Source organism: Lissotriton vulgaris, unplaced genomic scaffold, assembly GCF_964263255.1.
Source record: "Lissotriton vulgaris unplaced genomic scaffold, aLisVul1.2 SCAFFOLD_1313, whole genome shotgun sequence".
Taxonomy (NCBI): domain Eukaryota; kingdom Metazoa; phylum Chordata; class Amphibia; order Caudata; family Salamandridae; genus Lissotriton; species Lissotriton vulgaris.
Window position 1 is genome coordinate 382,389 of NW_028252521.1, and position 72,089 is coordinate 454,477.

A 72,089-nucleotide genomic window follows, 5' to 3' on the forward strand; every position below is an offset into this window, starting at 1 on the left:
GAAAGAGGGCAACTGCTCGACCCCATATTTACAAATATCCCAGACCTGAAAGCCCAAGATCACGTCCCCCTCCCCTGGACCGATCACTTCTTGGTCCCCTTTATATGGCCCATTAATACTCCACCCCCTCAACCACCTAAGATCAGAACTCATACTAGACGTTGGCACAAACTCGACCCAGATGAATGGGCAGCCAAACTAAGGGAAAACGTCCCCCTCCCTTTTCAAGACCCCATAGCCGCGGACAAGGAATTCAATACTTCGGTCACCCAATCTCTTGATGCCATCCTGCCGAAAACCAGCTCGCTGAAACGCACCAAGAGAGTCAACCCATCCCCCTGGTACACCCCCGAACTCAACCTCCTGCGAAAGGCCTGCAAGAGGAACGAACGCCTCTGGAGGAAAGACAAAACAGCAGAGAAAAAAGACACATTCCGGACCTCCGTAAATGCCTACATAAAGGAGCTACGTAACACCAAAATCGCATTCTTCGAGAGCAGAATCAAAAACGCTGCATGCTCGGCCCACAAAACTTTCGCCGTTCTTAAAGAACTCCTTCACGCCCCCGAACCTCCCCTCAAACCACTTGACCCCAAAGAAGCGGAAAGCAAATGTACTAATCTTGCTACCTTCTTTGACGAGAAAATACAAAAAATTCTCTTGGCCATTCCACCCGCCGAACCGGGTCACACGGACCGGGATCCAACCAATTCCACCACCCTTCCCTCCCATCCGCCTGACAGCCCCTCACCTTCCCTGGACGCCTTTGGTCCAGTCACCACGGAAGAGGTTGTGGCAACACTGGCCTCAATCAAAAGTGGGTCCCCCCTCGACCCCGCACCCCTCCGCTTCCTGAAAAAAGTGACCAACACCATCATCCCCCCACTCACGGCACTAATCAACTCCTCCCTCTCGCAGAGCATAGTGCCCCCCAGTTGGAAAGCGGCAGCGGTCAAAGGCCTACTAAAAAAACCCTCTTTAGACCCACAGGACCTCTCCAATTACAGACCCATCTCCCTTCTTCCAGGAAATAGTAAGATCACGGAAAAGTTAGTGAACAAACAACTGTCACTATTCCTGGAGAGCAACAACCTATTAGGGATCTCCCAGACAGGGTTCCGCCCAGGACAGGGAACTGACATCGCCCTCCTGGCAGCAGTGGAGAAGGCCAGAAGCATTCTGGACACGGGAGGATCAGTGGCAGTGATCCTCCTGGACCTCAGTGCGGCCTTCGATACTGTGGACCATCTCACCCTAATCCAACGACTGGGAGAAATCGGAGTAAGGGGTACGGCCCGAAAGTGGCTAAAATCCTTCCTAGCAGGCCGTTCCTTCCAAGTCTGGGAGAACGACAGCCACTCACCCGTTATCCCCCTTCGCTGTGGAGTACCGCAGGGCTCATCTTTGAGCCCTACGTTATTCAACGTATACATGGCCCCACTGGAAAAACTGGTCAGTCCGTTCGGCGTATCAATTATCAACTACGCCGACGACACCCAGTTGGTGGTAACCCTCTCACACCCCCACCACTCCCCCTCTGACCTCCACAGTTGTCTCTCCGAAGTCTACCGTTGGATGAACCTCTCCTCACTAAAGCTAAATGGCTCAAAGACCGAGATACTGATGCTTGGCCACAAAGGGCCCTCCTTGCCGCCTCACCTCTGGCCTGACTGCTTGGGTGACCCCCCCGCTCCCAAGGAAGAGGTCAAAAGCCTAGGCGTGTGGATCGAAAATGACCTGAGCTTCAGAACACAGGCAAAAAAGACGGCAGGAACATGCTTTGGACTCCTCAGAGCCTGTAGAAAGATCTTCCCCTTGCTCCCTGCGAACGCCAAACAACTCCTGATTCAGGGCCTCATCCTGGCGAGACTGGACTACTGCAACGCAATCTACCTGGGAGCTCCCGAAGCCACCCTCAACACCTTGCAGAAAGTTCAAAACGCCGCTGCCCGCTTGCTTACTGGCACACCTGCAAGATCCTCTGCCAAGCCAGCTCTCAAGTCTCTCCACTGGCTCCCAGTCAGAGAAAGGGTTGCCTTCAATCAATCAATCAATCAGTGACACTTATAAAGCGCGCTACATACCCGTAGGGTCTCAAGGCGCTGGGGGGGGGGGGAGGTGCCGCTACTGCTCGAACAGCCAGGTCTTCAGCTTCTTCCTGAAGGAGAGGTGGTCTTGGGTCAGGCGCAGGTCGGTCGGGAGGGAGTTCCAGGTCTTGGCGGCCAGGTAGGAGAAGGACCTTCCTCCTGTAGTCGCTCTTCGGATGCGGGGGACGGTGGCGAGGGCGTGGTTGGCTGATCGGAGGTGGCGTTTGGGAGCGTAGAAGTTGATCCGGCTGTTGAGGTAGCTCGGGCCTTGGTCGTGTAGGGCTTTGTGTGCGTGGGTGAGGAGGCGGAAGGTGATTCTTTTGTTGACGGGGAGCCAGTGAAGGTCTCTCAGATGTCCGGAGATGTGGCTGGTTCGTGGGATGTCGAGGATGAGTCTGGCTGAGGCGTTCTGGATCCGCTGGAGTCTCTTCTGGAGCTTGGCGGTGGTACCGGCGTAGAGGGCGTTGCCGTAGTCCAGTCGGCTGGTGACGAGGGCCTGGGTGACGGTCTTCCTGGTCTCGGTGGGGATCCACCAGAAGATCTTCGGTAGCATGCGTAGGATGTTGAAGCACGCCGAGGAGACGTTGTTGACTTGCCTGGTCATGGAGAGGGAGGAGTCCAGGATGAAGCCCAGGTTGCGTGCATGGTCTGTCGGTTTGGGTGCGGTGCCCAGGGCGGGAGGCCACCAGGAGTCGTCCCAGGCGGAGGGTGAGGGGCCCAGGATGAGGACCTCCGTCTTGTCCGAGTTCAGTTTCAGGCGGCTGGTCGTCATCCACTCGGCTACCTCTTTCATCCCTTCGTGCAGGTTGGCTCTGGCGGCGGCGGGGTCGTTGGTCAGGGAGAGGATCAGCTGGGTGTCGTCGGCGTAGGAGATTATGCTGAGGTGGTGTTTGCGTACGATGGCCGCGAGGGGGCTCATGTAGACGTTGAAGAGGGTGGGGCTCAGAGATGATCCTTGAGGGACGCCGCAGATGACTTCGGAGGCCTCTGACTTGAACGGTGGTAGGCGGACTCTCTGTGTTCTTCCGTTGAGGAAGGAGATGATCCATTCCAGCGCCTTGTCCTGGATTCCGATGTTGCTGAGGCGCCGTACTAGGGTGCGGTGGCAGACCGTGTCGAATGCCGCGGAGAGGTCTAGGAGGATGAGGGCCGCTGTTTCTCCATTGTCCATCAGGGCTCGGATGTCATCGGTGGCGGCGATGAGGGCGGTCTCGGTGCTGTGATTTGCTCGGAAGCCGGACTGTGAGGGGTCGAGGGATCCATTCGTCTCGAGGAAGGCGGCCATCTGCTTGTTGACGGTCTTCTCGATGACTTTGGCTGGAAACGGGAGGAGCGAGATGGGGCGGTAGTTCTTGAGGTCTGTGGGGTCCGCTGTTGGTTTCTTGAGTAGAGCGCTGAGTTCGGCGTGTTTCCAGCTCTCAGGGAAGATGGTGGTGTCGAAGGATGTGTTGATGATGTCTCGCAGGTGGGGTGCGATGACAGCGTCGGCCTTGTTGAAGACGTGGTGAGGGCAGGGGTCGGTCGGTGATCCGGAGTGGATGGAGTTCATCGTGCGGATGGTGTCTTCGGTGCTGATCGGGGTCCAGGCGTGGAGGGTGGTGGTGGGGGGTGGTAGGTCGGTCATGGTGTGCGTTGGTTGGTTGCAGAAGCTGTTGTGTATGTCCGCGATCTTGTTGTGGAAGTATGAAGCGAGGGAGTTGCAGAGGTCTTGCGATGGGGTGATGTCGTTGTTTCCTGCGCTGGGGTTGGAGAGCTCTTTCACGATGTTGAAGAGTTCCTTGCAGTTGTGTGCGTTGTTGTCCAACCGGTCCTTGAATGCTGTTTTCTTGGCGGCGCGGATCAGCTGGTGGTGTTTCCGGGTGGCAAGTTTGAAGGAGGTCCTGTTGTCCGGTGTCGGTTCCTTTCTCCAGACTTTCTCGAGGGCTCGGCAGTTCTTCTTGGAGCTCTTGAGTTCGTCGGTGAACCATGGCGCCTTCTTGCTGCCGGGTCTGCTAGGCGGGGTCCTCAGTGGGGCGAGTTCGTCCGCGCAGTTGCTGATCCACTTCGTGAGGTTGTCGGCGGCCTGGCTGGGGTTCGCTGAGCGTGCAGGAGGGTGCTGGCTCAGGGAGGTGGCGAGCTGGTCTGCTGTGATCTTGTTCCAGCTTCTGCGGGCGGCCTGTTGTTGGTGGTGGTGGGTCGTCGTTCTCTTGAAGGTGAAGTGGACGCAGCTGTGGTCCGTCCATTGGAGCTCTGTGGCGTGGCTGAAGTCGATGTCTGTGCTGGAAGAGAAGACTGCGTCGAGAGTGTGTCCTGCGAGGTGGGTGGGGGTGGATACCAGTTGCTTGAGTCCCAAGTTGGCGAGGTTGTCGAGCAGGGTGCTGGTGTTGCGGTCGTTGTTGTTCTCTAGGTGGAAGTTGAGGTCTCCCAGGAGGATGTAGTCAGCGGAGGGGAGGGCATGCGGGCTGACGAAGTCGGCGATGTCCTTGCTGAATTGTGTGCGTGGTCCAGGGGGTCGGTAGATCAGGGTGCCTCTGAGGGTGGTGTTGGGGTTGGTGTGGATCTGGAAATGCAGGTGTTCAGCGCTGGTCAGGGTGTTGTCGGTGCTGGTCGTGAGACGGATGGAGTTCCTGTGGATGATGGCGATGCCTCCTCCCATCTGGTTGGCGTTTCGGTCCCTCCGGACGATCTTGTAGCCCTCTGGGATTCAAGGCTCTCTGTCTGGCACACAAAACCCTTAACAACAACGGCCCCCCCCTCCTCAGGGAATTCATCATCCCCTACAAAGCGGAAAGGGCCCTCCGGTCCAGCGGAGAAAATCTCATCACAGTACCCAGAGTTAAAAAAGCCAGGGCCGGTGGTCGCCACTTCTCGGTCCACACGGCCAAACACTGGAACAACCTCCCGCGAAGACTGAGGACAGAACCCAATCTCCTCCAGTTCAGGAAATCTCTAAAGACCCTCCTTTTTCCTCACTCATAAATCCCTCCTCCGCCGAAACCCAGGAGACTTAGGTTTAGCGCTGGGATGCTCTAGGGTTACTACGCGCTCTATAAAACCTTAAATAAATAAATAAATAAATCTGGAGGTCCTCTGCCTTCAGGCTAAGATCACACCATACAAATGCAACATAGATATATACATACAGGTACAAATATAGACATCTATATATGCACCACTGACTTTGCGAACCTGGGGAAGTAATCTTATGTATTTACATTGGTTCTTCAGGATGCAGGGAGGGGTAGGACGGAGTGTTCAATCAATCAATCAGGGGTTTGTAAAGCGCTGCTACTCCCCCGAAAGGGTCTCAAGATGCTGATGGTTGTCACACCTCAGAGCAGGTAGGCATCTCTGTCACCTAGTCACACCTTGACTACAGTTGTCATGTTCTCTCTCTCAGTATCCCTTCAAGCAGATTGGAACATGTTCTCAATCTCCCTCTGTCTTGTTTGTTAACAGTGCAGAGACAGTGCATAGCAGAACAGTGGGGCACCTGACTGCAATCTGTTCATGTGCTGTCTTATTGTCTACATTTTAACTGTGGTGCTCTTTGAAAGTAAAGCATATAAGGTGTTACAGTATAAGGTATTGTTACAGTTACTTTGAATATAAAGTCAACTCTGTAGTCCAAACTATATTTAGAGATAAGAACGTTTTTTATGTATTGCATTTTTTGATGAGCATGTTTACGACATATTCTGCACAAGGACTGAAAAAAGAAGCATTTTTTAAGGTCTGGTAATTTTTCGAATACTATTATTTAGGAGTTAAAAAGTAAATCACTTTCACTTAAGTAGCCCTGTCATGCTATCAACCTTCAAATTAAGAACCAAAATTGAAATTCAGTCAGGTTTGCGGTACGTAATTTATTTCACAAACAGGGATGATTAAAGCTTTTTCAGTGAATTCATGTCTAATCAACAAAGAAGAATTAATTGCAAAACAAATTGGAGTGATGTAACAGATGCAGTTTAGAATACATGTGATTTTCCACCAAATGAAATGTAAAGTCTTTCAATTAGTTTTACGTTGAAACCGAAGTGAAATTTGAAAGGCCTGCTTAAGAAGGAATAATTGCTTTTTGTTCAGAGGGTGTATGCACAGGCATAGATCTCTTGCCTTCTGAGAAGAGAGGCTCAGACTATGCCTTTCTTTTATCAATTCAATGTAGGTTGAAATGTGTTGGTGGTTGATTCATTCTAGTTTGTTAGCTACGTGGACTAGTGCTTCTGCCCCAAGGGCCTTTGTTTGGTGATATGGTCACTGTTTTGATTGGGCTATTATATATTTATTTATTTATTTATTTTTAAGATTTATTGAGCGCGAACAAATACCCGTAGGCGTCTCGGCGCTAAATATAGGACACACTTCCCCTGTTTGCGGCATGGTGCACAATCAGAGAGGTGGGCCATGTGCAAACAGGGAAAGTGACCCTAGTATGTTGAATGGGCTGACCTCAGGGCAGCCGCGAACATGTGCTGCCCTGGCACTGCATTCATGTGAAATAAAGCGGCTTTAAAGCAGCTGCTCCGTGTTTCACTGTGCAGGTAGCAACCCCACCTGCACTTTTTAAGAGGGGAGAGATCCCCTTGCATACGGGTGCAGTGAGTGACCGAACCTGCCTGCAAGGAGGGGCCTGGGCGGTTCATGGGACCTCCCTGGCCCCCTCCTGAGGGCAGCCATCACGGGGCATACTGACAGTGCTCCACATTTTTGTGGTGGACTGTTGGTGCAACTCCTGACAACTTCTGTGCCTTTGCACCCATTTCGTTAATACGACATGGACGCAAAGGTAAATACATCCCCTCATTTGCATGGGGCCACTCACCCATACAAATGTGGGAATGCCCTCTTGAAATAGCGCTGACGCTACATGTGCGCCACCGCTATCTGTAATTACAGAGTGGGCCCCACAAGCGTCTGCAGCCCCTTCTGTAATACCAAAGTGCCCTGGGGGTTCACAAAGTGGGAGCAGATGCACGTTGAAACCCTAGGGTCACTTTCTATCATGCGGCCCCTGGTGGCTTGACTGTTAACGTGACCATTGGTATAGTAATGCTGGAGGTTTTTTAACATATAATGTATTTTGATGAAATGTTTATTTTTATAAAAAAACTCTTTGCTTTTATAGCTCTTGGCTGCTGAATAAAGTAATTTTGCTTGACTGACTTTCAGCCTTTAGAAAAATGAGTAAGTTGCATGGTAATAAAACATGAGCCAGGAATCTGCTAAGCCGGCAAGTATGCACTTTACAGATATACTATTATGTTATGCTATTCTATAAAGGACATGGTCTAGCAGGTTGAGATAAACCATGTGTTGTGGAACATTACCATTTTTTAAATATTGTTTTTTTGTATTGTATTGAGAAAACAAACTCCTTTTTTGTTAGTATGTTTTCCCCTCCAGCAGCGGTTCCCCTCCAAGTACAGATGTTCCTGCCTGGCTGATGGGATCTTAAAATAGGGCTGACTGTCCTCTATGAGGGTGATAGAGGATACAGCCTCTGTCCCACCTGGTGGTCCTGTGAACTGTCCACTAGGGTCTAAAGGACTCCATTAACAAGTCTGTCCCCGTTAATGAATGGGTCAAAAAGGAAGCCTTATGCTTTGAACGACTGATCCTCCTTTTCACTGTTCCTGTCTGCTTCTGATCCTCAAAAAGTCTGTAATTGCTAATAATGAAAGGGGCAAAAGATTAAACATTACCTGACACAAGAAAGTATGTAAGCCCACGGCACCCCCTAGAAAATGATCAAGGTTAGTGTTTAAAGGTAACTGTAGAGAATAAGTAAAACCCATGTAATCAGAAGTAGCCAACCCTCAATCACTCCTGTCAGTTATCAGGAGCTGAAGTGAAAAAGGATGGGTCAGGATTAGCTCTGTGGCAAACTCAATTGATTCCCCCACTCTATTTAGAATTGGAGGAAGTCCTGTGTTTACATCGGTGAAGCCTCCGCTTGTCCTACCAGTGTAAATCTCTGACTTATTGGCTCATCTGGTCCATGTCTGCCTTCTCAAGTCCTTAAAACCTTTGTTATTGTTAATGAAAGGGGCAAAAGACGAGCACTAACTGACACAAGAAAGTGTATTGGGAGGAGTGAACCTGTTACAGTGAAAACAAAGTGGGTTTATTCAGTCATGGCCGGTGAAGGTAAGCATGGTGGGGCGGTGGGGCGGGCGAGGTGGGAGAAAGTCGACAGACGTCGAAATAGAGAAAATGAAATAAATCCTATTCCGTTGTCTGTCGACTTCCCCCCCAGCCCCACCCCACTAACCTGCACCGGCTGCGGCTGGGTTTAGTGTTGTGGGAATTGGCTCTCTGTTTTATTCTTACTGCTCCTTATTAAAGATAATCACTATCCCCCTCCCTGAGAAAACACTGGCCAAATGACTTGCTTAAATAGAAAAACAAAACTTAAATTGTCATAGGCATTTAGAAAAATAAACCACTCAATTGTTTTATTCCTGCTCACAGTGGTCTCAAGGTCTGTAACCTTCTTAATATGCCACCATTTATTCAGTAGACTGTGAGACTGTGTGCTTCTCCACAATCATAGACCCTTGACCCCACCAGATAGGTCGCTCCCCCTCCGCACAGCACCGCCTGTTTGTCCCTGCCCCAGCTGCTGCTGCTGAAATCGGACCCGAATGCCTCAACACACGACTATCCTTCTACACCCCCTCCCGCCAGCTACGATCCTCCAACCAAGCCCTTGCCACTGTACCTCGCATCAACAAAACCACCATGGGAGGTAGATCCTTCTCCTACCTGGCAGCTAAAACTTGGAACTCACTTCCCACTCACCTTCGCCTTACTCAGAACCACCTAGCATTCAGAAAGCAACTCAAAACGTGGATATTCGACAAGTAACTCCCCACCCTTCTTCAAGCGCCTTGAGACCCTCTGGGTATGTAGCGCGCTATACAAATCTTTTGACTTGACTTGACTTGACTGCAGGCCACCACCTGCGCCTCATCCCTGGTGGCCAGTGGTAGGCCGTAGGTTTGTTCACCTTCCGCTTTATTGTTTTATTGTATTACCTGTATTTCATTGTTGTGTCTGTGACTGCTGTTGTTCTGTCTTCCCCCGCTGCCTGTTCGTGGTCCGTGCCCGTTTTCCACCCTTTGTTCCCCTCACTGTTCCAATGTCTCTCAGCCCGATTTTTACTTCTGTACCCTTGCTGCCCCCGTGTCTCTGCCTGTTTTTTTCCTACTGTACCCCCCGCTGCCCCTGTGTCTCTTGGCCTGGTTTTCCCTTCTGTGCCCTTTGCCTTCTGTTTCTCAGCTGCCCCTGTATTCTTGTGTGCTTTTTGCCTTCTGTGCCACTCGTTTTTTCCCTGTATTTCTGTGCCCTCTTGCCTTCTGTGACACTTGTTTTTACTGTATTTCTGTGCCCTTTTTGCCTTCTGTGACACTCGTTTTACCTTTTTTTTAGTGCCCTTTCGCCTTCTGTTCCCTTCATCGTCCCTCACCGCCCTGCCGCTGCGTCCCCTGCTGCCCCGCCCCCCTGACTGCCCCCTCGCTGCACCTGCTGCCCGCCTCCCAGCAGCTCCTCCATCCCACCTCTTATATATGCCGGCCGCTATGCTGCCGTGCGCAGCAGGCGTGCCACTGGCACGCCAAAGGCGCGCCTAAGGCAAGCCCATCTGTGCCAGTCCGAGCCTGGACCGTGCCCAGCGCCAGAACCCCTGTCCCCTGCACCCACCACGTGGACCGCCTCCACTATGACGCCATCACTCTGCACGTTCGCAACTCCGGACGGACCCCCACCTGCTTCAAGGCAACCCTGAAACGCACACACGGTCCCTTCACCTGCCGGAACTGCAGCGAAACCAGCCTCAGAGCCAACGAACCACCCGCTAAGAAAGACCCCAACCACCTCCGATGCATACTACTGAACACCCGCTCCGCAACGCAAACACCCTGTCAAGCTCTGGGACCTGCTCGACACAATATCCCCGGACGTCGCCTTCCTGACTGAGACCTGTTTGAACGACTCCTCTGCACCCGACATCGCCATAGCCATCCCAGCTGGCTACAAGATCACCCGCAGAGACCGCAACAACGGAGTCAGAGGAGGAATCGCCATCGTCCTCAAGAACAGCATCAGGGTCTCGACTAGCACCAATGACGCGCTCAGCACCGCCAAGCACATGCATTTCCAGATCCACACAGACCCCAACTCCACCCTCAGAGGCACCCTCGTCTACCGACCCCCCGGACCCCTTCCCCAGTTCAGCGACTCCATCACTGACTTCATCAGCACACACGCCCTGACCTCCACTGAATATATCCTCCTCGGAGACCTAAACTTACACCTTGAGAACGAAAACGACAACAACTCCACATCCCTGATCATTAACATCGCCAACATCGGACTGAAGCAACTCTTCACAACGCCCACCCACTCCGCTGGCCACGCGCTCAACCCCGTCTTCTCCTCAAGCCCGCACGTCTCCGTCAGCCACACCACCGAACTCCTCTGGACCAATCACTGCTGCATCCACTTCGCCTTCCAGAAACCCACCACACACCACCGCACCCAACAGATCCCCCGCCGCTGCTGGAGCAAAATCACCGAAGACCAACTACATGCAAACCTCGCTCTCAGCCCACTCACCGAACCCTCCAACACAGACGATGGTGCCCACAGCCTCTGATGCTAGATCGAGGACTGCTCCAACACCCTCGCCCCACTGAAGAAACACCTCCACAGAGACACCATGAAGAGGGCCAGCTGGTTCACCCCAGAACTCCTTACCTCCAAGCAAGCCTGCTGTAAACTAGAGAAGGAATGGCACAGTGAACAAACTCCAGACAGCCACGCAGCACACAAGGACACCATCCGCAGCCACCACCACCACCTCTTCAGGACGGCCAAGAGGACCTCCTTCAAAGAACGCCTCGACAACAACGCACACAACAGCAAGGAGCGCTTCAACATCATGAAGGAACTCTCCAACCCCAGCTCCAACACCAACGAAATCCCGCTGTCGCAAGCCCTGTGCGACTCCCTCGCCACCTTCTTCCACCGCCAGATAGCAGACATCCATGACAGCCCCAACAGACAGCAACACAACAGATCCTCCGCACACCATCGACCATGACCCCCTGCTAGCCTGGGCCAGCGTGAGCGTTGATGACACCATCAAGACCATGAGCACAATCCACTCTGACTCTCCGTCAGACCCATTCCTGCACCACGTCTTCAACAAAGCAAGCAGCTCCATCGCACCCCACCTGCACAACGTCATCAATCTCTCGCCCCGAGACCGCGACCTTCCCAGAGAGCTGGAAACACGCTGAGATCAACACCCTACTCAAAAAACCTAAAGCAGACCCCAAGAGACCTCAAGAACTTCCGGCCCATCTCTCTTCTCCCCTAAGGTCATAGAGAAAATTGTCAACAGACAGCTGACCCGATACCTCGAAGAAAACAGAATCCTGGACCCTTTCCAGTCAGGGTTCCGCAGCAACCACAGCACCAAGACTGCCCTCATCGCCGACAACATCAGGACCCTGCTGGACAACGGTGAGACCACAGCAGTCATCCTCCTAGACCTCTCTGCCGCCTTCGACACCGTCGGCCACTGCACTCTACACGCATGCCTCCATGCCGCAGGGATCCGAGACAAGGCTCTGGAATGGACCACCTCCTTCCTCTCCGGCAGAACCCGGAGTGTCCGCCTCCCCCCATTCCGTTCCAAAGCCTCAAAGATCATCTGCGGCGTACCCCAGGGATACTCCCTCAGCCTGACACTGTTCAAAATTTACACGGCTCCGCTCGCACACGTCACCCAACAGCATGACCTCAACATAATCTCCTACGCTGACAACACTCAACTGATCCTCTCCCTTACCAAGGACCCCATCACTGCCAAAGCCAACCTCCACGAAGGAATGAAGGCCGTCGCCGACTGGATGAAGATCAGCCATCTGAAGCTAAACTCAGACAAGACGGAGGTCCTCATCCTCGGCTCCAACCCTTCAGCCTGGGACGATTCCTGGTGGCCGACCGCACTGGGGGCAGCCCCGACACCCACCGACCATGCACGCAACCTAGGAATCATCCTCGACTCAACACTCTCAATGACTAAGTAAGTCAATGCCGTCTCCTCCTCCTGCTTCAATATCCTGCGCATGCTCTGCAAGATCTACAGATGGATCCCAACAGATACAAGAAAGACAGTCACCCAGGCCCTCGTCAGCAGCAGACTTGACTACGGAAACGCCCTCTATGCGGGAGCACCGATCAAGCTCATCAAACGACTACAACGTATCCAAAACGCGTTGGCACGACTGATCCTTGACGTACCACGACACTGCCACATCAACCCCTACTTGAGAAACCTGCACTGGCTCCCCGTCAACAAGAGGATATCCTTCAAGCTCCTCATCCATGCACACAAAGCACTCCACAAGACCGGCCCAGCCTAACTCAACAGACGGCTCCCCTTCTACATCCCCAACCACCAGCTCCGCTCCACCGACCTCTCACTCGCCACTGTCCCGCGCATCTGAAAAACAACCACCGGCAGGAGATCCTTCTCCTCCTCGCCACCAAGACATGGAACACCCTCCCACTGAGCCTACAATAGACCCAATAGCTGCTGACCTTCAGGAGGATACTCAAGACCCTCCCCAGCACCTTGAGACCCTTGTGGGTATGTAGTGCACTTTACAAATGACAAATGATGATTCAATATGCAGAAATGAAACACTTTACTCACCTAGGGAAGCCAAGGTTAAAAAGCACATCTGGTATGACAGTATCAAACATGCCTACTACATCAGAACTCTGGTGGGAATTGAGACATTTTAGGTGGCTTCAGTCTGCTTTAGATGGTAGGATGATCTGATGTCATCCATTTGTCAAAAAGTACAATAAGAATAAGCACTAAGAGAGAGTTGGCTTTGAGTCAACCTACTCCATCTATTGGCTTTCATAGTTTGTCATTGTTCGGATTGGTTGTCCGTACAGGTCATGCTGTTTCGTGGATGGTTGCGTTTCCCCATTTTCGTTTCCATTAGTTTCAGGCTATGGGGTATCAAGTAGTCATTTTGTTAGAACGCAGATACAATATAACATATACATTGTACTTGAATACTAGTGTATGTTCTTTTAAGTGTTTACTGCTTTAGCATAAGGAATTTTAAATGCTGATCTGTGGCTTTATATGATTAGGACATGCCTACTCTGGAATCCACAGACTTTCATAAAGTCACAGTACTAGCTCTTGGAAGTTCTTTGCTATACAGCATTTTCAAAGATGCAATGAAAATATTGGCTCTTGGTTGAATGCATCTATATGCATTATATTGCAGTGAATGCCTTTCTACTTCACTACTTACATTATCTTCTGAAAACTTTTGGTAAACAACTTTCTTGAGAGTACAGCTTAACCCTGCTAATGCATTCTGTATAAGAAATAAATCCTTCTCCCAGCTTACATAAAGTTCTAGCCCACTATGTTGCTTCATTATCTTTGTGCTGTTCTGGAGCCACGGGACGGACTTTTGTTCATATCTTTGACCCCTGGAAAAAGACAGCGGGTCCCGCATCGCAGACAGACCCTGAGGCATAGTCTGCGTTCGAGGGATTTTGGACTTTTGTTTGATAGAGCCGAGGGGAGCGCTGATAGGGAAGCAGGGCTGCGAGCTGTCTCACAGGGACTCAAACTCCCAGGAGTCCCTGCGTGAGTAACTGACCCGCAACACCTGGGCCGCACTCCATGCCTGCCACGCCCCCCCCCCCCCCCGGCGTTTCAAAAACCTGCATTTCGCCCTCACCTGCGGGATTATCTTTGTGCTGTTCCCCGAGCCTCGGGACAGACCTTTTTTCATATCTTTGACCCCTGGAAAAAGCCAGCGCCTCGCCGGACCCGCGAAGCGGGTCCCGCATCGCAGACGGACCCTGAGGCAGAGACTGCATTCGAGGGATTTTGGACTTTTGTTTGATAGAGCTGAGGGGAGCGCTGATAGGGCAGCAGGGCTGCGAGCTGTCTCACAGGGACTCAACCTCCCAGGAGTCCCTGCGTGAGTAACTGACCCGCAACACCTGGGCCGCTCTCCCTGCCTGCCACCCCCCTGCCCCGGCGTTTCAAAAACCTGCATTTCGCCCTCACCTGTGGGATTATCTTTGTGCTGTTCCTGGAGCCACGGGACCGACCTTTGTTCATATCTTTGACCCCTGGGAAAAGACAGCGCCTTCCCAGACCCGCTTCGCAGGTCCCGCATCGCAGACGGACCCTGAGGCAGAGACTGCGTTCGAGGGATTTTGGACTTTTGTTTGATAAAGCAGTGGGGAACGCTGATAGGGCAGCAGGGCTGCGAGCTGTCTCACAGGGACTCAACCTCCCAGGAGTCCATGCGTGAGTAACTGACCCGCAACACCTGGGCCGCTCTCCCTGCCTGCCACGCCCCCACCCCGCCGTTTCAAAAACCTGCATTTCGCCCTCACCTGCGGGATTATCTTTGTGCTGTTCCTGGAGCCACAGGACGGACCTTTGTTCATATCTTTGACCCCTGGGAAAAGCCAGCGCCTTCCCAGACCCGCTTCGCGGGTCCCGCATTGCAGACGGACCCTGAGGCAGAGACTGCGTTCGAGGGATTTTGAACTTTTGTTTGATAGAGCCGAGGGGAGCGCTGATAGGGCAGCAGGGCTGCGAGCTGTCTCACAGGGACTCAACCTCCCAGGAGTCCCTGCGTGAGTAACTGACCCGCAACACCTGGGCCGCTCTCCCTGCCTGCCACGCCCCTCGCGCCTCCACCCTACTTTACTGACTCGCTATACCGCAGCGCGGGAGCGCCCAGAGCGAAGCCCCGGCAAAGGGCGGGCCCTCTTAGGCCCTCCGAGGCCTGTAGGGTCTGGTCTGGGCAAGGTCTTTTGGTTTTGTATTGTTTCAGGTGACTATATTGTATTATGTATAATCACGGGAGTCTTTAGTAACGGTAACTAATTTGTGTGTCACTATTATTTATTTGCGGTATTAAGGATCTAGGGTATTTGGGTTGTGCTCAGTTTGTTAAGGTATTAATCTCCAGCCAAAGCGATGTGCACTCGTGAAACACGAAGCAAAGCCGCGGCTGGTGCTCTAAAACTGACAGGCACTCTAGACAATTTCATTGTGCGCACTAACTCCTTAATTGATGAAGGAATTGCCCTCATGGAAAGAAGAGTGTCCCAGGATCTCGCACAAGCGAGAAGGTCCTCACTAGGCCCTATAGCCTTTGCACACACACCAATTAAAGCCCAATGTATTCCTGAACCCAACCTTTCCTCTATCCAAACATTAGCAGTCTCCTTTACCCCTTCTTTGGTTCCCTTGTTAGCTATTGACCATCAAGACATGACACTCTCACAAAGGGACATACTGGAGGGTGCTATTCCTAAACACACCTAACCAAATTGTAAGAATACTGGTGTTCGCACAATCATCTCTGATGAGGCAGGTGGACCAAATGGTTCCTACCAGTGGCGGGCCCGAGGAAGGGAGAGCTAATTTGGATAATATGGGTAACAATGTCGGGAGAATAGAGGTGCTCCATGAATCCCGCCCTCTATCGATGGGTATTCCTGACGATACAGCCTCAAACACTAGTCTGGAAAGCATCCTTGAGGCGAGTAGCCTGGATGAAACCCCAGAGGTTACAGAAGATAGGAACGGTATATTTATGAGCTCCTTATCTGATCTTATTAATTCTTTACTTTCTCCTCTGGAGACCAGATTACAGGGCATTGAACATCAGCTCCAGACTTTAAATCGAGAGCTAAAAACTCGGCCTAATGTTCCCACCCAAAAAGCTTCCGGTACACTAACTTTGGCTGGATCAAAACCGCCTCTATCTATCAAACAGTCTGAAGGGAAAAATCCCACCCCTAAAATATGCCCGCCCAAAACTCCTACCCTCAAGAGCAATATAAATTGTACCACTAAGTTGCCTCCTAATGTCCCTAGCAAATCGCAGGTGGAAGATAGTTCCATCATTCCTGCGCCGAAGTCCCTTACATCACTCCCAGTGAATCCCAAGGTACGCCGGAATATTAGTCTACCACCTGACGCCTGCCCTTATGTTATAGTTCTAACAGGTGTTCCTGAACTTGCCCCTGCAACATCAGAACCATTTTGGGCTTTAAAAAACAAAGTCTGCCACTGGTTAGATAGAAACTACCCTCTTCCACCTTATATCCATAGTAAATTGCTAATGGTGGAGAGAGCACCGTGGGTTGGTGAGAATAAAAAAAATAATCAGTGCGACTGTGTGGTTGTGACATTTGAGGACTCACGTTCGGTGGAGCATAATTGTGCTGGGCCCCCCTGCAACAACAATTCTTCCATTTCAGCTAAACCCCTTTCCTATTTTTATATGGTTGCAGATCATCGCAGTAATAGGTGGAGCTGGTTGAGACGTTCAACAAAAAATTGGGGAGGGTCTAAGGGCAGGTTTACCGACCAACCAGATATGAGCCCCGAACTCAATATACCACAACAAATAATATCTGGGGGTCAAAAAGAGAGTCAGTGAGTCTAGCAGGAAAGACCACTATACCAGATGCATGCAGGGCAGTATCAGTGAGAAATAATAGTTAGTGAATGGTCAAGTCGAGACTCAAGAGTACATGGAGAAAAATGTATTGTTCCCATCAGAAGCCACACTGTACCGCCCTTGTTGTCATCATATGGGATCTCCTTACCCAGGAGACAAGACGGCCGGTAAATGTTTACCGTGACCGAGATGTGATGTGAGGGCAGAACAGAAGGGTATGATAGTGGCTAATGAAAAAAGCAGTGTATAGTGATTAGAGTGGAATAGTGAAGGGTAATTATAAAATTAGGTGAATGGGTGGAAAAAAGAAATTTTATTAATATCCCCCAAACCCTAAGATTAAAAGGCAGGTGTAGGTGCAGGTTTTAAATAATAACCGCACGTAATGGTGGTCGACATGTTTCAGCATTTCACAAGATTTTCTTAATGCATTCCTCAGGACCTAAAAAAGATACACTACTGCTTTGTAAAAGAATGAATAATAAAGATATCACCTGGACATCCAGGCGTACTCAACCGTATACTGTCAGTGCATAATGGCAAGGGATCCAACATGTAAAACAAACAAACAAACAAACAAACGAAGAAACAAATAGAGCACTTAATGTTATTCACATTGTTTCTGTTTGTATTCATAATGGAATTGTAATATGTTCAATCATTTCAAGTATACACTCACCCTTATGTGTAGGTTGAGGAGCTTCACCCCACCTGGCTGCAGCGCAGGTAAAAGGAGCACCGCTCTGTGGATAATCATATGATGTTTACAGAGCGGTTAGTGATGTGACACTAGACAAAATAAAGTGAATGAAAAATAGAGTGTACTTCGAGACGAGAGGTAGTCTAAACCTCTTGTAAAATCAAGTGGTGACCAGGCTAGGCGTAACCGCCGTAATCTATCAAATCCGTAGGGATGACTACCCAGTAGAGACCTATTATGCATGGAAAGGGCTCCGTGTCGATTTTGTTTAAAACCGCACAAACAAAACAAAGTCATTTCGATTCCTGTTACCCTTCGTATTTTTTGATGGCGGAGTGGCCTCTAGCGGCGTATCCGCGCAGGGAAAGAACCAACGCCATGCGCTTAGCGTTCACTCACCTCTCCGTCGGTGTCTCCGGGCAGTCTTCAGTACTGCTCGGGGGGGGCGCCGAGGAAGGGAGAGCTAATTTGGATAATATGGGTAACAATGTCGGGAGAATAGAGGTGCTCCATGAATCCCGCCCTCTATCGATGGGTATTCCTGACGATACAGCCTCAAACACTAGTCTGGAAAGCATCCTTGAGGCGAGTAGCCTGGATGAAACCCCAGAGGTTACAAAAGATAGGAACGGTATATTTATGAGCTCCTTATCTGATCTTATTAATTCTTTACTTTCTCCTCTGGAGACCAGATTACAGGGCATTGAACATCAGCTCCAGACTTTAAATCGAGAGCTAAAAACTCGGCCTAATGTTCCCACCCAAAAAGCTTCCGGTACACTAACTTTGGCTGGATCAAAACCGCCTCTATCTATCAAACAGTCTGAAGGGAAAAATCCCACCCCTAAAATATGCCCGCCCAAAACTCCTACCCTCAAGAGCAATATAAATTGTACCACTAAGTTGCCTCCTAATGTCCCTAGCAAATCGCAGGTGGAAGATAGTTCCATCATTCCTGCGCCGAAGTCCCTTACATCACTCCCAGTGAATCCCAAGGTACGCCGGAATATTAGTCTACCACCTGACGCCTGCCCTTATGTTTTAGTTCTAACAGGTGTTCCTGAACTTGCCCCTGCAACATCAGAACCATTTTGGGCTTTAAAAAACAAAGTCTGCCACTGGTTAGATAGAAACTACCCTCTTCCACCTTATATCCATAGTAAATTGCTAATGGTGGAGAGAGCACCGTGGGTTGGTGAGAATAAAAAAAATAATCAGTGCGACTGTGTGGTTGTGACATTTGAGGACTCACGTTCGGTGGAGCATAATTGTGCTGGGCCCCCCTGCAACAACAATTCTTCCATTTCAGCTAAACCCCTTTCCTATTTTTATATGGTTGCAGATCATCGCAGTAATAGGTGGAGCTGGTTGAGAGCCTTTAAGCATATGAGAGGGGGAATGAGAGGGGAGCCATTGTTGGATCATAACACACATCAGTGGGATGGGGGTGTTGATGGAGGATGGAACATAGTACAAAGAGGAGCTGGTAGGCCCCCTTTTGGTGCTAATCAGTTTAATGGGGTATGGTTTGGTCAACAGCAAAATCCTCTTCCAATGCCCTGTTTCAATTGATATAGTGGTCTGGAAGCAGTTGATTGACATTCAACACTCTCATCTGGTGATAATGATATGAGGGAGGTGGTAACTCTTCCACTGGTTGTACCTGGAAGTGGTAGGGGGGAGCAAATGAACATGGAAACGATATATCCTAGTTTGGGTAAATCTGAACATAGCCTTATAGTCACAACTAAGGCATCTTCTGTACCTATCACCCCGATTAATATTCTTTCATGGAACATAGCAGGGCTTAGGAGAAACCTTGTTAACCCGAAATGGAGCGACTTTATTGATTCCTTTCAAATTTGTATGTTTCAGGAAACTTGGTCCTTGACCCCGCAATACAAAAATGGGTATTCTACCTATTTTGTCCCAGCAGTTTCTTCAGGGAAAGGACGCCCCTCTGGTGGTTTGCTCATCTGGGTGAAGGTTGATCTTAATTGCACTGTCACTACACATAAAGTTGATTCCAATGATATTTTGCACATTTCCCTGAAAAGTCCATATAGGGGTATTGTACATCTTTTTTGTGTTTATGCAAGAGGGGTTCAGGGTGGTTTAACCTCGCCGATAATTGAGCTACTGGATGCTAAGCTTTTAGAACTGCCGCCTAGGTCCCAAATCCTGGTGGGGGGTGATTTTAACTGTACATTTGAACCCTTGGATGATGAGGATGTACTGGGTTTGAGTTCTGAGGATTGGAGACAGACAATTCCCCCCTTAGTACTGGCCCCTATTAAGAAATGGTCTGCCAGAGCAATCCAGTTGAATGCCCTCACCCTGGAACACAACCTACGGGCTCTAAATGGTCGGACTATTTCCGATCGTGACGGGGCAATGACCTACAAGAGGTTAGGCTGCCCATCACGAATCGATTACATTCTTTTAGATGTACAATCTTGGGCTAGCTTAGTAGATATGGAGGTTAGACAGACCTCAGATAGTGATCACAACCCATTATGTATGAAAATCAACTGGACTAATGGATTTTGTAAGAGTGGGGGGCCAGAGCTTATCACGAAGGAGGTCCTCCCCTCCAACTGTAACCGGAAACTAAGACGAGCTGTGGTAAAATGTGAAGAGGGGAAAATTAATAGTATAAGGGAACTAGTTACAGCAGAAACCTATAGCCTCACAGCGGTGGAATTAGCAGGTCCCCACTCTTCAGGGCCTAATTTGCTAGCCCAGTACAAAAACCTAACTGCTAAAATAGTAAAGTATTTTCCTAAAAACTCCCAGGGGCCCACTCAAGTGGATCTCAGACCTCCGAAGGCTAATCCCTGGTATACAGTGAACTGCAGAGTTAAGAAGAAGGCTATTACATTGGCCATAAAATCGAAAGACCCTATAGCAGTGAGATCAGCTAGAAAGGAGTACCGCAGCACTATAATCTTAGCCAAGAAAAATTGGGAGGAGGAGCATTGGCAACAGCTTAAGGTCGCTGTCTGTGGAAAGAACTCAACCGTTTTTTGGAAATTAATTAATGTCTTAGATCGTAGGGGAGTTGACCCTATTTTAAACCACATTAATGAACAGCAACGGTATGCCCATTTTTTTAAATTGTATTGTGAGGATGGTGCCCAAGTCCCCTCAATACCACCATCCGTGGGTAACCAAAGCAACCCTAATTTGGATTTGGATAGCAAGGTGGACCCATTCACTCCACGAGATGCCATTTTAAAAATTCTTCCAGGTAAGGCCTATTATTACACAACCCCAAAATTTGGGCTGATTATGTAGCATGCTTAATGAACCTAATCCAGCAAGGCCACCCCATCCCGGAATCATGGAAAGGGGCGGAGGTGATCACGATATACAAAAAAGGTGATAGAGAGGACCCTGCCAACTACAGCCCAATTAGTTTAATTGATACCATCCAAAAGGTAGTTGGCAGGGTCATTATAAACCGAGTATAGACTTGGCTTGTGGACGATGGTATTCTAACCCACTTCCAGACTGGGTTTAGGCGGAAAGTTGGGGCAGTAGATCAGGTCTTCCATTTTTTTGCGGTCTACTGGAAGCCAGTATTAATTACCAAAGGCAGCCTCTACTTGGCTTTCATTGACCTGAAAACTGCGTTCGATGTCATTCCACGCGCCAAACTATGGGAGGTTCTACTGGCCTTTGGGTTTCCTAGTTATTTGCTACAATTTGTTATTATGCTACATGAGAATAACTATGCAAAGATATGGTGGGGGAGTCAGGGCCAATTGACAGGGAGGGTACCAGTCAACAGAGGGGTGCGGCAGGGATGTGTGATGGCCCCGACACTATTCTCCCTTTTTATAAATGGGGTGGTGGACCATTTGAGGGAGGATCCAGCGGATGCCCCTGTCCTTGCCGGGGAGAAAACCCCCACACTCCTCTTTGCGGACGATACCCTCCTGATGTCCAAGACCCCCAAGGGTCTTCAAAAACTGTTTGACCGTTTTTCCCTCTTCTGTAAAGATCGTGGGTTAACAGTAAATACATCAAAAACCAAGTTAATGGTTTTATCAACGCATAGAAAGGCTAGGAAGGCTCATCTCACACTGTATGGGTCCCCTTTGGAAGTAGTGAGTGAATTTGATTATCTTGGGGTAAGGTTGTCCAACAATATGAGCTGGGACTCCCATATATCAAAGATGGTATTAAATCTCAAAAGGGTCTCTGGAGCTATATTAAGGAACCAGCGCCTTTCCATTAGCAGACCGGTGGCCCCTGCGTTGGCAGTCTACGAAGGGAAGGCGTTAGCCTCGGCCGTCTACGGCTCCGAACTATGGGGTGCCGAAAACCCCAAGGCCCTGGCTACTGCGGAGAATAAGTTCATTAGGGACTTAGTCTCACTCCCAGTTTCAACCCCTTTGTTACCACTATTTTTTGATATGGGTAAAAAATCAATTACAGATAAAGTCCAACTAAGGCCGCTGTTATACTGGGTACGCCTTAGCAGGACACAAGAACTAGCACAATATGCTCGAGTGTTGGACAAGTTAATTTCCCTAAATGTCACAAATAAAATAAAGTGGCTAAACAAGCTCAAAACGCTGGTAATATCTATAGGTTTGGGAGAGTCCCGGGTCTCACAATGCTTCCCGCCAAACAAGTTGTTAAAAAACTTTATTGGGATTGGGTTGAGGCTAAGGTTAACTCTAACTCAAATCAGGGAACCCTGACGTCCAATTTTTTGGATCATAAACCCTCAAGGAAGCTAGAACCTTTTCTGGATTTCATCCAATTACCCAGAGACAGAACTTTGTTTTTGAAACTATGATATGGTATCCTGCCCCTTAAAACATTTATGGAAGGGTGGAAGATAAAGGGAGGGCATGACTTAAATTGCCCCGGCTGCCCATGTCCAGAGGAAACCCTTGGCCACTTTCTGTATGCATGTACAGCTTATAAGCATGTTAGAGCTAAATGGTTGAAACCAGTATGCAGGGAATTGGGAGTGAAGGATCATAGATCAGCCCTGCGTATTATTTCAACTAATACTGTCTCCATGTTTATTATCTGTGGGGTCGCCAAATATCTAGCGGGTGCTTGGTTAATTCGCTCAAGGTTGTTGGGCAATGTATAACTCTCTTTTTAGAAAGAATGTACTGTTTTTAACTTTGTTTTACCCTTGCTGTTCAGGATGGAATTGTAGTACTATCGGATGGATTGTTTTATGTATTTCTTAAATGTTTGTACTTTAATGATATATATCTATCGAATAAAGTATTACAACAAAGCTTCATTTTGAGGGTTTTCTTTCTAAGATAGCTGGGGGCAGCATATGCAAAATCTTGCAACTATTATCAAACACTTCCCTAGAGACAAAAGTTAAACCTGTTGGCTTTGATAATGTGTTTTATTATAGCCTTATACCCCGCCGTATAGGGCTATACTGGCTATTAAAGGCCCTCTCCAGCGTTAAAGGCCCCGAGCCAAAGGCGAGGGCCTTTAACAAAGGAGAGGGACTTTAATAGCGGTATAGCCCATCTACGAAGGGCTATAAGGCTATTAGAACATTCTGTCACCAGAGGACAGAATGTTCTAACAAAAAAAACAAAGCCTTTTGGGAGCGTGAGTGGATTGGAATCCCCTCAGGTTCCCTGAAGCCTTTGTTCACAGCCAGAGCTGTGAACAAAGAAACATTGGAATGTTGGAGCTCCAGGCTTATACCAGCCATTATAAGCCCAGAGCACTCCATTGCTTTCAATGGAGCTCCCAACATTCCAATGTTCTAATAGTTGTTCAAATGGGTCTGAATTTGCATATTTGTCAATAAAGACAGAGTGAGAAACCTTTTCTGCATCTTTATGTGGTTACTGAGCAGAAACCAAGAAATCAGAATTGCAGTTCAGTGTCCTAGTTAATCCAGTTTTACACATGACTAATTTTAGAAAATAGAAGAGGGATTGTAACTCAGATGCTGTTATCACATTCAATATACTTAATGTCCTGTCACATCTATCTCTTTCAAAGAGAATAGGAACCTTATTTAAAGGAGGACGCTATAAATAAAAACTTAAATTGTGGTCTGTGGCTTTTCTTAATCATCCATTACACACCAATTAACCATCTTCTGATGGGTTAATTTGTATAAAGGATCACATTTACTATTATTCATGTAACGTGGCACGGAAAGAAAATGTGCTGCGCTGCAGTGTGTGAAAGAGAGAGAGCATAAATACAACATATTTACAGAAAAATTGAGCAGTCCTGCTCTTTCCTAGTACTGGTACACTGTGTACTGCCCGGTGTCAACGCAGACATCCTTGTACAATAGTGCAAGGGTGCCTGAGTTACAGGCAGGATTGGTTTTGTGCAGGAAGCGATATCTACCTGCACAAAAAACAAACCAAAGAAGCATACTCCTCTTTCTATGCATGAAGCAGAATACATACCGCATAGAAAGAGGAAATAATGAGAAAAAAGATGTTTCTCCTCTATACGCCCTACTCTGGGAGGCATAATGATTTGAAGCAATCCCAGGTTTACAAACCATTCTAAATTCAGAATTGCATCAAATCCCTGAGTGGATGCATGGGATCACTCATGTTCAGCCATGGAACGCCTCCTAGCTTGAAAATGTAACGCAACGCGGCACAAGCAGCAGTGTTTCATAACATTTCTTTACAAAGCCATGGAAGACGGTGTAAGGACAATGCAGCTCCTTAATGAATCTGGCCCAATGTATCTATTAACAGCCTCTACCAGATACAGGCTTCCTCAGCTAAGCTGGCTCTTTCTTTCTCTAAGGCTTACTCCTCTGCTGCACTCATTAGATTCCACTGTGCCAAAATGAGTTATTTTTCTATCTCTCTGTATCACTCACAAAGCAGTTCATCAGACAAGCGCTCCTTTTCATCGCAAAATCCATCGTTATTTGCTGCAGAGAACTCTGCTTTCAGCCACAGCCGACCTCCTGATTGTTCCTAATAATGAGAGATCCAGAGCTGGAGGCAGGGCCTTTTCAAGCTTGTCTACCCCATTCACTGAGATCATTTCTGGTTTATTTGCTTTCAGGAAGGCCCTGAAGACATGGCTCTTTACTACCTTGCCTTCTCCGACTCATTTTAATCTGTTATTATTGTGACCGGATACATTTCACACCACAGATGTGCTTCATAAATGTAATAAAAAACCAAATGTAAATCAAATAAAGACTCCACTGCTGCAAAGTGCCCTGTGCAGATGCAATTGAAAGTTGGTTAGCCTTGTTGTCCTCTTTACATATATGTTAACACTACTGAGTAAGGAAGGCAATGCTTGACTTTGTTAAACAAAAAAGCTTTCTCTTCAAACTGTGTTACCTCAAATATAAGTTAATAGGGAATCAAAATTCACCCATTTTTCTTCATACCAGCTGTCCCCAAATGCTTCCATGCAAATTATGTTATGTTTTGCTATGTGTGGTAAATGAAAATGCAGGTAGCCAGCATAGGTGAAACAAGATCAGGTTTATTTACAAGGTAGGAGTCTCAGGTAACAGGTAAAGATGGTAATAAGTCAGTGCTATATAAAAACGCATAAATAAATAAATAACCAGCATCGTTGCTCCTCAGCCCACACACTCCAAATGATGTTCACTCAACCAGGCAGATATCAGCATTCTAATTACATCACAGTTACTCTGGCTGAGCAGCAGGGAGAAAACACTAAGAGCAGAATGCATGGCATAGATGAAGATACCACATTATGTTATGTTTATTTGTTAAACGCACCTTTGCACAGCTTCAGGGCATTTTCTGCACAATAAATAATGAAACCACCATTCATGAATTGACCTGTAAAAAGAGAAAATCTAAAAATAGCATCAAAGAGGTATAGCTGCTAATTATAAAGAAACATTTAGAGTCTTCTCTGAAACTGTAACAGGTTTTGCTTTGGCCACGGGGGTTGTGAAAGTAGGTTCCAGTCCATTATCTTGGCCACAGAAAATGTCCCCTGACCCTGCAGTTAGAGCTTGGAACTTTAAGGCCTAGTCCCTATAAATCAAAGCTCTTGGAATGATTTTAAAAAAAGAGATGTCAAATGTGTGATTCCAATTTTCACCATTTGTTTGATAGTATAATGATCTCATATACTTTTTTTGCATGGCTGTTTATTGTTATGAGACATTTATATGTAAACCAACTCTCCCATGAAAGAAAGCTTCACCACAACCATCCCCATGGATCAATCCCACCTACTGCCTCAGAGGCAGCGCAAAACAGGACAAGGAACTTTTCAAAAATAATATATCCCCTCATCAGTACACTAGCTTAATCTACAGAGATGTGGTAACCAAGTATATATAATGGAAAGAACTCAAACATCAAAAACTTTTTTTTTACCGAAGAAATCAAAAACGTTTCAGTGTGTACATATACCATTGATACGTGTAGTGTACTGAATAGTGAACACAACCATATTATCTCAGACACTGGGGAATATTTCGGTCATGTAGCTGTGTTCTCTCCCCTCCCCTTTGAAACAGAAGCGGAGTGGGCTAGTCCAACATGAACAACATCAACGTACGACTATAAATAATTAGGCTAAGCCTCGGGCATGGTTCACTTCTGCAAAGACAAGAGACTCTGCCGCAGCGAAGCTCCTCACCCTGCCACGTGGCTGCCGCCATGAGCACGTGCCTCCTCGATACAGGCCCATTCTGACTCAACACCACAGCACCGCAGACTTATGTCTTTATCGACTTCTGCCTTTGACCTCCATTGCGGACAGCAGGGTTCACAACTTGTATTCAGATTTGCATCTGTAATACGGACAGCGTTGAATCCAGCCTTGCTTTATTTAAGGTAGAGACAATTGGATTCTATCTCTTCCGATTTTCTAAAAGGATGTGACAAAAAGCATTCATCTATGACTGTGCTGACTACAGCCTTTCAATCTACACTGCGGAAAGCAGGGTTCACAACTTGAATTCAGTTTTGCATCAACACTATGGACAGCATGGAATCCAGCCTTATTTTATTCAAGGCAGAGACAATTGTACTGTGTCCTCAGATTCTGATATCTGTGACAAAATAGCATTCATTGATGTTTGTGTCGACTACTGACTTCAATCTACACTGATGGGTTCATGTGTATAAAGGATCACATTTACTATTATTCATGTAACGTGGCACGGAAAGAAAATGTGCTGCGCCGCATTGTGTGAAAGAGAGAGAGCATAAATACAACATATTTACAGAAAAATTGAACAGTCCTGCTCTTTCCTTGTACCGGTACACTGTGTACTGCCTGGCGTCAACGCAGACATCCTTGTACAATAGTGCAAGGGTGCCTGAGATACAGGCAGGATTGGTTTTGTGCAGGAAGCTATATCTACCTGCACAAAAAACAAACCAAAGAGGCATACTCCTCTTTCTATGCATGAAGCAGAATACATACCACATAGAAAGAGGGAATAATGAGAAAAAATATGTTTCTCCTCTATACACCCTACTCTGGGACGCATAAGGATTTGAAGCAATCCCAGGTTTACAAACCATTCTAAATCCAGAATTGCATCAAATTCCTGAGTGGATGCATGGGAACACTCATGTTCACCCATGGAACGCCTCCTAGCTTGAAATGTAACGCAATGCGGCACAAGCATCAGTGTTTCATAACATTTCTTTACAAAGCCATGGAAGATGGAGCAAATCGCTGAATTACGGAAATGTTCGTGCAAGGACAATGCAACTCCTTAATGAATCTGGCCCAATGTATCTATTAACAGCCTCTACCAGATACAGGCTTCCTCAGCTAAGCTGGCTCTTTCTTTCCCTAAGGCTTCCTCCTCTGCTGCACTCATTAGATTCCAGTGGGTCCCTGTGTCAAAATGAGTTCTTTTTCTATCTCTCTATATCACTCACAAAGCAGTTCATCAGACGAGCGCTCCTTTTCATTGCAAAATCCATCGTTATTTGCTGTAGAGAACTCTGCTTTCAGCCACAGCCGACCTCCTGATTGTTCCTAATAATGAGAAATCCAGAGCTGGAGGCAGGGCCTTTTCAAGCTTGTCTACCCCATTCACTGAGATCATTTCTGGTTTATTTGCTTTCAGGAAGGCCCTGAAGACATGGCTCTTTACTACTTTGCCTTTTCCGACTCATTTTAATCTGTTATTATTGTGACCGAATACATTTCACACCACAGATGTGCTTCATAAATGTAATAAAAAACCAAATGTAAATCAAATAAAAACTCCACTGCTGCAAAGTGCCCTGTGCAGATGCAATTGAAAGTTGGTTAGCCTAGTTGTCCTCTTTACATATATGTTAACACTACTGAGTAAGGAAGGCAATGCTTGATTTTGTTAAACAAAAAAGCTTTCTCTCCAAACTGTGTTAACTCAAATATAAGTTAATAGGGAATCAAAACTCACCCATTTTTCTTCTTACCAGCTGTCCCCAAATGCTTCCATGCAAATTATGTTATGTTTTGCTATGTGTGGTAAATGAATGGCAGGTAGCCAGTATAGGTGAAACAAAATCAGGTTTATTTACAAGGTAGGAGTCTCAGGTAACAGGTAAAGGTGGTAATAAGTCTGTGCTATATAAAAGCGCACAAATAAATAAATAAATAACCAGCATCGTTGCTCCTCAGCCCACACACTCCAAATGATGTTCACTCAACCAGGCACATATCAGCATTCTAATTACATCACAGTCACTCTGGCTGAGCAGCAGGGGGAAAACACTAAGAGGAGAATGCATGGCATAGATGAAGATACCACATTATGTTATGTGTATTTGTTAAACGCACCTATGCACAGCTTCAGGGCATTTTCTGCACAATAAACAATGAAACCACCATTCATGATTGAACCTGTAAAAAGAGAAAATCTAAAACTAGCATCAAAGAGGTATAGCTGCTAATTATAATGAAAGGTTTAGAGTCTTCTCTGAAACTGTAACAGGTTTTGCTTTGGCCACAGGGGTTGTGAAAGTAGGTTCCAGTCCATTGTCTTGGCCACAGAAAATGTCCCCTGATCCTGCAGTTAGAGCTTGGAACTTTAAGGCCTAGTCCCTATAAATCAAAGCTCTTGGAATGATTAAAAAAAAAGAGATTTCAAATGTGTGATTCCAATTTTCACCATTTGTTTGATAGAATAAATGATCTCATATACTTTTTTTGCATGGCTGTTTATTGTTATGAGACATTTATATGTAAACCAACTCTCCCATGAAAGAAAGCTCCAAGTGCAAGGAAAATAGGAAATTATTTGAGTTATAAGTAGCCGAATAACCAAGATTATGCAAGCATAATAAAAATTATAGAGCAGCCTAGATCAGGCCCATCCTGGAATCTGAAGATTCCTGAGTCCTAAGACCCCATTCTCTAAAAGCATGAAGTGAGCGCCGCAGGATTTTGGCTCGGACTAACTCCCCCAGATAGGACATGCAAAACCCATAATTAGTGGGTGAATTGTGAATGCTACAAAGAAACTATGGAATTTATTGGGCATTGTAAGTACTTCTGGAGCAGATGGAAAGTATAGAGTATCTCTGATTGTTGCCTAGCTAGGTACCATGAAGCAATGGAGTTTCCATTGTCCCCTCCGCCTCTGCAGAAGACCATTTCTGACATTAATGTCTATATCCAATGGGCTCTTTAGTCCGCTTACCTACACCGACGTGCTACTATGACAGGGATCAGCAGGGAACAAAGGCTAAGAGAATGTCCTTGTTCAAAGTGGTCAAAAGACTGCTCGGCCTGATGAGGCTTATCAGTGAGAGAGAGAGTCTTCTATGAGAGATAATCATAACCCCTCTTACATGGGGCCAGTTTTATTGTGGGGCATGCACATGGGAGTGAAAATTGTGAAACCTAAGAAGTCTGTGACCTATGAGGTAGCGAATACTTCTCAAAGTTACAAAAAATCCCAGTTTCATAAATATGGATACGGTTATGTCAATTTGCTGAGCAGAGCATTGGTGGATCAGTAACTTGTCACTAGGGCAGATGTCAAGACCCAATCCCTTAGCATGAATATGGGCTACAACTGCTTAAAATGTTTTACTTAAGCACAGAGGGGCCAAGTACATATCTATTGGAGGACAACGGCCCTGATGTATCATGCCTCTCCACTCAACCTTTAGGAAATGTCAATCAAGCAGTTGACATCCTTGAAGTTGAGTCAGGTCATCATGCAAGATATAGATGTCCTCTATCTTGAGGTGTATGTATACTGTAATCGACCCCTGAATATCAATGGTACAGAATATAGAGAACAAAATATATGTACTTACCTTTTTAATATTTAGTCCCTCAATATGGTGAAGAGAGAGTTGGAAGGCTGTAAAAAGTGAGCGGGTAGGTGCCACAGTCCAAAAGAGATGTCACAGGCACTTGGTATTGTGTTGGAAGCATAGTTGATCTGTGAAAGCACAGAACCAAAGAGGGTCTAAAGCAAGATGAAGCACAAAGAATAACTCCACTAAGTCCCAGGGGCGGTGTGAGAACCAAAGATGTGGCGCCAAGCTTCATGAAGTTGTCTCTAAAGCAGGGAAAGGGCAGGCTTGGTCAATGCCCTCCTGCCAACCCATCAAGAGGAAAGGATAAATGTTTCAGTCACCTTCTTTGCAAGAAAAGGGAGGGTGTTGCTGCCAGTCCAGCCTGCATTATTCACTGTTAATGAATGTTCTAGAGAAAACACTGACAGAATATCGGAACTAAAAATATCGTGTGGACAAAATATCGTCAAAAATTTAAAAGGTAAGTGCGAATAGGTCAATAAAGATTTACTACTCTTTTTTTTTTTCTTTTTTTTTTTAAAACCTTTATTTATAAAAGCACAGTACACAGCGTCTGCCTACAACCCTGCGGGGCCGGCCGCTATGACAAAACAGGATGGATAAAGAGGAAATTAGAGACAGTACGCTGTTAAAGCAATCTCTTGAGCATACACTGTCATGTGGAACATAGCACCATATCAATTAGGATAAAAAAGGTTTAATTTTATGATTTTGTCGAAAAGAACAACAACACACAAACACATGGTATCATACTGGCAAAGGTCGTAGGAGGGGGGAGGGGGGATAAAACAAAGAGATAAAGGAACACATCTGGCAAGGGGGGGCGAGCATGAAGGGGAAAAACAGAGGAAGTACGGAAAACTGGAAACGGAACGTCAATCATGGAGAAGAGGGGAGAGGAGCCTCATAATCAAGTGGAGGGGAGCAGATATCTCCGCGATACGAATTCCACTGAGCCCAGACCCTGGACCATTTCTTGGGACGCCCCCGTGCCTCATACACAGTTTTTTCGCGGAACATGCACCAGTACATGTTCTCCTTCCAGGCACTGAGCAATGGTGGTCTAGGGGAGCCCCAGAGCTGAGCTATATCTCTCTTCGCGACCATGTTGCCCAGAGTGCCCCAAAGCGTCTGGGCAGCGATGCAATCCGAAGGCTCCCATACATTAAGCAGACAACGTCGTGCTTCGGGAAGGAGGGGGATCCCGGTGACACGACCCATAACATCATGTACTCTAGACCAGAAGGCCGCGATCATTGGGCATTCCCACAAAACATGAAGGAAGGTACCATCCATACCGCATCCACGCCTGCATCGTCCATCCGAAACTAAACCCATTCGTACCAGACGCATTCCAGTCACATACACACGGTGGAGGATCTTAAGCTGGACAAACCGAAGCCGAGCCGGGATAGCCACCTCCTTGGGGGAGGATACAGCGGACTGCCAGTCCTCGTCGTCGAGTTCGAGCCCGTCAGCTGTCCAAGAAGCACGAAGTTTCTCAAGTTGGTCAGCCCTGTTGTTGACGAGCTTTTTATATATTAAGGAAATCGTGCTATCGGGGACATGGCCGTCCAAGACACGATCCTCCAAAGGGGATGACTGCGGAATATCGGTACCAGGGGGAAAGACGGAGGACAAGGCATGTTGAACCTGCATATATCGGAAGTGCTCCCTGTCGTCGAGCCGGTATTCTAGTTTCAAAACAGCGAAGGACTTCACAGCGCCCCACGCCCATAGATCCTCCACCTTACTAATCCCAATCATGTCCCACTTATCAAACCCTTTCGTCTTCCACAGATTGCCCAACCGATCCGAGTCATACAATGGCGTCATACACGTCAACTTACCACCCCAGCCCGTGGCCACAGTAGCATCCCTCCAGGCCCGCACCGCACACTTCGTTGGACCTGTAAGGAGCCGGACGGGTGACTTTGAATACAGAGCCCTATTAAAGTTGCCGCTGGGCAATAACAGTTTCTCCAGAGCAAAGGCGGGGGCAGGTTCCGGAGAGTACGTCGCATGGTTGATAGCGCTCAGGTGTGAGGCCCAGTAATAGCGTCTAATATCTGGCAAGGCAATACCACCATCGTACCATGAGAGGGTAAGCTTGGACAATGCAATACGGGCACGACCATCCCAAATCAGTTGTCGTTGTAGACTCTCGACCTCACGAAAGTAGCGAGCAGGGACAGGGTCGAAAAAATTCTGCAGGGCGTAAAGAAATCGGGGGAGCGACATCATTTTGAAGAGCGCCGCTCGGCCCAATGGAGATAGGGGCAATTCACGCCACCTTCTTACGTCCTGCTTGAGTCGGCAGAGCGGAGCATACAGGTTCCGCTCATAGCGAACCGAAGAGACCGTAGAGACATAGATCCCCAAATATTTGAAGCCGTCCGCCGCCACCAAAATGGGGAACCTGCGAGGCAGAGGTGGCAAAGCCCCGGCTATAACATAAACACAGGACTTGGTCCAATTGATGACTAATCCAGAGTTCTTACCGAAGGACGTAAGGACGTCGAAGAGGAGGTTAAGAGACTTTTGAGGGGAAGTGAGATAGAGAAGGATATCATCGGCGTACAATGAGACGCGATCCTCGAGATCTGGCGACCACCGGATCCCCTTAATCGAGGGTTCCCACCGAAGCCACGCCGCAAGGGGTTCAAGCGCGAGCGCAAATAGAAGCGGGGAAAGCGGACAGCCCTGACGAGTGCCACGACCTAATGGGAAGGGGTCAGAGCATCTGCCATTTACCACAACCTGAGCCACTGGTCGTTCGTAAAGGAGCCTGACCCATGCAATAAAGTTAGGACCAAAGCCAAACTTAGCGAGGGTCGCCCAGAGATAGGGCCACTCGATTGTGTCGAAAGCCATAGTGGCGTCCAGGGAGGCCACCACCGCCGGCTCCGCGAGAGTTGCGGCCCTCGCAAGAACACCATGAAGCCTACGCAGGTTAAGGGCCGTGTTCCTGTGCGGAATAAAAGCGGATTGATCCGGATGGATCAGGTCGCAAATCACCTTCAACAGCCGATTGGCCAGAACCTTGGCCAGGATTTTGGGTTCCGCGTTTAGCAGGGAAATGGGGCGGTAGGAGGTACAACGGTCACGAGGCTTGCCATCCTCATAAATGACCACTATGGTAGCTAGGCGCTGCTCAAGGGGGAGGCTACCAGCCTCAACCGCATCGAGAAACATGTTGCGTAGATGGGCGGCCACCTTATCAGGGCAGAGTTTGTAAAGTTCGATGGGCAACCCGTTCGGGCCCATCGCCTTACCCGAGCGTAATGATCGGATGGCAAGGGCAATCTCATCTACGGTGAAAGGGGCCTCCAAAACAAGGCCATCTTCCTCCGACACAGTAGGCAGAGCTATATCACGCAATAACAGCCTGGAATCGGCCTCATCACGATCACTAACAGGAGTATAAACCTTCCGGAAGTGGTCCACAAAACAATCAACAATCTTGCCTGGGTCGGAGACATTCTCACCAGGTTCGCGAACAATAACAGGCACAACACGACTCGCTCGTTCAGCCTGATCCAGCCATGCCAGGAGTTTGCTAGCTTTGTCACCCACATCATATAGCCGGCCCAGTTGATTTGCGCGCATTAACTTAGCAGCATCAGTGACACAAGCCTTGTAGTCAGCCTGTTTTAATTCCAGAGTGTGCAACAGTGCAGGCGTGTCGTCCCCACCCAGCTCACTTTCAAGGGCAGTGATCTCAGTCTCAAGGGCCAGAACAGCCTCCCTTTTAGCCCTACGCTCAGCAGCAATGAGAGATAATGCGGAACCCCTGATAACTGTCTTAAAGGCCTCCCACAGGACAGTAGGGGAGGTGACCGAGCCCACATTCTCATCAAAGTAACAGTCAATTGCCTTCACCATATCGGAGCGGAGTCGGGGGTTTCGGAAGTGCCAGGGAGGGACAGGGGGGATCCTGTTGCCGAGCAGACCACCCACCGAAATCCGGACCACCAAAGGGGAATGGTCCGAGATACCCCGGGGAAGATGTCGAACCTCCCGGACAGTGGACAGAGTGGAGGCCAACATAAAGAAATAGTCTATACGAGAGAGGCTGCCATGTGCACCAGAATGGAAGGTATACTGCAGGAGCGACGGGTGCAGCGAACGCCAAACATCCACCAGACCAAAAGTATCTGCCATCTCATTGAGCCACATCTGGGATGGCGGCAGGACTCTAGAGGGCAGCCGATCAAATTCACCAGACATAACAGAATTGAAGTCCCCGCCCATGATTAACAGTCCATCAGGGAGACCAAGAAGAGTCACTGCCGAGGTCAGCGTAGGTGGTAGCTTGCAGCCCCGGGGGAATGTACACAACCACTAGCACAATTTGTTTACCCTCCCACCTCCCGGAGACAGCAGCATACCGCCCCCCGATCGTCCAATATAACATCGTCAATAGCAAGGGCTAGGGAGGACTTCACCATGATAGCCACTCCCCGGGACCCAGAGGTGAAACCAGCATGTGCGACCAGTCGGTAGCCTCGACGGTCGAGAGCCTTACAAGCATTACCGATTAAGTGGGTCTCCTGAAGGAACACAACATCAGGGGCATGTCGCCTCAAGAACTGTAACACAATGCCACGTTTGATTCTGTCACCCAACCCGTTGACGTTCCAGGAAAGAACCTGCATCTCACCCCCCCCCCATAGCAGCAAAGGCAATCCGCCCCAACCCTCCCCCACAACCCCAAGTTCGGAATATTTGCGATCAGTGAAATACCATGAAAAGAGGAACATAACAAACAAAACGAAACACAACCAAGTCCCTAAGAACCATCCCCCAACCAAAAACCCGTTACAACACCCCCCACCCTGCACCCCTGCCGACTAAAAAGCCACCCCATACTGCAGTGTGCCTGTCGCCCCATCTGATCTACACAAAGAACCCCCCAAGGAGGAAGGGAGAAACCACCCGCACCTGCACCGCCACGGGCATAAACATAGAGCCCACAGTTAATTTACGCTGTAGAGTTCGTAGTCTCAAGTCGGACCTCCGGGGGCCCATATCACTCCTGGGCCGTCGCACCACCTTCCGCACCACCAGGGCCACCGCTCTCAGCGTCATCTTTCGGCAACGAGTCCAACCAGTCAGCAGCCCGGTCCGGCTGATCAAAAAAATAGGCACGTTCTCTGAACTCAATCCGCAATCGAGCTGGAAACAACATGGCGTACTTCAGTCCCCGGTCCCTTAGACAACGCTTCACTCCGAGGAACCCAGATCGCTGTCGTTGCACTTGGGGGGTGAAATCAGGATAGATGGAGATAGAGTTATTGTCGTATTTCAACGGGCCGTGTTTACGGGTGGCCTGCAGGATAGCGTCTCTGTCTCGATAGTGGAATAGCCTTGCGATGATAGGCCTCGGCGGGCCTCCTGGCTTCACTTGCCCTCCTGGGAAACGATAGGCACGCTCTACGGCAAAGAACTTGCTGAGTCCGACCGGAGCGAGTTTAGCAACTATAAGTTCCTCGACCAGTAAATCGATCGAGGCAGCACCATCACTTTCCGGCACTCCAACCAGGCGTATGTTGTTCCGCCTGGCCCTATTGTCGTAGTCCTCAATGTGTTTGAGCAGTAGATCGTGCGAGGAACGCAGATTCCCGATCTCGGATTGTGCCTCCTCCATGTCCGTCACCAGACTCGACGCCTTCAGGTCTAGTGCCTTCACCCTCTCGTTCGTCTTGGCCAGGTCGGCTCGAATAAGAGTGACATCCACAGCCACCGTGTCTATCTTGGACACGATGGCTTCGTATTGTTGACTCATATCAGCCTTAAGTCCAGAGATGGCAGCCAATAGGTCTTGGAGTGACACTTCAGAGGAAGACGACGTGTCCGTTGGAGGGCCTTCAGAGCCCACACTGGTGACACCGGGGGAGCCTCTCGGCTGGGTGTAGCGCTCGATCATATTAGACTGGATCGACCCCCCCCCGGGTTACAGTCTTCCTGCGTTTTTCCGCCTCGGGTTTCGTCGCCATGTCGCAGTCAGCGGCGGCCGAGGGCACCAAAGTTCAGCGGGACGATGATAAGTCCAGAAACTCTGAAGTGTAGTTCGAAGAGTGAATACCACAGGCCTCCTTGCCAGTCAAAAGATGGAAAGCGTTCACTGTGAGAGTGGCAGGCGAGGACAAAGTAGGAGGAGACAGAGACGATGAGGCCGGAAACCGAAAGTGAAAGTGGCACACCACCGGCGGGCCAGATGCCAGGCAGCCGTTGTTGTTGCATTACAGCTCGGCCATGGCAGGCAGCCGAGGCCTCGGTTGCGTCAGTGGTTAGGCCAGAAAGTTGAAGACGACAGAAAAATGGTCTCCAAGGTCCGATTTCGACCAAAAAAGGATCAACAGCATCAGTGCGTGTAGTACTTCAAAAGCCCGTCGAAGTGATCAGGATAATTGCAGGATAGATAAAGAAGGGCGGCGCGGGTCTCAGGAGCTCTCTGCTCACGCGACCATCTTGGATGCCCGCGTAGCTCCTCCTCAGATTTACTACTCTTAACTCCATATCTAAATACATTGAAAAAAAATATACATATATATATATATTCACTGAAAATAACATAGGTTTTAGGGGTGTTATAGTTAGCAGGACATTTTAGTCATACAAAACCATTAAAATTCCTCCGTTATAGTTAGTTGTGCTAACTGTAACTCTCGCGCCCGCAATCCACTGGTGATGATGTCACATATCACATCATTCATGACATGGTCAGTGACATCACTGATGACATCTCAAATGACATATCCGATGACATCACTGATGGCATCATCCAGTGAATGTGGTTTAGTTCCATATGTCAATTTGTATTATATATATATATATATATACCAATCTGCATTGAATAATGAGTGGATGTATAAGTGTCTGGATGGAGGATTTAGTAGCAGTGTGATTAACTGTTTACTTGACTATTTTATAGTGTCTCACTAAATATATTGGATAGTGAATAAACTGTGTGAATATCTATATTTTTTTCTCAGTTGTTGTATAAACTGCTGCACCATTTAGTTACTAGCTACGTGAAAGTGTATATTAGTTATTGATTAGTTAACTGATTATTTGTATGGGAGAGTGAATGTGTGTATGGTTCGGTGGTGGGTGTGTGACTGCCCAAAGATATGTCAATAGGTGATTCAGTAGCTATATGACGTTAAGAGTACATGTTATAATAATTGTTTGGGTGAATGAATATGTATATAGATGTGCTGATAAACAAATATATCTCTCAATGGTACATGTCCAACAAACTAGAATAATAAAAGGCAGTGTATGTGACATTTGTTCTATATAAATAAAAATACATAAGACTCAGTGATTGCATGGGTGACTGTATGAATATCTATATACTTGCAATAGTGATTTTATGGCACACTAAGTATGAGTTACTATCTATATGAATAATAGAAGTAGTGTTTGTATAAGTGTGTAGCTGAGTAAATATAAGTATGATCCATTGTTTGCATAAGTCAGTAGGATGACTGTATGAGTAAATAGAATGTGTGCTGGTGTGCAATGTCAATGTAGGTGTATAAGTACATTTGATAGTGTTCTATTGATCATTGAGAGCATGTATGAGTGAATCTATAGGTAATTGATTATATGTTTGTGTAGATCTAGGAATGACTGAGTGGGTTTTAGATACTTGTATTGGTGTGTCAATGGATTCAAATATGGTACTCTGTATTTTTCAGTGAGTGGTGAAAGATTATAATAGTGTATGATGAGGTGTATCTGATTGTCAGGTGGATGTTGTCATCAGTGATGTCATTTGAAATGTCATCAGTGATGTCACTGAACAGGTCATGAATGATGTAATATTTGACATCATCACCAGTGGATTGCGGGTGCGAGAGTTACAGTTAGTACAACTAACCATAACGGAGGAATTTCAATGGTTTTGTATGAGTGAAATGTCCAGCTAACTATAACACCCCTAAAACCAATGGCTGTTTTCAGTGAATTTCTAAGTTTTTTTAAATGCTAATTCCTAACTATAACCTGCATGAAACCTATGGTTTTTTCAGTGAATTTCAAAGGTTTTTTAATTGTTTATTCCTAACTATAACCTGCCTGAAACCTATGTTTTTTTTAGTGAATTTCGAAGGTTTTTTAAATGACAATTCCTACTTATAATGTTGACCACTTCCCCATATTTTCAACAAGTAACCAAATTTGCAATGCTACCTAAAAAAACAGGCAATAGTTCCACTTACCACTAACAAATGAACATCAACATTTAAGTACTGTAAGAACGTCAAATAGGTACTGCATGAATTACATTCAACTCACACTCATGTTTAAAGAGCAATATGTGATAGAGTTTCTAATGATATACTTCCCACACCCAACAAAATCACAAAACGCAGTGCCACGATCACCACAACCATCCCCACGGACCCCTCCCTCCTACTACCTCAGAGGCAGCGCAATACAGGACAAGGAACTTTTCATAAAGAATATATCCCCTCATCAGTACACTAGCTTAATCTACAGAGATGTGGCAAGCAGGTATGTATAATCGAAAGAACTCGAACATCAAAAACTTTTTTTTACCGTAGAAATCAAAAACATTTCAGTGTGTACATATGCCATTGATATGCGTAGTGTACTGAATAGTGAACACAACTATATTATCTCAGACACTGAGGAATATTTCGGTCATGTAGCTGTGTTCTCCCCCCTCCCCTTTGAAACAGAAGCGGAGTGGGCTAGTCCAACATAAACAACATCAACGCACGACTATAAATAATTAGGCTACGCCTCAGGCATGGTTCACTTCTGCAAAGACAAGAGACTCCGCCGCAGCGAAGCTCCTCACCCTGCCACGTTGCTGCCGCCATGAGCACGTGTCTCCTTGATACAGGCCCATTCTGAACTCAACGCCACAGCACCGCAGACTAATGTCTGTATCGACTTCTGCCTTCGATCTCCATTGCGGACAGCAGGGTTCACACCTTGTATTCAGATTTGCATCTGTAATACGGACAGCGTTGAATCCAGCCTTGCTTTATTTAAGGATTCTATGTCTTCCGATTTTGTAAAAGGATGTGACAAAAAACATTCATCTATAACTGTGCTCACCACAGCCTTTCGATCTACACTGCGGAAAGCAGGGTTCACAACTTGAATTAAGCTTTGCATCAACACTACGGACAGCATGGAATCCAGTCTTATTTTATTAAAGGCAGAGACAATTGTACTGTGTCCTCAGATTCTGTTAACTGTGACAAAATACCATTCATCGATCTTTGTGTCGACTACTGCCTTCAATCTACACTGCATACAACAGGGTTCACAACTTGAATTTAGCTTTCCATTGACACTACGTACAGCATTCAAGTTATCCTTGATTTATGTAAGGCAGAGACAATTTTCTTAAAGTATGAACAGTAGGAAATTCAGCCTTCATTTATTTAATGCAGAGACAATTCTACTATATGTCTTCAGATTTTGTTTACATAAGTGACAAAAAGCATTCCTCCACGTCTGTCTCAACAACTGACTTCAATCTACACTGCGTACAACAGGGTTCACAACTTGAATTCAGCTTTCCATCTACACTACCGACAGCATTCAAGTTAGCCTTGGTTTATGTAAGGCAGAGACAATTTTTGTTAATGTATGCCACAAAAAACATTCCTCAATGTCTGTACAAAGTACTGCCTTCAAATGTACACCGCGATCAACAGAGTTCACTACTTGATACCAGAAGCGGAGAAGCACTACAAACAACATTTAATTCAGTCTCGATTTATTTAAAGCAGAGGCAATTGTACTGTGTCCTCAGATTCTGTTAACTGTGACAAAATAGCATTCATTGATGTTTGTGTCGACTACTGACTTCAATCTACACTGCGTACAACAGGGTTCACAACTTGAATTCAGCTTTCCATCTACACTACAGACAGCATTCAAGTTATCCTTAATTTATGTAAGGCAAAGACTATTTTGTTAAAGGATGCCACAAAAAACATTCCTCAATGACTCTAGTGAGTTCTGTTTTCAAATGTACAGTGCGATCAAAAGAGTTTACAGCTTGATACCAGTGGCGGATAAGCACTACAGACAACATAAAATTCAATCTGAATTTATTTAAGGCAGAAAAATACTACTGTGTCATCAGATTTTGTTAAAATATGTAACAGTAAAAAGCATTCCTCGATGTCTGTGTCAACTACTGCCATCGATGTACTCTGCAGACAGCAGGGTTCACAACTTGAAGTCACCTTTGCATATATACTACGGACAATAAGGAATTCACCCTTGATTAATTTAATGCAGAGACAATTGTATTGTTTGTGTTCAGATTTTTTCAGATAGAATGATGATTGTACATGACGCATTCCACTAGACAAGAGACATTATACCACTGCGACCCCCCCGACCCACGAATCATAACAGGGTACGCACACTCAAGTTTTTTCGGTACCACTAACTCACTGTACCACAAGTCATTTCCCCGTAGCTTTATTAAAGCAGAATTCACTAGGCAAAAAACATTGCTCCCAGTACAGCCCCCCTGCATTACGCATTATCGCAGGATAAGTATAAGCTCAGCGCCAAAGATATTACTAACTCAGTTCACCATAAATCATCGGAAAGAAGAGTGAACAGTTTTATGTCACAGTGAGACATACTGTCCCTTTTAAATGGAATTCATGCAAAATTCAATCAACAAAAGACATTACTCCAAATACTGTACCCCCCTCCCCCATACCACGCATCATTGCTGAATATGTACACGCTAACACCAAAAGTACTAGTAGCTCAGGGCACCAAAAATGATTATCACGTGGCCTTACTAAGGCACCATTCATAATACAAAAAACATTACTATCAGTATGGCCTGCTCGGACCAGGCACAATTGCAGGCTCTACATTACCTTCTTGTTTTAGATACCACTAACTCAGTGTAAACCAAACTAAATATAACACCTATCAAACCCTACACAATATCCCTTTATTATGCTTCCTTGAAAAATTTATTTTATATGACTTATAGATTTAGTTTAATAATAATATACACGCTGCATACATGGTCTATCTTCCACTTCAATCATAATTGCAGATGATGCACTCCACCCTAAAATGTACACTGCGGACAACAGGATTTACAACTTAAATTCACCTTTGCATCTACACTATAGACAGTATGAAATTCAACCTTGATTTATTTAATGCAGAGATAATTATACTGTGTATATTCAGATTTTGTTACAATAAGTGAAAAAAGCATTGTTCTATAACTGTACTGACTACTAGCTTCCATGTACACTATGCACAGTAGAGTTCACACCTTGAATTTACCTTTTCATTACACTACAGACAGCATTAAATTCAGCCTTGATTAATTTAAAGCGCAAAAAAATAGTGCTGTTGCACTGCTAGTATGTGCAAGCACCTTCAATTGTTGCATTCTGTGAACTATGACAACAGAGAATGTGGAAAATTGTATCAAAATGTTCCTCCATCACCGGCAATACCAAGTACCTCTGGGAAATCACCTTCAACATCTCCACCAGACATACGTCCCCATTTTGAGAAAGTTAGAATGCACTACATGAAATGCAATCGTTTAATTTGTTATGGGAGGCAATCAGTAGACCTAGTTTACAGAGTAAGTGATAACCACCGATGCTAGTTCCCCCCACCCAAAGTTCAAATAGTCCAGTATGCAACAGTGAATGGTTTGAGTGCAGCCCACTCAGACCACGCATCATCGCAGGGTGAGCACACGATAAACACCACACGTACCACTACCTCAGTACACCGTAAATAATCACCATGTGCCCTTGTTAAGGCAAAATTCAATAGGCAAAACATATTTTTACCAGTGCGGTCTGCCTGAACCACGCATCATCGCAGGCTCCACACAAACCGCACCTACTTCAGTAAGCCACAACTCATGGACCCTATACGATAGAATGTTCCTTATATTATTTCACATAAAATGTTCCTACCTTTGTACAACAGAAGTCATAAACCGTTATGATTAAAGATATGTATATGATATCATGATTACTATTCTACTTGCTACCAACAACAACGTAATAAAATGGAGTCGAGCACACGTGCCCGTACCCACTTCAACTATCTATCTGTATCTGTGTATTTATTTTGTTTGTAAAATGCTGCTCCTCTGCCCTACCATATTATATTGTGCTATAAATAGCGTATGCAACCAACTTACCTGTGACAGTCAGTGTGGGCTATTCCTCTTTTTTTTTTTAAGTTTATTTATATAGCGTAAAATCAACCCAAAACTATACCAGCTATTTACATGAGCACCATATTTACAATACATTTTCAGGCACGCTTACATTACGTCATTACTCTACAATAACAGGATGTGCACGCAACTCCGACACTCGTACACTGATTTCCAGCATTAAGTTGTACAGTGTACCTGAATGACAACATACGTATATATATTAGCTGCCCTTCATGTGCCAAAAACTGCAACTTAAACTTTTCACAGCCCTGTATTACCATATTTTATTTATGAAACTATGAACGAATATAGAGTCAGCGATATCCCGTACCTTCCATGTTGGCCAAGTTGTAGAACATTACACATATAATGACACATTTGCTTTTAAGACATGGGTGACATCAGCACTACAAAACGGACACCTGAATAACTTAATTTCTCATATAGCTCACGACAGGACCACCCCCATAGCTCTGGAATCATGCTTCAGAGCCTCGCGCAGCACTAGCGTACGTCAGGCCAGCGCACTCCACTTACGCTACCGGGAAAACACAAAAACAAAACATGGCCCAGATTTCCATTGTAGTGATTTCTTAGTTCTAGGTCTAGTTGTCAGAACAGCACACATACTCCCTCATAGCTGGTATACACCCACACCACACCCATTCAACGCATCAGTCACTACACATGTGACCGTACCTAAAAAAAAGACGGGTCGCACATGCTGTACACCATTTTAGAGTTGCTCCCATCGCAAACTATGTGAGGGCCCGTGGTGGTGGTTCGAACTCCTCATGTAGGTCCGAACCACCGAACAGTGTGCCACACCACCACGTGTGTGGCCTCTTAGGTTACTGAGTTAGTGGTACCGGAAGGACTGAGCGGGTGAAGAACCTGCGATGATTATGATGGGAGCACAAGTATGTCGTTAGCCATAGAGATATCAAGACTCAGCACCATATGTGAGACTTCTTAGTGGCAGAGCGGGACTACATGATGTAGAATATGACCTGTCCACGTAAAGGTGAGCAGTGAGGCCTGGGTGTGCATCAGAGGGAGTCAAAGGGCTACAGCAGACTGGATCTGGATACAAAAAAGCGAAGCACCGATTTAGACAAACGCAGTCATATATAGTGTATCAAATTGCATGTATATATTTTTTTTCCAATAGTAGGAACGTTTTTATAATCGGTCAAACATCCGGAATATAAACTATACAAATAGTACTTTAAAATGTGAGAGGGAACGTGTGTGAAAGGGCGATGTTATTCAACGCCACATTAAGATAGTAACAATTACCAATCATAACATCTTTCTTTTACTATCTTTTAGATGTAGAGCTTCAGGGTGCATTATGTCCCGGCACGTAGTGAAAAACACACTGGTGACAGAAAGGTGAGCTGCAAATATTCTTTGCAGTCACTCTCTCACTTCCACTCTCCTTTGATTAAAAAATGACACACAATGTTATTTTCCTTTTTATTCTACAGGTTGTTTTTCACAAATTGGCGTCCCCCAACACCTCTAAAACTCAACGTTCGAGGATTCTGTGATGATGCGTGGCCATCGTAACATCTTCTGCGAAAGCTGCTTTGACACGTAGTGCACCCTCTTTGAATCACGCCAATGGCACAAGGTGAGCAAAGACGTTTGTTTCCGAAACAACAACAAGTCATCAGTGAAAGGAGAAAGTGGGTAGTGTGCAGCACCTTCACTGCGTAGAAATGTACAATTACCTCTGGCCAGTGAGAATAGATAGGTTACAACAGTTTGAAGGGCAGATGTACGAGCCCCTTGAGGCACTTTCGTGTCACTTTTATCATGGGAAAAGTGGCGCAAGGAGCTTCTAAATCTGCCTCTGACTTCCCAAGAAAAACACTCACCTCTGGGCTTGGCGAGTCAATGGGGTGCAACAGTCTAGATACGCAATATTGAGAAATCATCGCTATGCAGTGGGAATGCATGGGATTTAGTACTTTGGAAAAAAACAGACACCTCCTAACAGTGGAACTTGTTGTAATATAGTATCCTGAGTGTACAAATACATAGACCAAAAACATATACGTGTGCATTTGTATATACTATGCTATTACTAACTCTATATACTATCATTCAGATCACTAAACTGGAGGGTACACTATAAAGCAGCATGTCCTTGGACACACAACGGAGGCAAAAGGTGAGCTACGAGTATGTTCTCCAGTATTAACTGCTCCATCTATAACTTTCTCTCTCTCACACTTTTAATGTCGTTTTTTCTGTCTTTCTCTCGCTCACTTTCTCTCACATCGTTTCTCTTTCTCTTTTAAAGTTATGGACGCAGCTGTCCACTCTGCCGTATACAACCTTAGCTGAGTTCAAGTTGGGAACTCTGTTCGCCACAGTGTTTATACTAGGTAAGCAGAGCGGCCTAGATATACAATAGCTCCGATTAAATGCATTAGAAATAAAAGAGCTTATTTACAAGCCCCTTGAGCCACTTTTGCGCCACTTTCAACATGAGAAAAGTAACACAAAAGTAGAGCAAGAGTCTTGTAAATAAGCCCTAAAGAATATTGTCCTGCATAGTGACTTGATCTCTCACCTAATTCTGTCACATCTCTGAATCATTTTAAAGACCTGTTGATCTGTAATGTAAATCTGATGCAGTAGGCACTTCCAAACAGACACCGCTTGAACGCGGGCCTATAAGACAAGTGAAATGTATCAGGCACACTGCACACCTAAAAATAAGAAAATATCGTCAAGTGTTACCTTGACTTGTAATGTTTGACCTCATTTACTCACACCGATCTAATTTTAAACACAAATTTTCTTTTTTGTTTTGCAGATTACCTACCGTACTTCTATTGGAGTCCATATCACATTTTGTTTATTATATTGTTTTGTTAAAGTTATGTTATTTATTATATTGTTATCTTTAAGTTACGTTTCCAGTATTTATTATTGTTTTAATAAAAGTTTATTAAAAAAAGTATATATGTCTTTTTTTTGAGGGGGTGGCGGTCCCCAATAGAAATGATGTTTATAATTTGAAGTATAATTATGAGGCTAACTCTTTACTAGATCTTTGCCAGAGTTTATAGTTACGACTAACGGTTCCTATGGAAAAGTTTTAAAACTCCATCACAGTAACTTTTTCCATTAGCAACATAGTGTGGTGAACTTCTAACCTCTGTGCTCAAATAGGTGTTCCATGAAGTTTTTTTTTTTTTTTTTTGTGTGTATCTTATATAGCGCACGGCTACCCCAACGGGGTGTCCCGGCGCTTGCATTGGGAAGCTGTCCTGGCTTTTCCCTGTGAGATAACCTGTACTGGGCATCCCCAAGGTGAAGGCCAGGCATCCCGCCGCAGGGGGCCGTAGTGGAGATTAAGCAAGCTATTGCCCAGAGTTGCAGAGTGTGAACCCGTGGTTTGAGTAGGCGCCAAAGTGAGAATTATCGAGTCCGTGGACACTTGGGCTCAGACCCTGCCGCGTCGGGAATTGAACCCTGGTCCCGGGTCTGACCTCAGCTTCCGGGTATGCCTCCTCTAACCATTGAGCCACACTTCTCCACAACAGTTACTATGGTAACAGGCAGAAAGCCGTTTGGGGTAGGGTTGAAAGGTACCGGCTGTACAAAAACCGTTATATTTACCCTGTATCCTCTACATGACAGAAAGAAAAGCAAAGTAAAACAAAACACTGTGTACTAGATTTACAACCCCCTTGCACCACTTTCGCATCCAAGGCCCTCCCTACAAAATTAGAAGTGTGTGGGCCTCAACGATGCCGCTCAAACCCCGGGAACCACCACCCCCTGGGATTTGTGTATAGTGGGAGGCAGGCTGCGTGGCCCTCCGCCTGGTGCCCTCGATGGCCCTGGGGATCGCCACGCCTAGGGCCGGTTCCTACAGTGTCCCAGAGTGCCTACCCCGGGACACTGCTATTTGCTATGAGAGGGCGAGAGTCTTGCGCCTTCCGCCCTCCCATAGCAAACTTACTTTTGAAAGACAGAGCAGTGAAATCTGTTCTCACTTTCAAAATCCAAAACAGATTGCATTTCCACATGCAAGTTAGCATCTCCCCTTGCGGAAAAGCAATGTCGGCTCCCGAAGAATGCGGGAAGCCGGCGGGACCATGGGGGCATTGTGGCTCCCCTCACGTTCCCCAACAGTTTTTATAATACCCGGGGGATACAATCCCCAGGAATATTAGAAAGTACTGATACCCAGCGCTGTGCTCAGTGCGGCCCACCGGTGTGAAAGCGATGGGTGCACGACTCATAATATGTAGGCTGCGCTACTCCAGCACCTTTGCTGCACAACTTCTACGCGTATGGGAGCCGGCATTACTTTTCCACATCAGGAGCTACTAACATGCAGCTCCCCATTTGGAAAAGCAATCTGATTTAGAATTTGAAAGAGAGAACAGATTTACTTGCTATGGGAGGGCGGGATGGGGACCCTGGGGCAAAAGCCGGCCCTCCCACAATTCATAAAGCCCCAGGGAGTGGTGGCCCCCGAGGCTTTGGAGACCTTACAGGCCCCCTCCCTTGCCATGATTTTTTTGTAGCCCCAGGGGGTAACTGGGCCCTCAAGTGCTCCCGGAGGGGGGCCACGTAGTCCCCCTTCCACACTACATAAAGCCCCGAGGGGTGATGGTCCCCATGGCTTTGAGGACCTTCGGCCCCTCCCTTCACTATTTTTTTCTTTTTTAGCACCAGGTGGTGACAATCCCCTAGCCTGGGGGGTCCCTCTAGGCCCCACATAACATTTAATAACTTTGCCCCCAGTATTTAACCAGCCAGGGACTAATTATTAAAAAAACCTCAATTTTATTTAATTTATTTTACAGTACAGTCCACGCACCCTACACGCACCTGCCGGGTTTAAAAAAAAATAAGAAATGTGGGCCCTGGAGGTCCTTCTGGGACCCCCTAAGCAGGTCTAGAGATGTCATCAGTGATGTCATGAGATATGTCACTGACCATGTCATGAGTGATGTAATATGTGACGTCATCAGCAGTGCATTGCGGGCGGACGAGTTATAGTTAGCTAAACTAACTATAACGGGGGAATTTCAATGGTTTTGTATGAGAGAAATGTCTAGCTAACTATAACGTATGTGTAACCTATGGTTTTTTCAGTGAATTTCTAAGGTTTTTTAAATGCTAATTCCTAACTATAACGTATGTGAAACCTATGGTTTTTTCAGTGAATTTGCAAGGTTTTTAAAATGTTAATTCCAAACTATGACGTGTTTGAAACCTATGGTTTTTTAAATGAATTTCAAAGGTTTTTAAAATGCTAATTTCTGTATCAATTATTATATTTTTTTATCAAATTGCCTATGTATATTGTAATAGATTGACTGTATCCTGTAATATGCAATGGTTCCGTTTTTATTTTTGATTTGCATAAAGTTGAACAGTATAGTCGTCATCTTCAATCAACATATAAACAGTGAAATTTGTTATATTTTTTTTTAACTTTTTTTAACGTGTGCGCAACCTGCGCGCACCTCTAAGGTTAAAATATATTATTTGCCTTTTGGGGTCCTTTAGGGACCCCATGAGAAGGCCTAAGGGGTCAGGGTGCCTCCTTTTCCAGTTTTTAGAAGCATTTTCGAAAATTGGATTAAACGTCATTCATATGCGACTGTTGCGCAACGTGCAACCCCTGTGCAGCTCCTAGCACTACATATCCTAAAGCCTGACTCCCTTCATCAGAACATGTATTCCCATATTTTTAAACACATCAACTAAGCAAATTATTACAATTGTACAAAAAGACTCTCTTGAATCGTTTTTAATTCTAAATCATACATTTATTCTTGAAACATTTCATACTGTAATAAAACATCCAGCATGATTTCATCTGAAATTTCGTTTGCATTGTCCTCAACTTCAAAATGTGCAACTTGAAACTCAATGTCATTTACTGCGTCTATCAAGTCATTGTCCAAACTTTGATAAAAAAAATCACTGCTTAAATCTCCTTCTCCATTATTTTGTTTTTCAATGTTGTCCTCAAAAGCTACATTTAAGTCCTCTATGACATCGATGGAAATATCAAAACTGACTTGAAAGTTGTCCTGATTTTGATCCATTATATATAGTATAATGTTGCTGGACCTTGCAAAAAAATATAAACAATTAATTATATCATTTTCACTAATAGATAATACAAAACAAGCTTTATGAACTTCATAAGTACATGTATTTCCATCTTTTTAAACTCATCAACTAAGCAAATTATCCTCACACATACTTCTGAAATGAAAACTGACTCACACTAAGATCTTTGACACATAACAGTATCCCTTGCAATTCAGTTAAATTAAGAAAATGAGAGTGAAGGAATAAACAAAGGGAAGTAAGTCAGATGGAGTGAGGGAGTTTGAAAAGAGGAGTAAAGGAAAGGGAGTGAGTAAACAGGAGTCAGGAAAAAGTACTGACGGTGAATGAAAAGCAGTAACAGTGAGAAAAGGCGTATGAGGGTGACAAAAGGGGAATGAGAGAAGAAAGAAATTAAAAGAGAGGAAACGTGACTAAGTATGAGTGAAGGAAACAGAAAGGAAAAGAGAGGAAGGGTGAGGGAAAGAGAGACAGGAAGAGAATAAAGGAGAAAGAGAGGGAGAGTGAATAACTAAGAGAAAGTGAGGTAAGAGAATGGGAGTGATGTACAAAGAGGACAACATAAAGTTGGGGAAGAGGAGTGAGATTGAGTGAAGGATAATGACAGTGAGGAAAGTGATATGAGGGTGAGGAAAGGAGAGTGAGAGAAAAAGAAGCATGTTAAGAGAAAGGAAAAAGGAGTAAGTAAAACAGAAGGATTTTTTGAAAAAGAGAGAAAGGAAAAAGAACAGTGGTGGAGAGAAAGGGAGACAGTGAGAGAGAGAGAAAGAGAGGGAGAGTGAGGAACTTCCACATTAGAACACATTTTTCTTATTAACTTAGTGTACAACATAGTTTCCATTACAAATTAACAACTCACCTTTTGAAATGCTTTTAAAGATTTAGTACAGTGTCAATCACACACCAGATTTTCTAAACCAAAATCTCTGAAATGTTCCTCAGACACTGCAATCAGAAAATGGCCATGATTCCCTCTCATTTTTGCAAAAGTCTATGGTCGTGCACAGCCTCTTTTTTCTACTAGTGTAATTATCTTTACCGTGCTGCCAGGGTATCACTCCCCGCCTGGAGTGTAGTCAATTCATTGGTTGGTAGCAGTTATATTTCCATATACAACTGTCCCCCTAGGCACTGGGTATGTTGCTGACACAAAATCCAGCTCTTTTTATAAATGATATATTCCTCACAATCGATTCTTTGTTCAATTTTATTTAATTGAATTCTGAATCTTAGTTTTCAATCCACATCATGTGTTGATTCATCAAAGTTTAAATTTCATCCAAAGAATAATTTATATCCAATGCATTTCGGTGGTTAAACCACCTTCATCAGGGAAACCATCTGCAAATAACAAACAATACTCGATAAGCATACTATATAATGACAGTTTCACTTATTACACTCTTCATTTTACATTCCTGACATGCTATACAATGCAATACTCTGGTCTGGTTCAATATCTGACTACATCGTGTTTGTGAAGACAAAAGGTTGATACGAGTAACTGTTCTGACTGTTGCTTGACTCCAGAGCCTATATTCTCTATGGTAATTTATACTTGATAAACTCACTCTAGTTGCCAAAATAAGCTAGAAATGTTAACCTTGATGTCGTATCTGGGGAACATATTGCTACAAAGTTCCAAGTGAATCAATAAAAGACGTGTAGTCCATGCGCTTACTATCGCTGTAATCTAAACTCTACTACCTGCTGTGAACAACTCGATACAAAACAGTTCTAATCCAGTGGGTAAGTCCCTTCGGTTACGGTCCCTTCTCTTAAAACATTCTAAATCCCTCGTTTACGCTCTGCTCTCACCTGAGAAAACCTAGGGGGTCAGGGAGTCTCTACCCTGCCCCCTTTTCCACGTTCTCCACTATTGTTTTTCACACTCTTGTGCCTCGGGGTGCGAGCACAGTGCGCGCACCTCGCGACTTTTTTTCAAATAAAAAAATTGGGGTTTTTGCCCTTTGAGGTCCTTCAGGGACTCCATGAGAAGGCCTAGGGGGTCAGGGAGTCTCTTCACTGCCTCCTTTTCACGTTTTATGAAAATCGGGTAAAACGCCATTTATATGCGGCGGTCGCGCATCGCGATTGGTTAATAGTAGTTTCTGTTCCAGAATCTTCAAAAACCCCACCCACTTCCCTCACTATTTATTTCACTTTCTTGGGAGAAGGACATTTGCTGCTGTCTTCCAGCTTTGGAGTTTTCTTCCAGGATTTGTATTGAAAAGACGGCACAGAGACAGCAGCCACAGGATTCCTCCTCTTCAGACTCAGATGTGGAGCAACAACAGCAACTTGCCAAGAAGTCAAAGGAGTCCTTCATTTGGAAGTTCTTCAGTTATCCTGAGGGGCCCAAATAAGGTCAATGCACCAAAGGTATCCTGCACCATCTGTGGGAGTGTGCTATCGAGGGGAAACCCTCAGAAAAAATATTCTTTCAGTATACACACCATGTTGCGGCATGTGAGGAATGTGCACCCTCACCAATATGCACAGGCTTCCACAAGAGCCCTGGCGACACAACTACCACCTGCTGTCCCCAGCACTTCAACTGCAGGAGCATCTCCTTCTTCGTCACCCCGCAATATCGGGCCACTTTTCAGCAAGGTCCACCTCCGTTGCAACATGTGCCATGAAATTCTTTGCTATGGTGAGGAAAGTCTAAACTTAATGGACCTGAAGATTATCCAGCACAAATGCGTAATAATTTTTGTTCCTGTTGAGCAGTTTTTTGTTACCTGTTTTTTATTTTTGTTCTAAAAAAACAAAGTAAATATAAAATTGTTAAAAAACTTCAAAAAAATAGAAAACAAAAAAGACAAAAAAACTGTTCTCTTCAGAACTCACTTCCCTTCTCCACGAAGACCTACATCTCTTATATATTGTGTCATACTTTATTGAATGAATGTGTAGAGTATAAATGAATGACTGAAATGACTGAGTGTAGGGGAGGAAGGGACTGTTGGAATGAGTAAGAAAAGGGTAGTATGGTGAGTGAGGAAAGGGGAGTCAAAGAATGACTGAAACAAGGGGACTAAGGGTAGGGGAGTGAGGTAAGTGGAGAGAAAGAGTAAGGGAAGGGCAGTAAGGAAAGAAAAATGAGGGAGGAAGAGTAAGAAAAGGGGAACATGGAACAGAGACAAGGAAGGGGAGTAAGAGATGGGAAGGGAGAAGTAGAGCAGAGTAAAGAGAGTGAAGGTAAGAGAAGTGGAGTGAAAGTGAGGGAAGGGGTATGAGGATGACAGAACAGGAGTAGAGGAAAGTGAGAGACGGGGAGTGAGCGAGAGAGACGTGAGGTGAGAGAATGGAGGGGGTTAGTAAAGGGAAGTGAGAGAAGGGGAGTAAGGAATAGAGTGTGAGAAGGAGAGCGAGGGGGAGTGAGGAAAAGGGAATAGGAAAGTGAAAGGGTGAGAAATACAGACAGGAGGAAGTGGAGAGGGGGAAGGGAGTGACGGTAAGTGAAGGGCAGTGACAGTTAGCGAAGGAGTATAAGGGTGAGGGAAGATGAATGAGAAAGAAGGAACAAAATTAAGAGAGAGGGAAAGTGAGTGAGGAAGAGAGAAGGTGTGATATAAAGAGAGAGGAAAGGAGTTTAAGGGTAAGGGATAGAGAGGGACAGAATGAGAGAGAGGGAGAGCAAAGAACTGATAAGGAGTGAGGCAGTTAGAGTGAGTGACACAGAGGGCGACAGGGAGAGAAAAATGGATGAAAAAAAGTGAGGGAAGGAAAAAACTAAGGGGAGTAAGTGAGATAGAGTGAGGGAGTGAGGAAAGAGGAGTGAAGGAAGGTGAGAGAGGCAGGGTGAGTGAGGGAAAGAGAGTGAGGGGGAGTGAGAGAAGAGGAGTGATTGAAAGAGAGTGAGAGATGATGTGAAGGAAAGAGAGTAAGGGGAGAGTGAGAAAACACTGAGCGATACAGCAAGACAAGGGTAGTGATGAAGGAAGATAGGAAAGAGAAGTGAGAAAAAGAGAGGGGATAGAGGGATTTGGACAAGGTGAGTGAGGTTGAAGAAATAGTACTGATGGTGAGAGAAGGAGTGTTAAGGTGAATGAAGGGGAGTAAGGAGAGTGAGAAAAGAGGAGTAAGATGAAGAAAAGGAAGGTGAGTAAGAGAGAGTTTGAAGAAAGGGAAACAAAGAAAGAGAAGTGAGAGAGTAATGAAAAGGTATTTTTTGTTTGTCATACTTACCTTATAAATAATGACAAGTTATTAATACATTTTTATATAAATATAGTATCAAAAGAATGTAAGAGTGAAGGAAACAGAAAGGGAAAGAAAGGAAGGGTAAGGGAGAGAGAGAGAGGGAGAGAGTGAGAGAGAAAGAGAGGGAGAGCGAGTGAGTGACAGGGAGTGAAGAGGTTAGATTGAGTGAGCTAAAGGGAGAGAAAAATGGAGTGAAGGGGAGTGAGAGACTAAAGGAATGAGAGTTACTAAATGGGAATGAGGAAAGGTATTGTTGGATGGAGTAAGTGAAAGAGAATGAGTGGGAGTGAGGGAATGGGAGTAGGAAAAAGGGAATGGGAGTGATGCACAGAAAGGAGAACATGAAGTGGGGGAAGTAAGACTGAGATTTATTGAGGGGCAGTGACAGTGAGAGAAGGGATATAAGGGTGAGGGAAGGGGTATGAGTAAGTAAGGGATGGTGTGAAGGAAAGAGAGTGAGGAGGGAGGGAGAAGAGAGTGAGGGATAGAACAAGAGAAGGGTAGTGATGAAGGAAGAAAGGAAAGAGAAGTGATGCACACAGAGGGAAAGAGGAAACAGGAGAATGTGAGTGAGGGTGAAGGAAGGGTACTAATGGTGAGAGATGGAGTTTAAAGATTGAATGAAGGGGAGTAAGGAGAGTGAGAGAATGGGAGTTAGATGAGTAAAGGAAGGGGAGTAAGGGAGTGAGCGAAAAGAAAGAGAAAGAGGAAAACAGAAGTAAAAGACTGTTGAATTTTTTTTTCTTTGATATACTTACCTTATAAGTAATGAAAAGTTATTTGTGTTATTTATTTAAGTTTATTTTAAATACATATATTATCTGTGGAGGAGAAGAAAATTGAGTTATATTATATATTTCAGAATAAAAAATAATATGTACAATATGTTATGTATTTTATTTTTCTGTTCTCAGAATAAATTGAATTTTACTGAAAACAGTGAGTTCAATAGTACTCATCATATAACAGCGGGCAAAAAAAAAGGCAATCAATAAGATTGTCTTTAAAAAAAACATTCAACATTTTCATTATAATTATAACAATTAGAAAAAAACATATCTTAAATGTCTTTTACGAACAACAATTTTTTACGTAAGTAAGAAATATTCTCAATAATTACAAAGTAACAAAATATTTTCACTTCTTTGATATACACTCTAAATAAAGTAATTTAGAAACATATGCTAACAACATTTACCCGAAATTGTCATTTTTTTTTCACATATCATTCCTCATGGCCAAATAGTATGTGTGAATTCCTTAATTTGAAAGTTACTTAATAGTACTCTTAAGCGTCCGTTTCCCAACCTTCTGAATCAAAAGCACCAACATCTTTTGTAGTATCTATCAAAAGGTTAAACCGCCACCTGATGCTATTTATCATGTACATAGAACCTTAAACAACTAGCATGCTATCAGAACCTCAACAACTTCTGGTATGTTGATCACACTCTGCTCATCCTTTATCTTAGCAAGGAGCTGTATACCATTAAAAGAAACCCCTTAAAAAGGAATGAAAAATATTTCCAACATCTCCTACAACTACAACAAATCTAAAACACCTCTGCCTCAATGATGATCAACATCTCATTTGATAGCCAAATTACTCATTATCTGATAAACTTACACTACCTGTACATTAACTTTAAGAATTTTTTAACCACATCATCCTCACTGTGAGAGTACTTTTCAACACCAGACTACCCTTTCTTAACAGCAGTAATTTTCCCAGGCCAATTATTTTCCCTAAAATTTGGGTTGTAAAAACACTAGATAAGAATTTGGTAAGTCATAAGGCAAACGTTTAAAAGTCAAATGAGTATCATCACAATGAGTCCAGCCTTTTGTACATTTTAAATAAGCAGTGTAATGTTCAGATGTTGTAGAAGGACCATCATGGAAAATAATTGCTACAGTTACAAAAGTTCTTCCTGATTTTGATATTTGAGAAGCCGCAACATTTTTTATTAAAGTTGTCAGTTTTCTTCCATCAGGTCAGCATCGTTGCAGCATTAAAATTACATACTGTCCATATCTTTGTATAAATAATGTTGATAACATTTGAGAGTTACATTGGGTACAGACCATGTTTTGATTTGCTCCTCTAACTAGATTATTAAAAGACACTGATTTGCAGTCTGGTAAAGTCAAATATATAAATCTTTCAGTGTCTATTTTAGTACTACTTGAAAACAAACAATTGTCACAATCATGTTGCCATTCATAAGAAAGGCCAAAAAGATTATCAATTTCTATACCTTCATCTTGCAATACAACAAGCATATACATTAGAAATTCCTTACAATCTTGCTGAATATTCTGTGAAAATTGATTTAAACCAGAACATATGTCTAAAACATTTCGAACCTCAGAAACACTTTCTATTTTAGTTTTATCACTACTACATTTCTCAAACACAGAATTCAACAATGAACAAAATCTTTTTTCCCGATTTTCAACAATTTGCTGTAGTAAAGTTTCAAGAAAAAAAACAACATTAACCACTACATTAGCATAGCAGTTGACACCAGAACTGTTTTCAAACTGAAAACCAACAAACTCTTCAATATAATCTTTTTTCTTTTTGCTTACTATTACTGGTTCATCTAATTTTTTTCTTTTCTCTGCAACATCACTACAATTTTTCTCATTTCTTCTTTTTTGCTTTACCATATGCTTTTCAAATACTGGATATTGTGGTAAATTTGGAGCATATTCTCTTCTTAACCTATTATAATCTCTTACACAATTTGCATCTGCACTAATCTTTGTGTCATCAAAATCAATCAGATATAAGTATGATAAAGTTCTGACTCGAGATAAAGCAACATATGCCATTCCCTCTTTAAATACAGTACTTCCAATATTCACCAAAGCACTATCTGCACTTAAACCTTGAGATTTATGAATAGTCACTGCATATGCCAAACAAACAGGAAACTGGTTTCGGCGGACATATAAATCCTTCACAAGTAAAAATCGAGCTGAACAACGACTCAATTGTTGTACTTCTTCAATTTCATCAAATTTGATTTTCAAAAATTCAATGTCATCTCTATTTGGGTAATTCACAAAATCAAAAACATTACCCATTGCTCCATTTACTAAACCTCTTTCCACATGTAAATTACGTCGTAAAATTATCCGACAATTTATACATGCATATAGATTCTTTTCTAAACCAGCAGTTTTAGATATTGATTTCTCTAAAGAATCCAATTTTGAATTCAACTTTTCTGACAAAATAATAGTAGCTCCTTCATGTTGTATTCTATCAATAGCTTCCAGTTTTATAATTTTTGGATTTTCTAACTGTAGCATTTTTTCATTGAATATGGAACATTCTTTCAGAGTTGGCATCAAACATATCATTGATTTCTTTTCAGCAATTTCTTATATATATTCTCTGGTAGAATATTTTTGTTTGGAAACAAATGTATAAGTAATCGTGCCTGTAAAGCTTCTTTGCCATGTTCACTCACTTTTCCAATTCTTATATCTTCAAGAATACTTTTATAATCAGTGTCCTTTGCCTGTCGCATATTTGTAATGAGTTTTGAATATTTGTAATATGACCAAATATTTACATTTCCAATGCTTCCCAGGCATTTTCTGGTGTCTTCATGTGTAACTGTTTTAAATACTGGCTGTCCTTTCACAGGAGTTAGTTGTAGTAGATCTCCAAAAACGATGACATGTTTCCCTCCAAATAACACATCATACTCTGTTTTAAGGATTTGTTGCATTCTTAAATGCACAAAGGCAAGCATTGCATTTGATACCATGCTTACCTCATCAATAATGAGAAGTTTCATTTTTTACAAGACTCTAGAAACTTCACAACAAGCTTCTCTGGATAACTTGTGGTATTCCAATTTATTTTCATGTTCTACAGGCAGCATTAATTAACATTGTAAAGTAATCCCTTTAATGTTATGTGCTGCCAATCCAGTTTGAGCAGTCACAACACAAGACAGTGACGACTCAGTTCTTTTCTGTAGATAAGATGCAATTGCTTTAATTAGAAAACTTTTTCCAGTTCCTGCTTCTCCACTCACGTACAGTTGGACAGGTTTAAATGACGTACATGAGCACTCTTGTTGCTCATGATATAAACCATGCTCAATCTGTTCTGTCACTTGATCGTATATTTTTTTTTTGTTCAACATTTAGTTGTTTTTCCAATTCTTCTAAATTTATTACATCCTCTTGAGCTCATTGCATTGCTCTTTCCACCTCATCCATGGCAGTTGCTGCTTCATTTTGGATAATTGGTTCTCCTAGTGGATCTTGACTCAATGAAGGAGAACTTTGACTGTCTTGAGAACTGTCTCTAGCAATCTCTGCTGCAATTGTAGCTTCTTGCTGTATTTCGTCATTCAACATATTCAGATAATTTTTAAATGCAGGACATTCTATAGTATTTTTAGTTGCGTTATATGATTCTTCGTAACTGTGAAAATCTCCAAGTAGTTCTAATTCTGTTCGCCATGGCTTAAAGAGTTGCAAAAGAGCTAAATAGTAAAATTCTCTTTTGTAAGTTGTTTCGCAACTCAGTTTTCGGTGATTTATCGAATGTCTTTTACTTAATTTCACTAAACATCCTTCAGATCCAATCACAGAATATACTCCTTTATTGATATCTTCTGTTATATTTCTCTTAAAAGTATAATTATGCAGTACTCCATAGAGACAAATGTTCTCAAGATGATTACTTCTATTTGGATAGTATGTATCCAACATATTTGTCTTCAAAATATCTGTACTGTTTGGTTCTTTCTCTGCTAAATACTCAATTTCTTGTACAGATTTCAAAACTCGGTTTCGTGTTCTTGCAAGACCTAAACTCACCCAAATGATTGTTCTAGATTTGGAGTATAGACTTGCAGATGATAAACGATCTGAACATTCATATGCTCTGATTTCTCGATGAGACAACATCTTCAAACTGTAGCTGTAGAATTTCTTACTTAGGCTCTTTTCATGAGAAATTTCTTCCCACATTTCCTTTAGTTCCGTCTTTTTAGATTTAGTAATGTAAGACGTTATATATCGAGCCACAGCAATGGAGTTGCCTGCAACATATTGAATATCCATGTTAGCATTCCACATGGACAAAATGACTGGGTTATAGTCAGTTATGTATTTTGACTCTTCATTTCTTTTTAAGTTGTAGGTATTTTTCGGTTATTTTCTTGTGACAGTATGTCGCAAAGATGATATAAAATTGTTCACTCTTCCTTTTGATAATACTGGACGTGGAAATGCAAATCGACATTTTGTGTAGAACTTATCCTTAGATTTGTACTTTCGACGACAGTATTTTCCACGATGGGTTTGAAAACGTAAGACATCATTTCTTAAATTCTTTTCTACTGTACTTTTGGGCACAGCACATGTAGAATATTGTTCAATAAAACTCATCACTGTGTCATCTGAATCTGTTCCAAATTTAGGAGCAGCTTTGATCCATAGCAGCATATGTATGTGAGGAGCACCTCTTGCTTGATTCTCCTTTCTCCAAAAGAAATCCAGAACCTCTCCAAGAGGATGATTTTTTTTGTTTGTGATAAAAGACATCATAGCTTCAAATTCACGATTGAAATACCTGCATACATTAACTGGATCCAAAGACACAGTTCTCCAGGTGTCTTGTATTCTATATTTTCGATGTTAGCATTTGCCTCTCAATGTAATTGAAGTAAATCTTCCCAAGCATAATCTGCACAGCTTAGAATAAGGAACCATGTAGGAGTTCCTAAATTTCTAAGCATACATTTCAATTCCCCATGACGACGGTACCAATACTCATTAGTACCACGCTGACATGCGATGAGATTAATTAGCTCAGATTCCAAAACAGTATCTTTCTGTTGAACTTTATCCATAAAGTCCTTTGCCGAAACAATTAGCAAATGTGCTCCACTTTTCAGAATATGGTTAACTGCATATGAAAGTCCAGACAAGTCACTCTCAAATAGAAGATGAAACAAATATGGAATACATTTACAAAACCTTGGATCTTCTGCATATAATCTTGAAGTCCGGTATTCAGATGCAGATTCCTACATATACATTTTTATAGTATTGATTATTTTTTACCAAATACAATGTTGCCTTTTTCACTTTTCTAACATCTACTAATTCTTACTAATTCTTACTCTTCGTCGGAACGCCATTAACTAGAATAACTAGAGGTTCCTCATCCACTTTTTCTACACCAATTCTTTCAATATTTTTCTTTAAATTTAGTGGCAAATATACTACTCTTCCCTTTAATCCTCTCTGTAAATCTGAAGGAGGCAATTTCCCTGTCTTAGGCTCCATGCGAACAATAGCCTGAAATGGATGAACACATTGAATGAGAATAGACTCATAAGTATTTAAATCTATCAGTGCAGAAGGAATATTTACCAACTCAAGAGTATTATGAACAGCTCAATCAGGCATCTTATTTTCATCTAATTTATTATAACAATATTTACAAATACGTTGATCAGTACCCAAATCAAAACAATTCTCTATCAACAAATAAGTTGCAAATTCCTTACACTCATTATTATTCTCCTTTTCACTTTTTAAATATAGATCAACTAACCTGGTCTGAGTTTTATAATGAATTTGTCTACAACAAATGCAAGAAAAGTTTGGCCTTTCACCCGAAACCTTAAACCTTGTAATTTCTTGCTCAAAATTTTCTGTAGTAGAATTCTGTACATTTTCTTCGACATTGCCTTCTATTGAAATATCTGTTTCTGCACTTTCTTCTTCTGTACCATAGTAACTAACTTCAATTTCTTCACAAATGTTTATCACATCTAACACAGATCCTTGCAAAACAGCACTGTTCAACTTTTTTAACATTATTGCTGGACTTTTCGTTGTAATACAACCTTCTCACTAAATTCCTCCTTTCAGTATGATGCACTGCTAACTTCCTAAAATGGTGAAAAACACTCTGACATACTTTTTTAGAAAGACAAGTCAAAGAATGACCTTGCAAACCTGATTTTTCTCTTACTTTGCAGGGGTCTAAATCTTGCAATATATTAATCTTCTGTTTAACACTTTTCTTAGTATACTTACGTAAAAAATTGCGAAAGAAATCTGTTGAATCCTGTCGTACACTACAAATGGTACTACAATTCCAAATGTGTACACTGGAGCCTTAGGACATCTCCCTAAAACTTCATCAGCTAACACCTCTTCTGCATTTCTAGGGACAATGTTCTCTTTTTCAATCGGACTACCATTCTTAACCTCATAAGCTCGACCACTGGTGTCAACTGCATGCAACAATTTGTTACTCTGAAAGTAACTCTCTTCATTAAAAAATGGTTCACAACTTGAACTATGTTTCCATTCTACAGAAGAAACATTACAAAAATTAGTTCTATTAATTAGTCTTTTTCACTTACTTTTGACCTTCATAACATTAATTAGCTTATTTAGTGTTCGAATCCTATTGATTACTAAAACAATCTTTTTTTCAATTCCAAAGCTTTGTCAACAATTGTCTTTGGTTTTTTTTCTGATAAAAAGCTGTTTTTCTTTTACAATTCTTTACATTTTTTAATAAATTTACAACAACTCTGTTATGAAACATTCGCTTACGAACTCAATATACAGATTTTTTCGTCTATTACTATAAAGACTATGTTTCTCACATATTTCTCCATTATTTTTTATTTTTTCAGATTTTTCTTTGTAGTTACAGATTTTTTTTTCCTGATTGTCCACAGTTTTTTTAAATTGTGTTATTTTCCTAATAAAATCTTTTGTTGACTTACTAGGAGCTTTCTTTGTTTTTTCCAGACATTGCTCTTTAGATAAATCTTGTACATCTTTTTTCTTGGAAATGTAAGCCTGTTTATATCTTTTTCTTCTCTCTGTCTTAGTCGGCATCTTGTTTTTTCTTTCTGTAGATAATTGCAATCTGTTGCGAAGAAAAAAAAATGTAATTAATTTTTTTACAATTATAGACTACTACTAGCATACTACATAGTAATTAGAAACACTATATGTTGTTAAGTCTTGTTCACTCCATAAGTAATTATAAGGCACAGCAACAGAGTTTGGGCACTGTAAGAGATCAAGTAGGGAGTGCTGTTTCTGGGTTTAGGACAGTGCAGTGGTGTTTGAACATTATAGGGGCATTTGCTGAAAATTATGTTTTGGTGTTTATAGCAGTGCAGTAGTGTTGAAAGAGTTCAGACGATTTTGCTAGGGATAGTATTTCAGGCTTTAGGACAGTGCAGTTATCTTCAAGCACTGTAGAGGTTCAAGGTGGGACTGATAATTCAAAGTTAAGAAAAATTTGCCACATTTTTCTGAAATGAAGACTGACTCACACTGTGATCTTAGACACATGACAGTATGCCTTGCAGTTCAGTAAAATGAGTACTAAAGTAAAAGAGAGTCTTGCTGGGAGTGCTGTTTCAGGGTTTAGGACAGTGCAGTGGTATTCAGGCAGTGTAGGGGGTCAATGTGGGACTGAGTATGTAGAAATGAGATTTCGCTGAAATGATTACTACATGCTACAGAGAGAGTTGCTATGGCATTTCTACAGCACACCCAAGATCTTTATTACACAACATGGAGACTATTTGGGCATTAGGAGGCCTGACACACATGCTGCATAGGACTTTATAGCACTAAATGTCCTAAGGCCTGACTCATTCCATGAGTACATGTATACCCATATTTTTAAACACATCAACTAAGCAAATAATTCTGCCACATTTTTCTGAAATGAATCCTGACTCACAAGATGGGACTGAGAATGTAGAAATACAAATTCACTGAAATAATTTCTACATGCTACTGAAAAAGTTGGTATGCAATTTCTACAGCACACCCAGGATCTTTATTTAACAGCATGGAGACTATCTGGGAATCCAGAGGCCTAACACACATGCTGCTTTGGACTTTATAGCACCAACTGCCATAAGAAATAACTCACTCCAAGACTACATCTCTTGCCATATTTTAAAACACATCAACTAAGCAAATAATTCTGCCACATTTTCCTGAAATGAATCCTGACTCACTGTGATCTTAGACACATTACAATATGTCTTGCAATTCTGCAGAATGATTACCACAGCGAAAACAAAGTCTAGCTAGGAGTCCTGTTTCACATTTTAGGACAGTGCAGTGGTGTACAGACAATGCAGGAGCTCAAGGTGGGACTGAGAATGTAGAAATGAAAATTCACTGAATTAATTTCTACATGCTACAGAAAAAGTTGGTATGCAATTTCTACAGCACACCCAGGATCTTTATATCACAGCATGGAGACTGTTTGGGAATCCAGAGGCCAAGCACACATGCTGCTTTGGACTTTATAGCACCAACTGCCATGAGAAATAACTCACTCCAAGACTACATCTCTTGCCATATTTTAAAACACATGAACTAAGCAAATAATTCTGCCACATGTTTCACAACTATCACAATGTTTTTCCCAAAGCAGACAAACTCACAATTACACTCTATGCAAATAAACTCCTGCTTCCGTATTAGAACACATTTTTCTTATTAACTTAAACTGCACAACATAGATCCCCTTACAAATTAACAACTCACCTTTAAAAATGCTTTTGTAGTTTTAAAACAGTGTCAAACACACACCAGATTTTCTTAAGCAGAATCTCTGAATTGTGCACCAGTCACTGGAGTCATAGAATGACATAGCTTCCCTCTCCTTTTCCACTCATATTCTTGAAGATAACCAATACAATTTCTTCCCACACGAATTCAAAACCAAACTAACATTTTAATTGGTTCTATATTTCTACACTTTCAAGCTCACATAATCTACAACCTTCCCCCACAGCTCTCTCTGCCTGTTTCTATGGTAACACTCTATGGAACACCTAACTGAAAACACAGGTGAAAAGTCCATCACCAAATGTTGCAAACCAAACCAGCAAGAGTGTATGACCTCTCAATAAACCAGCTTATCCTGTGCAATGTACCTTTCAAGGACTTTTTCTCAACCAGTCGCATTTCTCCTTCTAAAAAACAGTTGCATGCACCCTAGTTTTCAATGTTGAATTTTAAAGAAACTACCAATCACTTCTTTTTTTTCATTTGCACTGAATCTCATCCACATTTTGTTCTTATTTCCTCTTTTCAAACTGCCATTTCATTTCCTGAACCCTTCTGAGTACAACCAGATCTCACTTCAAGATGCTTAGAGTGTGGATTATAGGACACAGTTATATTTTCTGGAAGGAAAGGTATGCATCAAATAGATGCTTGCTCAACCTTGATTTACCAAATGTGGATATTATGTGGATTGGCCAGAGAGGATTGAGATGTCACCAATTGATGCCATTGGTAAAATCCTTTTTGCATCTCCCACACCCTGACCTCATAATGGTGCACTGTGGTGGCAATGACCTAGGCACTTTGACTGGGGTAGGTCTGAAAATGCTTTTAAAGGACACATTTGGGCAATTGATGGCACTTTTTCCACAAACTTCCTTGGTATATTCTAATATATGCCAAAGGCAAAAATAGAACTGGTCCAACCAATATTGTCCACAGATTGAGAAAGCAAGGAAACATGTGAATAAGTCTGTTTCTGCTTTCCTCAGAGACTATGGTATGGGTTCTATATACCACAACGACTTGCGTTACAACATGCAAGGCATTTATAGAGGAGGCGGAGTACATTTCACAGATGAGGGGAACAGAGTCTTCCTCTGTAACTTTAGACTCTGCATCGGTACTTACTTGTAGGAACAAAACACACTTAATGAACACAACAGCTCTTTTTAGAGCCAACCAACACTCAAACTTGTTATTTAACTGCATTTTTTATTTTTTACTGACGCACCTCGCGATTTACAAATCTTTTTTTTTTTTGCCCTTTGGGGTCCTTCAGAGACCCCCTGAGAAGGCCTAGGGGATCAGGGAGTCTCTACCCTGCCCCCTTTTCAAGTTCTCCACTTTTGTTTTTGGCTCTCTTCTACCTCAGAGTGACAAAATTGCGGCCAAAGGGTGCCCTTCAGGGACCCCCTGAGAAGGCCTAGAGGATCAGGAAGACTCTACCCTGCCCCCTTTTCACGTTTTCCACTTTTTTTTGGGACTCTCTTCTGTCTTCGACACTAAATGGTGGCCAACACTTTCTGGTTTCCTCCGATTAGAATGTTGACAGACGTCTAACAACAAATCAAAATTCAGCTCGTGCACACCCGATTCGCGCACAGTGCGCGCAGGGTGCGCGCCTATAGATATATATATATTTTCTTCTAATTTTCTCAAAAACTACTGGAAGGATTTACACCATTTAAGCAAAAGGGTAATCTGCGAATCAGACTCTACCATTTTGCCAAATTTGGTGTAATTCCGTTCAGCGGTTCGGGCTGTAGCCGTGTCTAAAGGTCCTATGAAAATTAACATAGGGAAAACACGTTTTGGGACCCCCCTTTTTTTCTCTGCCCCCGCTTCACGAATCTGCCTGAGACTTTCAGGGAAGAAGCAGAGCAGAATGGGCCATCTCCTTTGAGAAATACGCAAAGATTTGTCCACCGGTGCCAAAGTTATTCCCAATAGAATGTTGCAGATTTCCTATTGAAACTAGGTCATAACTATAACTACCTATTGGCGACCGCCAGTAGGTAATATATATATATATATATATATATATAAATCCAAGAAGACACTGTCTTTTTCCTTCACACGACAGAAAGTCAAGGCCCAATTTTGCTTGTTAAGTGATTTTATTCGGCAACAACACCCAACGCGTTTCGCAGCCTTCGCCGCTTGCTCACGAGTGACAGGTTATGTTCTTACAAATAAAGATATATACAAAAAAGAAAATGGAAACTTAGTCATGTGACCTATTCATGTGACTTTTCAACAGTGAAAACATACTCTCTCATCAGACATTGCCTCATGTCTCAACTTACATTACAATACAAGATTCATGTAACATCATTGACGCTTTACATTTGTTTAGTGATTCAGGTTATTTTAGCCATTAGCGGGAGAAAAAACGCTTTGTCACACGTTTATAGGACTACATTTCCCATAGTTCTTTGTGATTGTGATCCACATTTGCTCAATTGAATGAATTAAACAATATTCATATTTTGATATCACGCGTTTTCATCAACACGTTCATTCACTGAATTACGTCATTCAGTAAAATGTCCAATGATACGGATCAATTTAGTTTGCATAGACGTGCCATAAGGCCCCAGTGGGCAATTGTTACCACCTTGTTTGCAAATGTTTATCGACTCTTGGCAACAATGTGATTGTTGCTGTCTAATCATTCTGTGTGGCTCATTGCACCTCAATTCGTCTCCTGACACATTGTGCCCCAGTGGGCTTAACCATTCAGATTCATATTCAATATAGTTACAGTTTATAATTGACTTGTCTCACGCTGTGCTTAATGCACCTTTGATCACTCTTCACTTGTGGCTTTCATTCATGTTCACGCACTCCGCAGTGAATAAAGATTCATATGTGACCTGAAAATGAGAGAGTATATCTATTAAAATCTTGACTCAACAATTTTCACAAAAATTTAAAACATTTTCTTTCCGCAATTTCAAAGAAGACAGCAAAGTTCATTTATACATCATATTTGGCACTAGCACAGTTATTATCCTAGGTGAGATGCCAGTCCCTCATCTGCATTATGTCCTGATGGAAACAGTGTTTGGAATCCGATTATAAACCTGGATTCCAGTCTTCGTAATTCTTTGACCCTGTCACCACCTCTTTCTCTCTTGGGTATACAATCCAATACCACAAATGATAATAAATTTGTGTTTTGGTTGTGTTTATTGTAGAAATGGCGGGCAATTGGGTATTGTTGATCATGGTGATTTATAGCCCTCAGATGCTCCAGTACTCTTTTTTTTGCTTTGTGTACCGTACTTCCTATGTAATATAAGTTACATGGGCATCTGAGGGCGTACACTGCGTACTCCGTCTCGCATGACAGGTGTTTCTGAATTCTGAATGGTTTACTATTGGCTGACAACTTGACTGAATTGCAATTTTTACTGTGTTTACAGGCCTTGCATTTGCCACAAATATAAAATCCCTGTATTGGATTTGTTTTTTTGGGTGATAATCTTGGCAAGTTTGCTGGGCTTACCAAGTCCCTTATTGATCTCCCTTTTCTAAAGGTGATTTGTGGGGACTCGTTTACTGACTTTCCTATATCGAGGTCAGTCTGTAAAATGCTCCAGTGTTTTTCCAGGCATTTTCTTACCTCATAGGCCTTGTTGCTGTACGTGGTTACAAATCTAACCTTTTCACTACTTTGTATTGATTCATCTCTCGGCTCACCTACCAACAGTTCATCCCTAGTTCTTATTCTTACTTTAGAACAGGCTGTGGATATGCATTGGTCACTATATCCTCTTTCTTTGAATCTCCTTGTCATGACTTTACATTCTTTCTCGTACCCCTCAACTGTACTACAATTACGTTTCGCACACAATAATTCTCCGTACGGGATACTCTGGATAAGACTTTTAGGGTGACAGCTCCAAGCATGCAACATGCTGTTTCCTGCTGTTGCTTTGCGGTGCAATGAGGTCTCAATTTTACCATCTTGTACTTTTAACATGACATCAAGAAATTCCATTTGGGTTGGGTGTACCTGGTGTGTAAATGATAGGTTCAGTTCATTGGTATTAAGACTTTTAACAAAGGTATCTGCTTCTTCTTTGGTACCATCCTACACACAGAACACAACGTCAATAAATCTCGCCCATTTCTTTACATGTTTGCTGTATAAAGTATGGGGTCTATATATATATATATATATATATATATATAAATATATATATATCTCTTTGTTCTCGACTCACACCACTGGAATTCTTTTTCCAAAGAGACAAGGCAAACCCAATTGCGTGCTGAATATTTTTTATTTCATTTTCTTGCCCAGCACCGCCGCCATGACGCGTTTCGGTCCCCCTTGGACCTTGATCACATGACATGTTACATGGGGCAGGCCATACATTTAAAGTGACAGTGCATCTAATTGTGAGTAAACATGGACAAAAGACTTTCAACCTGCCATTGTGCAAAATAGTACCAATCCTCTGTGCAAATCATCAATACATTTTTAAATATTAAAATATATCCAAATATCCATGATAAAAGCAATTTGATCAGTATAGCCAACAGAAATCATTTTCATCAAACATGATTAATTAAAATCTATGTGAGGTTTGTTTCAACAGGCAATATTACGATCACGTCTCAAAGTAATACCATTTGAGGAAAGCTGTATTGGGTACAGAGGATAATGGCAGCTTCAATTGTGCTCATGGCAAAATGCTTATTTTATATAATTATATATATATATATATATATATATATATATATATATATATATATATATATATATATATATATATATATATATATATATATATATATATATATTCAGTGAAAAAACCATAGGTTTCAGGGACGTTATAGTTAGTTGGACATTTTACTCATACAAAACCAGAGAAATTCCACTGTTGTAGTTAGTTCAGCTAACCTTAACTCACGTCCCCGCAATGCACTGCTCAAGATGTCACGTACTACATCATTCATGGCCAGTGACATCACTGATGACATCTCAAATGACATCACTGATGATATCATCCAGTGACTGTGAGTTTCAATAAAGTTTAAATATGTTTTATATATATGCCAAGGTGTATTGAAGAATCAGTGAGTGTATAAGTGTGTGGATGAAGGATTTACGAGGTGTATGACTGATTGTATAAGTCAATGATTAAACGTATCCTACTGAATGCATGCATTAGTGACTAAACTTTGTGAATGTCTGTATCAGTGTGTCTGTTGTGTAATTTAGTACATGGGTTAGTCAGTAGCTACATGACAGTTTATATGGGTTACTTATTGTTTGCCTGAGTATTTGTAGTGGTGCCTGAGTGTGTGTGTGAGTGGGTTGGAGGTGTGTGACTCTGTGCATAGATGTGTGACTAGTTGATTCACTGCCTCTATGGGTTCAAGAGTGCATGTGGAAACAGCTCTATGACTGGGTGAGTGTGTGTATGGGTGCGTTTGTGAGTGAATGGAGATCTCAGTAGTACAAGTAAGTAGCTACATATGTAAAAGGCAGTTTATGTGAGTGATATATATAAATAACTACATGTGACAGTGAGTGATTACGAGAGTGGCTGTATAAATGAGTGTGTACCTGTATCACTGATTACATAAGAGAGTAAGTATGCACTACTATCTGTATGAATTAGTGAGGTGGTGTATGTATAACTGTATAGGTGAGTAAATCGGAGTGTAATTGATTCTTTACATGACTATCTAGGTCTGTGAGTAACTCTATGGATAAGTGGTTGTATGTGACTGTCTGAATACGTGTATGAGTGCATATGATAGTGTTGTATTGAGGAGTGACTGCATGTATAAGTGATTGTATGGATGAATGAGTGAATGTGTGCGTAGACCTAAGAATCACTACGTGGGTATGTACTAACTGGTATTGGTGTGTCTATAGTTTCAAAAATGTAAGTCTGTATTTTAGAATGGGTGTTTCAAAGGTTATATTAGGGTGTGAGGAGATGCATCAGATTATCACATGGATGTTGTCATCAGTGATGTCATCACTGATGTCATTTGAGATGTCATAAGTGATGTCATTAGTGATGTCACTGACCATGCCATGAATGATGTAATGTGTGACATCATGAGCAGTGCATTGCGGGGGCTCGAGTTATAGTTAGCTGAACTAATTATAACGGTGGAATTTCTCTTGTTTTGTATGAGTAAAACGTCCAACTAACTATAATGTCCCTGAAACCTATGGTTTTTTTCAGTGAATTTCTAAGGTTTTTTAAATGCTAATTTCTAATTATAATGGGCCTAAAATGTATGGCTTTTTCAGTGAATTTCAAAGGTTTTTAAAACGCTAATTGCTAACTACAATATCCCTATAATCTATAATGTTTTTGTAAGTACATTTTAAAAACACGTGTTACCTTTTTATAGTGAAAACAAACTTAACAGTAGTCTTTTATAACTTATAATTATGACTCCTGGTTTTATAGTATTTATTTTTGGGGCATTTCTGTCTGTATTTATCCATATTTTTTTAAATTTTTGTATCTGTATTTACCCTTATATGTTTTGTAAAAAATTTATCTGACATGACTATATTTCCACATTTATTTGTCTGATAAATATGGACTCATACCTGAGGACTGGCCGTTTTCAGTCATATAAACACTCTTAGATGATAAACTATACACAACCCTGATATTAAAATGTGCATGTTTTCTTATACAAGCATATATATTGCTCTTTAAAGCTCTTTACTAAAATACTTTTATTGTTTTAACCCTTTTACTTTTAGAACGCCACACCTATTGGCCTGGTACTCATGAATGATAGCATTTAGAATCGCTAAAAAAATAACCCAACTTCCATTTTTATCCACATTTTAAAATAAATACAGAAAGGAAAATAAATACTTTTCTGTCTGTATTTATATGTAAAAATCAGTAAAAATGGAAAACAAGGAGCCCTACTTATAATTTAACAATGTTTTCAATGTAATTAGCAGTAATTAACATATAAGTGTAGTAAAAGTATGACGCAGCACCTATTATACCTGACTTCGAACACAGTTCGATTCCCGACTCCAGCAGCATTTTAGCCCACCACTATCTCAATGTGGGTAACACCTTGCTTAATCTTCCCAACGCCCCTGAGCGCCCGGCACACCTTTCCGGGGGTAGCTTTATTCTTTACAAATGCTGGCATTTTTTAAATTTAACAGCATAGTAATGACAAATATTAGCACGTTTTTTTCTTCTTCTATTGTGAACAATATTTTTTTATGTCTTCTATTTACATGTTTTTAATCATGAGAATGCAAATGACACAGTTTACCGGGTAACACTTTTTAAACTCTCCAACGTATGTAGATATTAAGGACCTTATAAGTGTTACGATGGAAATCAAAACCTTTTCAGCTTCACAGTTTGTAACGTTTCCCAACACGTGCAGAAGTTAAATAGTTAAAATGTGAGCACGTGTAAACTTTAAAACTTGATATTTAAATGGGCGGAGCCGCATCTTCCTTCCATAGACTACTCAATAACAAAAAAGTATATAAACCACACCTGTTGTGCGATTATTTTCATTTTCCCAAGTTATTTCTCTGTGTCCATTCTGTGATGCAGGTTCCATTTCCTAGCGTTGTATTCATGTTTTGCGTCAAGAAAACATATTCTGGAGTTGTAAGTTGTTTGATTATGGCATAGTAGATATTTATAATACGTAGCTATTTGTCAATATTTAAACATTTATATGTAGAAAAAAAAGGGGTTGCATGTTTTTGCCTTTTTTTCTGTAACTTGGACTTTGATGGAGAGCGCATAAAGAGCTGTCTGGGGGCCGTCTTTTCTTGGTTTCAATTGAACTAGTTGAAGTGCAACTCAGACAAATCGGAGGTTCTCTTTTTCGGCTGCCCTCCGGTTTCCTGTTGGAAGTCCTGGTGGCCGGCAGCTATGTTTCCTTCTTCCACTGACACCGTGGTTGCTAAAAATCTTGGAATAAAGGTGGACAATGGTCTTACCTTTAAACCTCAGGTTTTGGGTTTGGTTGGACAGTGTTTTGGTCTTTTAAAAATGTTGAAAACATTTCTTCCACTTCTATCCTTGGCCTATAGGAGGACTGCGGATCAAGCCCTGATAGGCTCAAGGCTGGATTACGCCAATATGCTATATCTAGGCCTCCCTGAGTACCATCTTTTGCGCCTGCAAATTGTACAAAACTCTGCTGCGCGAGCAATTTTCGGCCTCAGCCGAAGATCTAGCACTGCAGGACTTCTGAAATCTCTTCACTGGCTGCCTATACGGAAACGCATTGCCTTTAAAACGCTCACAATGGATTTTACGGCTTTGCATGGCACTGGTGCCCGATATCTGAGGAACAGAATCGACTTTGACCATCCGTCCAGAGCTCTACTTTCTGCATCATTGGAGCTGGCTACGGTCCCGGTAATCAAGCGAGCTCGCATTGGGGGACGCTCCTTTAGTCATCTGGCGCCCCTATCTTGGAACGCACTGCCTTTGTCTTTGAGGAAGACAGATAATTTGCTGTCATTTAGAAAGGATCTCAAAACATGGCTGTTTGGCCAATGATTCAACCGATTTCTGTGCTTTTTGCTGTGCTGGGTCTTGAATAGTGCCGGGACACTCTGTTTGAGTAGCTGAGCATCTACAAAACACTGGGAAACATAACATAACATAACGTCAGCAGCTTGTTTTCAGAAACAGACAGATTACAGCAAACATTGCTCCTTTTCTGGCTCCTTTGAGCTCATATACTGTGACTTTGTATATTATAATATTGACACTGTACTTGAACTCAGAGGTGTTGGTGACCCATTGGCGCAAACCCGAAACATTTACAATTAACGTCACCACCTTCCAGTTGTTAATCTGTTTTCCCTAGGGATCATATACTGTTAATATGTATATTATAATATGAACAGTCTGGTGATCTCAGAGGAGTTGATGACCCGTCGGCACAAAGCTGTACGGCTGTTCCTGAATGTTCCATCCATGACTCCCTCCCACCCCCTCCTTCTAAAGCTCCATTGGCTTCCCATCCGCCAATGAATTAGGTTAAAACCTGTTGCATTATCCATAAGGCACTCCAGAACCTGGGCCCTCCCTATCTTTCGGAGAGATTTCTACCCTATGCACCCTCACAATCTCTCTGTTCCAGTGGTAAACATCTTCTGGAAGTACCTTGTATAAGAGTGGCTAGGTTAGGAGGGAAAGTCTTTCCTATCTTGGCACGCGCCTTTGGAATGAGCTCCCCTTCTCTCTCAGAAAGTGTTCAGAACATCTGATATTCAGGAAACTCCTTAAAACCTTCTTGTTCGGTATCTGTTAAACTTGCCAGGAACCACTGTCTCTCCTCACAGTCTGCTTAAGCGCAGAGATACCCCTTCAGGGGTCGATTCTAGCGCTATACATACAAATAAATAAATAAATAAATAAATATAAGCAACATCACCAGCTTCTGACTTTTAGTCTGTTCCCACCTTTTAATCATATACTATGAATATGTTTATTATATTTTTCACAGTCCAATGATCTCAGTGGAGTTTATGACCTGTCGCCACAAACATCAAACTTTTCGACGTCCCGGAGAAAAGAAGCTCAGAAAATAATTACTGCTCGAAAGTATTTCGTTATGGATCTTCTGTTCTATTCATTACGTTATTTTCCTTTTCATTTTTGTGCAACAATGGTGTCATTCGTTGGAGATTTGTCGGCGCCACTTGTAATACAGCTTCCTAACCTTTATATCTTACTTGAGCATATTTCACGAAATTGCAGTCTAAAAAATTTAGCTTTCATACATACTTTGTTACCTTAAATATTTGATAAACTCTACATTTCTGAATGATATTTTGTAATTTCAATTTTTCTCAGTTGCGGTTCCTATTCACCTGATCCCAATAGAATATATAGAACTAGCACTGTATATTATAATAGTACTATCCTATATATTCTTAAATGAGTTTGTGATTTGTTAGCGGAACTGTGTGTGATCTCTAAGCACTACCACAGAACGTTCCCAAATTCTAAAAAATACAAATTTGAAAAATAATATTGCGTATGTTTCTATCTAATATGAAGTCATTTGTGTTTAACTGTTTTTTACTTGTTTTCTCACCTCAGATAATGTAGTGCAGGAGTGTTTGTTGTAGCACTTCTTTTCTACTTTATCTAAAAGTAACTGATGCCCTCTTATATTATCAAGAATATGGGGCAACACTTTTACAAACTATAGCAGAAAAGAGGAGGGTGTCGCCACGCTTAACTGATATTTTATGAAATTCCATTTATATTTGTCACTCCTTTCGATATATACAGCGCCATGTCCCGAAGAAAGTTTATTTGTAATTGC